The following is a 72,089-nucleotide window of genomic DNA, read 5'->3' on the forward strand; positions in this document are numbered from 1 at the left end:
CATTATTTCAGAATCAAATATCTTCACCATAAATTGTGACAGGAACAGAATCTAAGTTTTGTGATAAGCGGTAAGAAATAGCCAAACAAAATTTGTGTTTTTTTATCTACAGTATCAGCAAAATCTCGGTATACAGAGGCGCCAGAGTAGAGTAAAACGTTTTAAAAACCGTTTAAAAGCAGAGGGGGGTGTTAGGGTGGACTTACCTCCCTCTTACAAAAAAGAAAACTCACTTGAGTCTCGATAAAACAGAATTGACAAATAATTTATTCAACTCCACAAATGCAACACGTTTCGCGGGCGTGACCCCGCTTCCTCAGGCAAAAATGGGAGCACAACTCAGTGGGTCAAGCAGTAGGTTTGAGCGCCTTTATTTTATTTAAACTGGAATTAGTAAAACTGAGAAATAATGTTTTTTTTTTTTCTTTCTATTTTTTTCCTTGTTTTCCCATTAAAATTCATAGAAAACAAAATTGTTAGAGGGAAAAATGGCATACAATGAAAGCCTAGTTTGTCTTGTAAAAAAAACAATATATATTTCATTTTTGTATCTTAAGTAGGGATAAAGTTATTTCTGATTAAATAAGGACAAACTGTCAAAACTGCTCTGGTCCATAAGTGGGAAACAAGGTCTGGATGCAAAGTGGTCAAAGAGGAAAAAGATAGAGGAGGGACAGGGCAGTCGAAGAGAAAAGGAGGAGATGAAGGAATGAAATGGGAGAAGGAAGAGAGGAGTAAGCTAGAGAGAATCCGGAGACTAAAAGGAGCAAGGAAGGGCAAGACGGGGAAATGGGTAAGAGAGCGATAGATGGGAGAGTGAGACCTTAAAGGGATACTGTAGGGGGGGGGGGGGGGGGGGGTCGGGGGAAATTAGTTGAACTTACCCGGGGCTTCTAATGGTCCCCCACAGACATCCTGTGCCCGTGCAGCCACTCCCCAATGCTCCGGCCCCGCCTCCCGTTCACTTCTGGAATTTCAGACTTTAAAGTCTGAAAACCACTGTGCCTGCGTTGCCGTGTCCTCGCTCCCGCTGATGTCACCAGGAGTGTGCTACGCAGGCCTAGTATGGTCTGTGTCTGTGCAGTACACTCCTGGTGACATCAGCGGGAACAAGGACACAGCAATGCAGGCACAGTGGTTTTCAGACTTTAAAATCTGAAATTCCAGAAGTGAACCGGAGGCGGGGCCGGAGCATTGGGGAGTGGCTGCACGGGCACAGGATGTCTGCGGGGGACTGTTAGAAACCCCGGGTAATTTCAACTCATTTTCTCCCGACTCCCCTACAGTATCCATTTAAAGCAAAGGAAGCAGCAAACAATGATACTGGCAGGAGACTTTAATTGGCAGTGTGGCAGGTAATTAAATGATATGTGAGCAACGATGAGAGGCGGTCCACAGGTAGTAATAGATGACAGACGATGAAAGAAGTGAATACAATCAGGAGGAAAGTGATGTAATGGATCTAGGCAGTGGGGAATACACGATATTTGCCTTTTCCTAGGACAGAAGTAGATAGCGCCACTTTTTGCATCATGGTCAGTAATATGGATTAATTAGAGGCCTTCTCACACTAGACAGTTATCTCTGTAATGTCAACTGAAGGTTTTTGACTGTGATAATCATTCTATCTCAATACAGATGTCATAATCAAACATCCTCGCAAACAGATTAAAAAAAAGTGATTTGAAGAGAGTGGGCTTCAGGAGTAATAGCCAACCATGGGATAACTTCTTGTGTAAAACCCCAGAAAAACAAAGAAAAAAAAAACACACACCTTTTGATTTACAGTCCTCAAGAGGTTGCTTTGAGCTGTGGTACTTTTATAAACAGGTTTAATCGGTTTTAGTGCAACCAGACAGCATGTTAAGGGCGTACGTACAAAAAGGGCGCCTGGACAAAAAGGGCGCGGGGTGTAAACTCTAAATAATAATTAATCATTAATAGGGTTTATAAATATAGTGTGCTATATTTCGTTTACAAATAATGTTTAACAAAATTATAAATCATTAAATAATGTTTATGAAATCGGAAATTGTGAAAACGTTAATCTTCCCTGTTTCAAAAGTTAAACTTATAATTAAGTTTATAAAAAAACCAATAATATATGTTTAATTGTTATAATTGTATATTATTGTGAATAACAGTCATTTATGGTTTGTTCTTATAATAAAATCTGAAAATATTGTTTATAAAGATGATATAAATATAACTACGTTCGTAATAAGTGTTGTAATACATTAGTAATTATTACTAAAATTTTACTAAAACTATACCTAAGCCTACTCTTACACAGAACCCTACCTGTACCTATCCCTAACCCCTAGACTCCCCTGTTGGTGCCTAAACCTAAGACCCCCCTGTTGGTGCCTAAACCTAAGACCCCCCCTGTTGGTGCCTAAGTAACCCTCCCTGTACCTACCCCTAACCCCTAGACCCCCCTGTTGGTGCCTAAACCTAAGACCCCCCTGTTGGTGCCTAAACCTAAGACCCCCCTGTTGGTGCCTAAACCTAAGACCCCCCTGTTGGTGCCTAAACCTAAGACCCCCCTGTTGGTGCCTAAACCTAAGACCCCCCTGTTGGTGCCTAAACCTAAGACCCCCCTGTTGGTGCCTAAACCTAAGACCCCCCTGTTGGTGCCTAAGTAACCCTCCCTGTACCTACCCCTAACCCCTAGACCCCCCTCTTGGTGCCTAAACCTAAGACCCCCCTGTTAATGCCTAAACCTAAGACCCCCCTGTTAATGCCTAAACCTAAGACCCCCCTGTTGGTGCCTAAACCTAAGACCCCCCTGTTAATGCCTAAACCTAAGACCCCCCTGTTGGTGCCTAAACCTAAGACCCCCCTGTTGGTGCCTAAACCTAAGACCCCCCTTTATTATGTGGATAATTATGTTTTACTAATTGTGGATTAAAAAAATATTTTGCAATTTACGTTACGTACTGATCGCTTTATTTTGTGAATAATAATGTTTTACAAACAGTAAGGGATAAAACTTTAAATAATGTTTTAATTATTTAAATAAGATAAATATGTTTAGTATTTTCATAAACGTTATTCGGCACGGGTGCATTTTATAAACGTAAATCACCACAAGTTCAGTTATAAATCATTAAACAGCTCCGGGCGCCGTTTGTAAACTTTATTTAGCTCCTGGCGCCGTTTATAAACTTTATTTAGCTCCGGCGCCCTTTTTTCCTACCCGGCGCCCATTAAACGCTATTTATTATGGGAGTGAATGGCGGCGCCCTTTTTGTCCACTAGCGGCATGCGCCCTTTTTTCCCAGCTCCATGTTAAGGTGCACACACACGCACACACAGACCACTATACACACACACATAGACACACACACACACACACACACAGAGAGAGAGAGAGAGAGAGACACACACAGACACACACACACACACACACAGAGACACACACACACACACACACACAGAGACACACACACACACACAGAGACACACACACACACACACACACAGAGACACACACACACACACACAGAGACACACACACACACACACAGACACACACAGACACACACACACACAGAGACACACACACACACACACACACAGACACACACACACACACAGAGACACACACACACAGAGACACACACACACACACAGAGACACACACACACACACAGAGACACACACACACACAGAGACACACACACACACAGAGACACACACACACACACACACGCCTCTTGACTTCGTCACCTGGGCAAATTTTAAAGAGAATCTGAGGTCGTTTCTAATAATCCTAAGAGCACACAGAGGTTGGGTCTGCACATAATGCCCAGCCTCTGTTGCTATACTGAATCCCCTAAGCCCCCTCTGCGCTCTGCTGTTCCCCCATAAATCACACAGCCATGCTAGCGACACACAGCTTTTTACCTTTGCCTGTGTCACTCTTGTTGCTCCCCCGTCTCCTCTATGTCACCGCTCCCCGCATGTGTCCCTTTCCTCCAATCAGCGTGGAGGGAAGGGACGCGGGTAGGGATTGGCACTATGGAGGGGAGAGGCGAGACTGACACATGCAGAGGTAAACAGCCGGCTGCGTGTCGCTAGCATGGCTGTGTGATTTATGGGGGCACAGTAGAGCGCAGGGGGGTGGTGAGCGCCAGCTGCGGACATCATTCCTTTCTTTTTTAATTGAGGCTTGCAGCGTTGGGTCTTCATGTCATGACTATAGAGTGTATTTCTAAAAACAATTATGGATTTTTCATTTGAAAACCTTATTAAAAGGGATTACCTAAAAAAGGTAAAAAATGCTTGGGGTACTTACCCTGGGAGAGAGAAGCATCTGAATCCTAAGGCCCTGTTCAGACTGTCAGCGTTTGTAGAATGCGTATAAATTCAAAGAAACGCAAGTTGAAAAACGCATGCATTTTTCTTGCATTCTAATGTGTTTTCTATTGCGTTTTGCACACACGTCACCCGGGAAAAAATAAATTATAGGAACCGCAGAGGGAAACGTTGTACACGGTTTTTGATACGCGTCCATAGACTTTAATTGCGTCCGTTTCTGTGCATGACGCACAGAACTGCGTGCAGCAATGCAGATGAGAAACGTATGCGTCTCATACGCATACATGTGAACGAGGCCATTAGAAAACATTAGTAGCAGTTTCTATGCGTAAAATCTTTCTGTATGCGTTCTGTAAAAACGGCTAGGAACGCATATAGTCTGAACAGGGCCTAAAGAGGCATCCCCCGTCCTACACGCCAGAGGGGATTCAGTGCTGGGAGTTTCTCTGTTACTGTGCAGACGTGAACACGTACGAGTATGCGTGCAGACAGGTACATGAAACGAAACTAAGCCACGGCAAGGGACTAGAGGATCGGTTTGCCACGCCACGGGCACAGGAAGGCTGCAGGGGGCTGGCCGAAGCCCCAGGCAAGTGAAACTCTCTCATCTTCAGTTAAGGTTCACTTTAAGCAATATACTCCAGACAATGAACTGGGGAACCTCACAGCAAATCCTCCCAATGAACGAGGTTCCTCAATCCGTCTTCCTGGCCGCGGGAACACACGACATCAAACAGGGGCCATATGCAATTCAGTTTTTCTCCTGAGTTTTCTCCAAGGTGATATTTTTACAACTTGTCATAAAATGCTTTTGAAGTTACTAGCAAGCAAGAAAATTTAGTTTGCAGAGAAAATGAAAATTATCTCTTAGGAGATAACTTAGGTGAAAAAAATTATTGCATGTGGGCCCAGGTGCGATTGGGAGTTTGAACGATCCCGATACTATGCGTAGGAGTGGTCGGGGGAAGACCAATAATGACCGCTGTGAAGATCATTATTGCCACATATCGCAAAGAGTCCCTTGCCTAGTCACGTACCTGTAGCTATGTCAGGAGATCACAGAAACGATCGCTCGTCACAAAACAATAAAAATTGCTGGTGGGCGGAAAAATTGCAGTGACAATCACATGGTGGGTACTCTGTACTCTGGGACAAATGCAAATACTGTATTATTTGTATGTGAACACATGTATTTAATAAATCAAACCCACCATTGGTTTGAAAAGGGTGCCTGATATACTAATATTCTTCAACATATTAGGAATATCTTACAAGGCTTCATTTAAGGCTACATCCACAGTGGTGCATTGCGGTACAGAATGGCAGCTGCTTTATAACGCGACTTGTCGTAGGGCAATGCACCACCTATAGCAACGTTCGCTGTACGGAGGGTATATTGTGGCATAATGACATGCGCCAATCTAAAGCACTGCTTCATTGTATTTGACGAAATGTGTAGATAACGTGCAGCGCTGCTTTCCCGATCTGCTGCATTCCTGCTGTTACAGGGCATGCAGCAGCCACTGTGGATGTAGTCCTAATTCTATTCTGAAGCTTACTTGTTCCTTTTCCTGCTACATGTGTTTGCGGTGTGTGCCCATATATAGTGCAGTGTTTTTACACCCCCGATATTATTATTTAGTATTTATATAGCGCCGACATATTACGCAGCGCTGTACAATATGTATATATGTATATGTATATATGTATATATATATATGTGTATGTGTGTATGTGTGTATGTGTGTATGTGTGTATGTGTGTATGTGTGTATGTGTGTATGTGTGTATGTGTGTATGTGTGTATGTGTGTATGTGTGTATGTGTGTATGTGTGTATGTGTGTATGTGTGTATATATATATATATATATATATATATATATATATATATATATATATATATATATATATATATATATATATATATATATATATATATATATATATATATATATATATATATATATATATATATATATATATATATATATATCTCTCTTGTCACTAACTGTCCCTCAAAGGAGCTCACAATCTAATCCCTACCATTGCCATATGTCTATATTATGTAGTGTAAGTACTGTCGTCTAGGGCCAATTTTAGGGGAAGCCAATTAACTTATCCGTATGTTTTTGGAATGTGGGAGGAAACCGGAGTGCCCAGAGGAAACCCACACAGATAGAGAGAACATACAAACTCTTTGCAGATAGTGCCCTGGCTGGGATTCGAACCAGGGACCCAGTGCTGCAAGGCGAGAGAGCTAACCACTACGCCATGGTTAATATGGTTATCACTACGCGATATGGTTAATAGCAGGGCTGTGGAGTCGGTACAAAAATCTTCCAACTCCGACTCTTCAGTTAATAAAACCACGACTTCGACTCCAACTCCAGGTACCCAAAGTAGCTCCGACTCCTCAACTCCGACTCCTTAGTCTAATACTTAACAGGGCTGTGGATTTTGTACAAAAATCATCAGACTCCGACGTTTACGAAATTAACAACTCCGACTCCAACTCCGGGTGCCCGAAATTGCCCCGACTCCAGAGCCCTGGTTAATAGGGCTGTGGAGTCGGTACAAAAATAATCAGACTCCAACTCCTCAGTTTATGAAACCACCGACAGGTACTGAAAATATATTGTCTCCTCCACACCGACTCCACAGTCCTGGTTATGATATTCAATTTTCCTGGCAAACACTGAAAATATCAACAAATCGGGACTGGTAAAGGCAACACAGTTCAGGGGGTCTGTACATATGAATGTCACAACAATTCTCTGACAAAAAGCTTTTTTTGGAATGTATCTTTAATTATATTGTTTATCCTGAAATCCAGTAAAACACTGAGTGCAGCAGATAATGTATAGATATATATTTATATATAGATATATATTTAGATATATGCCGTTTAACAGATATATAAAATCCAGAAAACAGAAGAAAATACATAGACGCAGGCTTGGCCTGCTAATATCAAACCCACAAGACTATTATTGCCAGCTAGGCACAAAAATTCAGACACAATGATTTCAGATAAACACAGCTGAATAAAACACAAACACTACCCCCAAATCCATGCAAGAAAAATATATAACAAAATACATCGTCATTGGATTGAACATGGAGAAATCCTTCATACCAATTATTTGATGAGAGTCTGTGCTCGTACTACACTTTGGATGAATGCTTAAGCAATAGGTTACTTTCAAACTGCAAAGACGTAGTACATACGTTTAAAAGAAAATTATGCTCATTTTTATTTTTTATTTTTATTTTTTTGGTTGTATGTGGCCATTATAAAATGTGTAACCTGTGGTGGAAACAAAAATAAAACTTAAGTTGTGTAAATCAAAGGCAAAGCATAATTATTTATATACACAAATTCGTTCACCCCTACATTTAAATACAGTACATGTAATAAATGGTGAGACAGATGTATCAAACACACAATAAACACGGGGCCAAAGGTATACAGACTAAAAACAAAAACAACAACTGCTTCTTATTTAAACATATATGTTTCAAAAACGGATATTTGCCAGTAGTCAGTAATACAGAAAAAAGCAAGGTGTGGATACTTAAGATCATAGTTATAAATATTTGAAATGTAACTGATAAATTCATGTGACATGAACCATTTATTCGAAATGGATACATCGTAGGATCATGTTTTTTTTTATCATTTCGTAATATTTAAAAGGGGGTCTGAAGAGACTTTAAAAGTTAAAAGCAGATACTCCCCCCAAGGAGAGGGAAGGCTCTGGGTCCTATAGTGCCTCCTCATTCCCCCTGCAGGCTCCTTCGGAAGTGCTTGGGCTCCCAAAGACCGGCGTCTCTGTACTGCGCACGTGCGAGTGCTCGAGAGAGGGTGCTAGTGCATGCACAGTACGGAGCAGCAAGTCTTTGGAAGCCCGCCTGCGGGAAACACTGAGAACGGGAAGGCTCTATAAGACCCAGAGCCTTCCATCTCCTAAGTTGAGTAAATCTCGCTTCAGCTCTCATATATATTATCCCGCAGCTAAACGCCTTCACCCCCAACCCACCCCCCGCAAAAGTTGGTCGTGGACTTTGCTTCCTGGAGGCAAGGGCTAACGGCCGCAGTCCTGCCTCCAGTCGCGTCTATCAGACGCGCATCGCCGCCTCTCCCCTGCCCCTCTCAGTGAAGGAAGACTGAGAGGGGCGGGGGAGAGGCGGAGATACGCGCTGACAGACGCGCGTGGGGCAGGGCTGCGGCGGTTAGCCCTGCCCAAATGCGGAAGCGCTCCCCCGCATTACGAAGGGGATTTGGGGAGACAGGGACCCCCGTTAAGCCGCGGGATAGCGGCGTTTTAGCAGGGGCACACGTGCCCCTGCTATATATGAGGTCTGAAGCGAGATCTATTCTCGCTTCAGACTCTCTTTAAATATAATGATTTATTTTAATTAAAACTATAAAAAATTATGCAGCATAAAAGGCTTAGGTCCGCCAGTACAGAAAACATTAAAAACTTCATGTTGCACACTGCCAAGAAACCATCGAGATTAAAATCAGTATTTTTTTTTTTATCTATTTTTTATGGGGGGAAAAAATACAATACCGAGCAATACCCACTAGATTTATATTCCTTTTTAAAAATGGTACAACCAACATACAGCAGTCCAATTGATAGTCACTAAAATTGTAGGACTTTTTAAAAATATGAAATATAGGTAGGACACTATATTTGACTATGCTAAGATATCCCTATAACACAAGTACAACAATAAAACCGACATATGCATCTAAATCTGATAGAACATGCAAACATAAAACCACATGGGACAGATCGGACTATTCTGGTAACACGATTTTAGACCGTTGCCCATCATGTGCGTATTTACAGAACATGAAAATAATGGCGTATTTAGCAAACTATTCTCTCCCGTAGAGTAGAGGGAAAACACTAAACAGTCAAAGATAAAAAATGGATTTAATTTGGACTAGGTATGCTCGTCTTTACAATGAGAAAATATGAAATTCATACCATTTATATCCTCAAAATGCACCATAAGCAAAAGTATAATTGTATATATCTCAAAAACTAAAAATGTCTTCAAATTTGAAAAAAATTAATAAATGAATTCACCATGTAAAACCTATTTTTTGAAATATTTTCTTAGTGCTTGCCAAGAAAATAAAGTTTTTGGGGTTTTTTTGCAACTCAGGGGTCTAAATATGCTGCAAGCTAGGTAGAAAAATATATTTGCTTGCACTTAATGCATTTTATTCTTACTAACAAACCCACAGGCCGATGTAACTATAGAATAAGCCATGTCAGGGCTTATGAATAAGCTATCAAAATGCCATTCACCGGGACCTTCACGTAGCACCATGTGGATTAATGATAATATTCACATGCTAGGCATCAATATACGGATCAGCATTTAGGGCCAGTGCACACCAAAAACCGCTAGCAGATCCGCAAAATGCTAGCAGATTTTAAAACGCTTTTTCTTCTTTTTCTGTAGCGTTTCACCTAGCGTTTTGCGGTTTTGTGTTGCGGTTTTGGTGTAGTAGATTTCATGTATTGTTACAGTAAAGCTGTTACTGAACAGCTACTGTAACAAAAACCGCCTGGCAAACCGCTCTGAAGTGCCGTTTTTCAGAGTGGTTTGCCTTTTTCCTATACTTAACATTGAGGCAGAAACGCATCCGCAATCCAAAATCTGCAGCAGCCCGGGAGTATGCGTTTCTGCAAATTACCTCCCGCTCTGGTGTGCACCAGCCCATTGAAATACATTACCCAAGCGTATCCGCAGCCACAAGCGGATCGCAAACTGCAGCCGAACCGCTCTGGTGTGCACTACGCCTTACAGATTATATTCAGTATTTTGAGTGTGTGCTATGAGCACAACTACTGCAGCACCATTTTAAGATACCTTATATACTCGTGTATAAGCCTAAATTTTTAGCACACAAAACTGAACAGCGGCAGTCGGGAGAATTGGGGTGTTTTGAATTGGCTATGCTGGATTTGAAAACCAACACATCTTACTACCCCCCCCCCCCCCCCCCCCCCCCAAGTAAATGTCTAATTGTGATCATGCATGGCACAATATTTTTTTTTTTATCCGATAAATTTGATAGATTATTCCATTAGATCGAGAAAAAAAACCCAATCACATAGTTGTTTTCCAGGTACCATACACGAACGTTCAATTTGTCAGAAAATACAGGAAAACATGATGGAATATAAAGATTTTTCCAAACATGTCTGATTGGATTTATGCGGAGAAAAAAAATACATGATGTTTTTTTTCCTTTATCAAAAAAGGTGTTTTTGACTTTCATTGGATTTGATAGTTTTGGTCGAATAAACAGGAAAATCAAACATTTTATTGTACCGTGTATGGGAACCATAACCTGCATCTGAGATGTAGGTGTGTTCGATACATTGTCAAATGTCTATAGATAGAATTTCATTAGAAATGTAATTGAATCCGAGGGGACAAGGTGGTAAAGAGTTAAGTACAACCTTACCGGAGAGGGAATGGCCGCTTGACATTCTGGGCAGCTATCGACCCATATCTAGTTTTATGGGATACTCGGATACACTGTATCAAATGGTTTGTACTTATAATGAAAGGGCATAACTCAGGGTTTAACAGCAAAAATGATTATGAATTTATTTTTACATAAAACCCACTGTGCAGAAAGACAGACTCCACATCAGTATGTGAATTATTCTTGTCCTGTATTTAGGGGCATATTGTACAGAACGTTCAGCATCAAGCCATGTCACTCACAACCTTATCTTTCTTTTTTTTCTAAAGCTTAAAGAGAACCAGAGATGAAGCAACCTCATGTATTTTACCTTATAAATCAGTGGGAACATGACAGTAAACACCTAATCTGCTCTTTGTTACATTGTTCTCTGTTTAATTTGCCTGTTATCACCTCTAAGATAAGAATCCCGACTAAGCAGTCGGTCTGGCTTTGCTACAGAATAATTATAGCTGAGACTGTGTTCTTTGCTGTCTTCAAGTCCAAGCCTGCCCCCTGCTGGCTTTGCTCAGGAATCATTATAGCTGAGTCATTATAGCAAAGCCAGAATCAATGCTCAGTCCGGGATTCTTATCTCAGCTAGATAACAGACACTTTTAGCAGTGAGGATGGAACAGAGAGCATGGTAAATGTTTTCTCTAATGTTCCCACTGATTTCTATGGTAAAATACACAAGGGTGCTTCGTCTCTGGTTCACTTTAAGGCTGGTTTCACAGTGGGATGTTACAGGCGCACGTTAGAGCAGCCTGTAACGCACCCCACCGCACAGCAATGAAAAATCAATGGGCTGTTCACAGTGCCCACGTTGCGTTACACAGTAACGCTGCGCCATAAGTCAACGTACTGCATGCAGTACTTTGTAAGCGACAGAGCCGCGTTAAAATGCTTGCAAATGCTTAGTAACGTTGGGGAGGAGCGGAGAGTGGCCAGGCACATGGCTAATTAATATTCACTGCACTCAGTGACGTGCAGAGTTTACTTCTTGGAACGGCCGCTCTGTGCGGCGATTGGCCGGCGAGACCACGTGATGACGCATGCGTCCAAGAGTACGCATCACGGCATCACGGACGCCAGAGTGAGCTGCACAACGCGTCTCACTCTGACGTCCAAAGCAGGGAGCACCAGGCGTTGCGTTAGAGGCACGTTATGCGGCCATAACGTACCCTAAAACGCAACGTCCTGGTGTGAAACCAGCCTAAAAGATCCAAAGAGCACAAGACTGAATTCATAGTAGAAAGTAAAATATTTCACAGCACATATAAAATAAAATGACATAGGTCACAAAAAAATAGCTACTGCTCAAGCAATAAGCACAGGCTGCAAAAATGCAAGTCAAATATTCACTTTATCACAAACGAATATAGCTGAAACTGTACATTTCTTTACCATGATTAGAGAAACAATTCAGTATATTTTAATACAAGAAGCAGTTTCATAAGCTGCATGTCTCCAAAGACAGCAAAGCAAGTTTCTACTCTGTCATACCTTTCATTTTACCTTCTGATGGTACGTTATCAAATGGCTTTAGTCACACCTACTTATCCATATTAGATTTTTTTTAAAGTGTACCCAAGGTGACACGTGACATGATGAGAGAAGCACGCACATGTACTGTGCAGAACACTAATAACCAAGCTGTTTAACACTGTCTTGTCTTGACCGGACTATAGTAAACCTCACCGATAAGCAAATTACAGCCATAAACGTTTTTCCTGGCAGAATTCAACTCGAGGGCAGGGAGAGATAGAAAAAAGTTAATAGCAAAATATTAAAAGGTTTCATGTATTTTTTTTTTTAACGCTGTGACACTTAATAGGCTGCCACTGAGCAGAGACAATAAAACATTCAATTTACTTTGTACATGTTTAACCTATTAGCAGCTTCAATAGAGTTTTCGACTAAGATGAGTGCACCGCTGGCAGCGCTTGTAACCCTACGCATCTCTGTTCGACACGTAATGGAGTTAGTAGGCAGCAAACAAAAGCCACAACATATCGCGTCTTAACATGGCCGCACGCAGATAGAACTCCATAGGGTGGCCGCCTCTCCACTGGCAGGCTCGTGACATGTTCTATTGCTATAGCCATGAGCCAACAGTAAGGGGGATGACAAAGCTGCACAAAATAACAGAAGTGTAAGAGAAAAATACCATCATCATGCCATACAATCAGGCAGGCAGATCGTTCAGAGAGGGATTGGGGGGGCCACTGTACACATGCTAAATTTCCAGCAGAAGTAACCTCACTCAGAACAGTCTACCTATGTGCAAGGCTTCAGTCTAGTTTCCACAAACGTTCAGGCTCAATCTTGGATCATCGTTGGGTTTGGCAGACCTCATATGTATTGTCTTTTGGAGGTTTCCTAAGAGGTATTCTCTGGGGTAACCTGTTAATTTCCAAGAAGGAAAAGTTAACTTGTGGAGTGCTGATGACAAAGGAAGGTTCCAAAACATTCTGATACCAGATACCGCAGGGCACCCTCAAAAGCCTTTTGGAGTCCATGCTGACTTAGAGTTGTTTTGATTGAAAAATGGGGACTTGCACAATAATAGGGGAGCTAGTATGGTTGAGGTTAGCCAGCGAGAAAGTCCGTAGGGAACAGTTCTATCATAGCCTCTACAACCTAAACCATTCTATTTGGCCGAATAGCGTGGGCAACATATCTAAAACCTAACAGTATGAGAGGGAGCTTTCAACTCAAATCAAGTTAGTGGAATTTCCCTATGGACTTTTTCGCTGGTCCATCTCAACCATACTAGCACCATATTAGGTTTGTGGTTTTAATATTTTGGTTTAAGTTCTAAGCATCAATTTTTTAGTCTTTTTCTGATTTCAGGTTTGCTTTGAACCTGAGAAGGTGAGAAGTCAAGGGCGTTGGGCACTAAGAGGGTTCTTTTTGCTAAGGGGACTGGTAATGTTTAAAAAAAAAAAAAAAAAAAAACCCCAATCATACAAAGCTACAACACTGCCAAAAACTGCATTGTGCACGCATGGCATCAGCAATCATTTCGCCAATACACTTGTGCCCATGCTAAATTGAGTGGTGCCATTTCCAGGTGTACCCAGCAACCTAATAAACAGTATTTAGTTTTAAAGTGTGATTTAACTGACATTATATTCAATAAAAATGCATTTTCCTACTTTTTATTACCCCTACAGTTATATTTGCTTTTTGTGCATAAATATTATTGTTCATTTACAAAATTTTAAAGTTCACAAAAAACACTATCTGCTCTGAAAGCTGCCCTGGTATATTATTGCAAAGCTGCTGTATTTATATATTTAAAAGTATCTGGTGAGACTTCTCTCCCGTTCTTTTTACCTTCTGAGAACTTTGAAAGCCGAAACACTGTAGGAATGTTCACTAATTGTGGCCGATAAGGAAACAAACTAGATAATGTAATCACTTGACTTAGGATATAAGCTGCCCACTTTAGATCTAAGCTTCCCACTGAAGGAGAAAGTGCCATGTTTAACTGTTTGAATGCTGTTCTGCTACCATTTTTTTTTTCTGGTAGTAGGTTTTGTGCTGTAAATATTTTTTTTAGAGCTAACAAGAAATGCCTAGTTTGAAAGCTGTAACTATTACCATGGGCTGCAATAAAGACATTTTACAATATACAGGCATGTTCCTGTCCTTAAGAAATGCACAAATCAATGTCAAACAGTAAGTGCTTACAAAAAGCCATTGCAAACCACGTAAAGGACAAAAAGTAAAATGTTACTGCATGAGGCATATGCTTAAAAAGCTACGATTTGCTTTGGCATGCTTGTAATTGCTGTCAACTGAATAAATTAAACTTTAGTGCAGAGCAGACTTAAAAGCGTATCAATGCCAATGTTAGCAATCACATATACAAAAACACAATTTCCAAACTTGCTGAAATTTTTTGTTTATGGGTAAAATATTAATGAAAACACAATAATACACGTAATTTTGCTTTCTTAATTCTACATTGGTTCGTCACGGCCTGGGTCTAAGTAAATCAAAAGGCGGCGCACTTTTTAAGATGTATCAAACTAATCAGCCCATGAAATGTGTACGTATTAGTACGCTGCTGGTAAGCTGAGCTCAAATTCCCGACGGCATATCGTACTATTCCCCCTCGGAGGGAGATGTCATTTGGGGTCCGGCTAGTTCTATAGCGGTGCCCAGCTTTGGCAATCAGTGCCGAAACCACCTGCTTTTTAATGACATCCAAATGACTTATGCATCAAGCATTTTCTCAGATCGTTGGACAATAATAAAAAGGATATAATCACATCCTTTCCCTCCATCACCCCCAGACCAACTTTTTTTGTGGCTCCCCTTCCATGTGCAGGCCCCTCTTCCGTATATAAAGCAGCCACCTCTTGCATGCTTACTTCTGCAGCATTCTCCTTCCCATTCCATGGGTAACATCATGCATGTACAGCAGCCTGTCTCCCATGCAGCTCCCTTGGGCTGCAGCTCCTATCACTCTATCACTTTGTAAGACATTTGGGGCCTCCCTCTTTACAGAAAACACCATAAGCCCTAACCCTAGTAAAAATCTGGCCCTGCAGAGAGATGTATGGCTCTGTACAGAAGAAAAATTGGCACTTCACCTAGTAGAGGGAAACCTCAGGATAGTCCAGAGACTTCCCACATCCTCCTGGTGCCCACTGTTCCAGTGCTGGGTCCATAGATGGGCATCCAACAAGAGCTTGTGAGAAATGTTTTTGAGGCCACATTCTCAAGCTTCTTCACACAAGATTGCAGGAGTAAGGTCAGTGCATGCCCAGTAAAGCGAAGCTGCACAAGCATGGCCTTTTCCACTGAACAAGCTGACATCTTACTGGGCATGTGCAAACCCCTAAGCTCACATACCCAATATGAAGCAGCTGGTACGGACCGGAGTGCTGCCACAAGGACGAGAGTCCAGGGCAGCAGCAGCGGGCTTGAGGAGCATCTGTGAAGCCTCTGGACCATCCAGTCACTTCCCACCACCAAGGCAAGTATCAATTTCTTCCCTCACAGGTTTCCTTTACGCACAAACCCCATATCTCTCCCTCAAATACATCCTTCCAGACTTTTTTGTTCTTATCTTGGGAATACTCATCAACATCAAAGCAACTTTATAACTCAAGTATCCTTCTCACTGTAAAAAAACAACTGACTTAGGCCCCGTCATGCACTGCGAGCTAGCGGTTATAGAACTTTCAACTTTGTAGGTGCATTGCTATAAAAACTGGGAATATGAGACGATCTACAAATTTCCTAAACTGGCTCTTGGGAATAAAACAAGTGGTAGTCATTTTTCTGCACATACTGAAAGCAGTAAAATATATAGACTTTGGGCAGCAACTGACGCCACTTTAAAAGAAATATTGGGTGAAAATAACCTCAAATTGAAATAAATCTTTCTAAGTAATATGTTCTGACAAATATCACAAAACCAACATCAGAAGAAACAAGCTCCCTTTGAGCACGAAAGTCTCCAAACTCCTAGATTAAGAGACACAAGCCTCGTACACATTGTAGATAATCCTCAGACAAACTGGTGGTTTTGGGCCATCTAGGCCAAGCATCTACCAGTTGACCCATGACTTTGTTAAGTAATCCACTGTGTCCAACTGCTAAACAACAATCCTTGAACGAGAGCATTGACTTTCTGTTTAACTCAAACCACAGGGTTCAGCCTGAATAGCGGATGCAGCTCTAGCTGAGCAACATGTCTGCACAGACTGCTGCTCTATAACACAACAGCGTGTACGAGGCTAAAGAACAAATGTCCATTTCTTCAAGTTTAATCCACTCCATTGCCGCCCTCCTGATCACTTCTAGAAGAAAAAAAGTGTCTGATGCACAAGTGCATATTTAAGATATGACCTTCGTCCTGAATGCAATTTTCAGATTTCGTAGTAAATATATTTTAAAAATATGTCATAACTATGAAAGTGCCAGTCGTTCCTGCTCTTTGTGTCCTGCTCTTGACTGTCAACGAGATTCAAAAAATTCCATAAAGCATGTAAGTTTTACGTAGCGTGCAAATGGGCCAATGAAGACCGACAAAAAAAGTGCACTTTGTTGGCCCAATTTCAAGCATCATACAATCTGCATTAGATTCACATGCCAGTCGGAAGTTTTTGCACCTCACTGACCATCTGTGTTCACGACAGCTCAGATTAAAAGAAGATAAAAGGTTTTGCGCTTTCCACTGTAGGAGAGACAAGGAAGAGCAGGGAGAGAGACATTTTTTTACGAAGGACGGAAAAGTTAAGTGCAATCGTCAACATTGGATAATTATAGAACCGTTTTTCTTAAAGTGATGACATCAGAATGCTTTTGCTGAAATGTACTGTAAGCATTTATATTCTAAACCATCAGATGCAGAATCGAAAAAGCAGCAAAGTGTCACGGTGGTAAAAGTGCAAATAATTCATTTTCTCTGAACGGGGATTTTTAGTATGTCATTATTTACATTGACGACTCTGCCGTTACACGCTAAAAAGAAAAAATGCCCATGTTTTAAGCTTTAAATATTAAAATACAAGAGCTCAACTTCTACATCTAAGCGTAAATAGGAAACAGTGTAACTTGAAAATAGGCTACTGAGACAAAAAGACAGGACACACAGAACGACCCAACCAAGTGCGACATCTTCACAGACACACAGAGGAAGGAAAAACAAACAATTTCTATCTTCTTGCACATCGTCCTCAAATGAGATGCTTGCAGGGCAGTTGTACCCAAACTTTGATCAGTGGTGTACCACTAAGTTCTCTTTTGGGGGGGGGGGGGGGGGATCAAGTACTGCATGCAACATTGAAAGCAAAACTACAGTCAATATTTCAGCTCTTCTGAACACATTGGCTACACTATTACGAGTTCTCACAACCAACTTGTTTAAAAAGAAGGGGAAAAAAAGGGTGGGGGTTAATAGGTTTACTTTCATTTTCTGCCAGGAGCCTTATCGGTCACTAAGGTTTAATGGCTGCCTAAAGATTTTTGAGCTTCTGTGAGCAGGCTAAAATGATAGAAAGCTGTACATTTCAGAAACAGTAGAACCGAGATTACAGATTCAGGTGGTCATTATTGTACAAAGGGACAGCTTCCACATTCGTTTTTGTGATTTTTACAAAGATGACATTACTCTGGGTAAAAGACAGGAAGGATAACTATATAGGCATAAAGTAATAAGGACGATAATAAAAGGATAAAAAGTAATGTGTTTTTTTTTTAAATAGTATGCTTTGCCAGACTGTAGTTCTGCTTTAAACACCAACTGCATGCATTACCTGTAGCAAGACAATAAATTGAGTTTATTCTCCCCCCAAAAAAATGTCCTGGCCATCAATTCCGAGCCCTACCATGTAACATCTAAGGTGACTAGGGTACACCATTTTATGGGACCAATAATATAATTTTTTTTTAGACACCCAGATCTTTTTGGGTATGTGCAGAACTGAAAAACAGCAACTTTCCTTCTGCACATTAAAAACAAACTCCATTCAGACCCCACCCAAAACAGGGCTCTATAAGTCAACAACAAACAGGTCATCCTGCCCTACAGGTTAGATATTTATAGCAACTCTTAAATCCTTCGATGCAGACAAACAAAAAGCACATACATACACACAAACACAAAAAGCACTTGGACTTTTAGCACCAAGAAAGCCAGAGTTTTTGAAACTACAGTATGTTCCCCCTGGCCATAATCTTTCACACTCTTGAACGAACCAGAAGATTAATATTTACGTCCTATTTGTGCCCAAACAGTAAACAGTACCCTTTGTCACTCTCTGATTACTCAAATACTTTGTCAAGCCCCACCTCCCTTTCAGCGTCTTCATAAAGGCAAGTTATACTGAATGTTAGCACCAGGGTTCATCTTAAAAATCAGCTAAAGGCTAAATGTATTAAGACACCAGGGCGAGTACTGACTGGTTGGACACTGGCCTGCATGCCTCACCGCTCAGAACTGATATTTTTGGAAACGCAGTGGTGTATGCCAGAGATGGATTAAGTTGTAATGGGCCTCACTTGTGGTCTTTTTGGTAAGATGAAGTGAAGAGAGGTCAGAGAAGGTGCCTGGCGGGCCCCTTGACTAGGCCCCAGGCACCTGCCTAGGTTGCCTGGTGGATGATCCTGCTCTAGTGTGTGCATCATCTCTACCCCCCAAAACATCATGTTTACCCGTGGGAGCTCTGACCAGCTTGAAAGAGCAGAGGACCCACAGTCATAACTCCGGAACAGACCCCCACTATGGAAACTGACAGCTCTGGTCTGTAAGGCATGCAGTCAGCACTAGCCCCGATGTGTTTTTCTTTTAGGTTGAGCTTTAAAGTGGCACTCCACACTTTTTGTTTTTGTTCAAGAATGTAAAAAAAAGTGAAATCAGACCCACAGTCAAGTATAAACGGTTATCTTTGCGCCCACTGGACTCCCAGAAACTTTTTGTTTCTCTGTTTCCAGGAACAGAGGTGAAACTCTCCATCAGGCTCACAAATGGCTAAAAAAGGCCCAATCATCACCCTTTTTCACACACTCAAAAAAACAAAAACAAACAGTTGTGCGAATGACCATTTTCTTCTTGTTGCTGAAATGACTGCAGGGAGTATTGCAAAGTGTTGTCAGGTTGACTAAAGAGAGATCCTAGAAGGCTATCCACGTAACCCATGCAGTATACAATCACCCATTATTCATATATATTAAAAAAAAGAACATAAATAGGTGTTAGCACCATTAAATCCTATAACACCACAGACCTTGAATTCATTGCAGAGATCACATTTCTCCAGGTCTTCTAGAAGCTTCACAAGACAATATTTCACGTAGTTAAAGGATGCAAATCACTCAAAACTTTTTTGTAAGGTTTAGCTAAAATAACAGGATCCAATATCCTAAAAGTAGAACACCAGCCATTTATTTTTTTCGTTTTGGATACCGTGGGAATGCGTTGCATCTGTTCATGTTTTTACTGGGGGGTCTCCTTCCACAAAGGGAAAATCTGCTCTGCTGTTCTATTCTTCTGAGGAATGGCACAGATAAGGATGAGGTGGACTTCAGGAGGTTGTGGTTCTCACTTAACCCTCCTGACGTTATTCCCGAGTCAAGCCCGAGGTTACTTTTCATTGCAAATAGCAGTAATCCCGACCCACACTTGGGTAGACCTCTGGGAGAGCTGTGTGCGGAGTTCCCTGTGGAGCTCTAACATCACTCACGTCCCCAGGATTTGGCAGCCCATCTTCAACATATTCTCTTGGGGCTCTATGCTGAGATTGTTGTTTCACAACAAACCGCAATCTCAGTAAAGAGATACAGCACTACCCGGAGGACAGGAGGAAGACTTCCAGCATGTGGCCGGATCCTGGGCAGGTGAGTAATGTACCCTCCCTGCATAGCAGATGCTGAACTATACTGAACTGAAAGGGGACCCTCTCAGGCTACCTATACAGGGGGAGAGCTCTATCCGGCTACCTGCATTGTCTGGCTAGCTATAACGGTGATGCACACTCTCTACCTATACTTTGGGACCCTCTCTGGCTACCTATACAGGGGTGGGTTACTCTGGCCACCCATAATGGGGGTCATGATGGCTACATGCACAGAGATCACTTTCTAGCTACCTAAACAGGGGGAGGAGGGTGCCAGAAATCGCCACTAGTGGAATATTGAAAATTGCCTATATTCTACAATTTGCTAATTCCAATAGTAAAATATCGGTAACGGTCACCAGCTAAACCTAACCCTATTACAGTGACGGGGAAATTCAGGCACTGGGGGCTACTCACTATGCAAACTGTGGCTACAAGTAGCGGGTGCAAGCCTCCAGTGCAAAAAAATCTCCCTATAGCCCTAATATGTATGGGTGCCTATGTCAGCACCCAAATTTCCCCAGCACCTCCTGCGCCCAAATTTCCTGCTTTCAATTTTTTCCTCCCCAAGAGTATAGCCTACAGTAAAAACAAACAGTTGCGCGCATTTCTCCACTCCATTCAAAACTTGAAAGAGTTTTGGCTGAAGGTTCACTTCAATGCAATAGTTTCCACAATTAAGTTTGATCAGAGTACCTTAACGTTATTAGTTTTGTGACATTACATTACCAAATCCTGGCAGACTTAACTGTAAAATGTGATGGTGAAAAAAAAAAAAAAAAAAAAAAAAAAAACTTGGCCAAGGTTAGAACTCAATCATTTAATTGGTTTCGAGGTTGTCAAACTTGAAAGCGGTCGCTGCTCTGCCTTGTTGACCACAGCTTAACAGAGCAGAAAATTCAAAAAAGCCATGCTCATTTTAAAGTTGAAGGACCAGATTTGCAGGTTGTCAAATTAAAAACAAACAGAAAAAAATTACTAAGATTTCATCACCAAGAATATCGCTGTTTTTTGAAGTTGAATCTTCTTTGCGTAACATTTCAGGTTCACATGTCAACCAGGTGTAGTCAATCGTCAGACACAACTCTAGATTGATGATTATATTCATAACCAGTGATGAGTGAAAATGGCAATATTCTTTTTGCATTCATTTTCACAAAAATAATGTTAAATTTGATTTTCAAGCGAAAGTTCAGTCAACGGTAAAAATATAGATCTTTTTGCGTTTTCGCAGTAAAAAGTGTTGCTGTAAAAATATTGTTTTTCTGCATTGTTTCATGGTAAATATTGAATTTTTGATGCGAAAATTTGCACGCAACACTGTTCATAACTAGTAAATCCAGGAGGGTATCGGTACATAATTCGTCTGCGGGCTCATTCAGGTTTTTTGGGTGAATTATCTTGCCTTACTTATTTACTCACAATTAATCTCTCCTTAACTGACTTAACTCATGATGTATCCTCTTATTTATCTCCTGCACTAGCGCTCCTTCCAATTAAGGTGAAAAATCAGTAAGCTTTGTGAATCAACCCGAGGTGGGGTTCTGACAATGCAATCCACGTACAGAGGCTGGGTCTGCCTATACTGCCCAGCCTCTGTTGCCATTTTAATCTCCCCTAAGTTCCCCCTGCGCTCTGCAATCCCCCATAAAATCACAGCCGCGCTGTCTGGGCTGTGTTTACCTCTATAGTGTCATTCTCGGCTCTCCCCCCGCCTCCTGCATAGCTCCGGTCCCCGCCTGCGTCCCTTCCCTCCAATCAGCAGGGAGGGAAGGGACGCAGGCTGGGACCGGAGCTATGCAGGAGGCGGGGGGGGGGGGGGGAACAGCAGACTGACACTATAGAGGTAAACACAGCCCGCTGTGACACACCGTGTCGGCAGCGCGGCTGTGATTTATGGGGGATAGCAGAGCGCACGGGGGGGGGGGGGGGCATAGGGGGGATTGAAATAGCAAAAGAGGCAGGGCAGTATAGGCAGACCCAGCCTCTGTATGTGGATTGCATTGTCAGAACCCTACCTCGGGTTCTCTTTAAAGGGACGGGGGGGGTGTACCTTAAAACCTAAAATAACAATAAAGACCTAAAATAGGCATCAAGGAAGGAGGCCCCTTCAACAGATGTTCAACTATTGATCAATCATAGTGAAGGATAATTTGCAATAGAGAGGGGTGGAGCATGGCGTGGAGTACGCAGACAGGCGTGGCTTAATATAGAACCGCCTCAATAGCATTGCAAATCAGGTACAGTACAAAGCCTGTGGCGTGCTACTGTTAGATTAACAAATTAAAACAACAGAATGGGTCAGAGGCAAAAATATAAAAAAGGGGACTTATAGGCTAAATAATATAGTTTGGCAGAGAAGCTTGCTAGCTGGTAGTCAGAGGAAACTGGATACAGTGATGTATATAATTAGTCCTGTATGTACATGTATTATATGCGTCATATTTAATTTAGGCTATAATTGCAAGCTATTTGTATATTTTTAATTCATTATATGTAATTGTGCTTAGCAGCCGTGACAACAGTAATTAATGTTGAGCAAACTAATTCCCTCCAGAGCTAAACTAGCTGATTAGCATGTAACCACCTAATTGGGGAGTTTCACCAGAGCTCTGTTACAATTGCTCAAAGCCTATTTAACAGGGTCTGGAACTTGTATTAAGCCCAAATGTCCAACTCCTACCTCTTAAGTGCTTGATTTTGAAGTTTTTAAAATGTAAAAAATAAATTTGAATTAAAATTTAAATAGGTTAAATTGGTTTGCACTATGCCACTGGCCTGTCAGGCGTCTTTAAAATGGCCCGGAAGTGAAAAAAAGTACCCTAGGGGATACTTGCCATGGGAGGGGGACAGGGGAGGACTGGCCCAGGGGGACAGGGGGCAATTGCCCCCCGGGCTGCCCGAATCTTAAGTAATTAGGGCCGGCCGCTGCTATACGCAGTGGCCGCAGACATACCACAGGTGACAGGTTCGCAGTGGGGATCGCAACCTCGCGCGATATTTTCCGGCAAGTTGAAGTATCCAATCAAAGAAGGGGCTGAGGCGGCCGGCCGTGGTGTGCCCTTGTGCGTGGCTGCGCCTGCGGTGGATGTGAGCGGCACAAGGACACAAATAGCTTAGGTCCTCTCCGGCCAGGTGGGTTGACCCTGCTTGACTCCGCCCCCCCACCTGGAGCCATTGTCGCCCACAACGTGCTGCTGTGCCTGCGGTGTCATCGGAGTGAGCTGTCTCACTCTTCAGCTTTCTGTGCTGGGGGGGGGGGCTGGGGGCCTGGAGCTGTGGCTACGAGTGGCTGGCTGGAGGAGTCAGACACAGTCCTCCCCTGTGCTGCTGTGCCTGAGGTGTCGTCGGAGTGAGCTGTCTCACTCTTCAGCTTTCTGTGCTGGGGGGGCTGGGGGCCTGGAGCTGCGGCTACGAGTGGCTGGCTGGCTGTCCTGGCTGGAGGAGTCGGACACTCTGGGGGCTGGGAGTCGGAGATGCCACCTATAGCTGCTTGCTGCTGTGGAGGAGGAGGAGGTGTAGGACTGAGGAGACAGGAGGATAGAGGAGGTCGGGTCCAGGTTGCCAGAGGAGAAGGTGGTTTTTATAAATTTTGTTTCTGTATTTCATCTCCCTTCTTGTCACTGAGTTACTCACACTTTGCTGCCTGCCTGCTACTGCTGTCAAATTCAATTCTCTGCCCAGGCCAGTGCCCTCTGAGTTTTTTTTTGTGTGATAATCATCCCCATTCTGACCCTGGCCTGAGGGGGAACGTTTTTTCTTCTTGTGGTGTGTTTGGCGGCAGGGGAGGGGGGAGGAAGGCAGTTAGGCACTGTCAAACAGGTAGTTGGAGGGGGGGGGGAGTAGGTGTCAGACAAGTAGTTTGTATGGTGGGTGGGCAGGAGTGGGGTTAGGCATCACCAGGTAGGTAGGTTTGTGTGTGTGTGTGTGGGGGGGGGGGGGGTTGTTTAAAGGAGTTATCAGGCATTTTTAATGAAATAAGTGCTACTTACCCGGGGCTTCGTCCAGCCCCACGCTCTCAGCATGTCCCTCGCCGCACCTCTGCAGTCAGCCATTCGCTGCCGCTGCCTCCCAGTCCCCGGCGATGGCACCAGTCCAGGTTAGGCATCAGGTACAGTGTGTGTGTGTGTGTGTGTGTGTGTGTGTGTGTGTGTGTGTGTGTGTGTGTGTGTGTGTGTGTGTGTGTGTGTGTGTGTGTGTGTGTGTGTGTGTGTGTGTGTGTGTGTGTGTGTGTGTGTGTGTGTGTGTGTGTGTGTGTGTGTGTGTGTGTGTGTGTGTGTGTGTGTGTGTGTGTGTGTGTGTGTGTGTGTGTGTGTGTGTGTGTGATTTGCACACAAGAAATATATGGCTTGGGGCTGGGGATGCCGTGAAACGGGCCTCTAGTTTGTGTTGTCCCCCCAGGCCAAAAGGTCCCAGTCCTCCCCTGGAGGGGGATGCCTCTAGATCAGGGATGTAAAACTGTTCCTTCGAGGGCCGAGGTCCTCACGCATTTTTGACCCAAAAGCTAAAAATGAATTGATGGGACTGAATCAGGAAAGGTGCGGTCCATCAGGTAGAACACATTTCTCCATTTTTTAGTCCATCCTAAACACTGGCATGGATCTGGCCCTCCAGGCCTGGAGTTCCACACCTGTGCCCAAGATCCTAAAGAGGCTTCCCCCCTTCTTCACCTTCAGCCTCATTCCAGTACGAAGACCACACCAAAGGTCCGTCGACAAGGCCTCCGGCAAAGCAGAGCCCAATCGCGCACGTGTCTTAGACCCAATCAGGCTCGACTATTCTTGCCTTAGAAAGCCACCAGTGCAGGCGAATGTTATTATTGTCGCTGTTTTGTCCGGGGATGCCAGTGCTGGATTGAGCTGGCCGAAGGGGGCAGGGTATCCAGAGGCTTCCCCCTCCCAAGGTAAGTATCTTTTTTGTTTTGTTTTTTTAATCATTCAAAAAGATAGGTGTATTAACCAGCACTTCAATTTTTCTTTAAACATTTCTAAAAATGTAAAATCAAGGTAATATAGTTTCATAAGGGGCTAGAATTCAGGCTTGCACCTATGCAAGTTTCTGGTTCCTGTTAAAAACAGGTGCTAAGCTGTTCTCAAAAGATTCTTACGTCTGGCCACACGTTAAAAAAGAAAAAAACGACCATTCAACGCAAAAAAAGTCACATCCATCCAAAACCAAAAACTGTACAATTAAAATTGATTCAATTTGATCGATAAGAACAGATGTAAAAAAAAACAAAAAGCAAATTTTAAAAAAAAAGTATCACGCACACTATACAATAAAAAGATTACATTTTCCTGTTTTTGGTTTTTGTATTTATAAAAATGGTTGGTTGTACGGAAAAATTTAAAAAATTTAATATTTTTCTCTAATTGAGAAATGTGATCAAATGCCTCTTTTTGATACACAGGTTAATCGGAGTGGCAATAAAATCTGATCAATTTTTAAAAATTGGTGTAGGATAGATCTTCAATTTCTATTTTAATTTATAGAGCCGAGCAATTTTTTTTCATAGTTTGATCAGCTACTTTATAATTTGTGAGAAAAAAAAAATCAAACACAAAAGATAATCAAGTTAGATGCTTCAAAAGATGCAATCAATCAGAAAAAAAAAATCAATAAAAAAGAAAAAAAAAAAGTTTTACAAATCATATGGTGTGTGGCCAACTTAAAACTGATCATTTTTAGAGGAATGGAAAGAACACTTTAAATTCATTTGGAATACTTTTAAAATTAAATCCATCTCAACGTGTGTGGGGCCGGCATTTCAAGGTAATTGGCCAGATTCAAAGCTGAGAGAATTAGAAGCAAGCCATTCTACATAATACATTTCTACTCTTTGAAAAGTAAACCGAGAACAAAAGAATATCATCGATATGCTTGTGCCAAGTTCCATCACATTCTACACTCAAGTTTTGCCATGTTAGGCAACAAAAGACGAGTCATACTATCTTATAGTACAAACTCATGTGTTTGCCGCCTAAAAATCTAGAAAGCTGACAGGAAGATGTATTGTAAGGTTTAGAGTGAAGCAACCTTTAAATAACTGTACACCTTTCCCTTTGATTTGCACTGCCCCGATCTATTTGCTAGCACCTGCTACTTTCTCAAAGTCTTGTGCGTTGCAGAACTCTTTTATGGTGACCGTCAATAGGTTGCTAGTGACATCTGTCACTACCACATTGGAACATGGTGACATATCTGGACGCCAATCTCCAGCCTCCTCTTCGGGTTCAGATTCCTCCGGCTCGAGCTGCCCACGTTTACTTGCTGAAGACTCTGGAGGAATAGAGAGATCCAAGGCCTCGGATTCCCTCCAGTCAGGGACAGCAGGACTAAGTGTCTCGGGCAGCAACTTAGGAGGTCGGTCATCTGATGGAGCTGGAGAAGGGCAACCAGAGGTTGTGGAGCTTTCATCCCCCATGCCCTGGTGAGTGCTTTCATCATCTCTTTTCTCCACATTTGGACCTTGAAGATCTGGCTTGTTGTACAGGGAGAAGGCTCCATATTTTAGGTGGCGAATCTGATTGCGCAGCATGCTCTCACTGTACTTTTTACTTTTGCCGATCACTCGGTTTCGGGATGGGATTTTGGGCCGCACCATAGGCGGTTTTGCCACTTTGTCGATCACCTTCAGATTGAGGATGATTCGGTTACGTTTCGGCTCTCTTGGTTTGGCCTTGCGATTGATGATGCGCACAGTTTCTGAAAATGGCGAAACCGGTGCGCGCAGACTGGAACCAGCTCCAGAAGGTGCAGAAGGATCTGGACGGGGAAGAGGGCGACGGGACATGCTGTGACATCGCCTGATGTCCTTCTTTAACCGGTGGACAGCAGCACTGGAGTGCAGTTTAGCGGAACTGCTGGAGCTGGGTTTAACGGTATAGTGCACATCAGTCATACGGATTGCTTCTGCCTGGGCTCTTGCCTGTTAATGGCGACAGAACATTAGTTACGTGCAAAAGTGTTTTCTTTATCATGGTCAACAGTTCACAAATACACTTCAACATCACTTTAAATGCATAAAATGTACCCATTCATGATCCAATTTCCAGAATGATCGACCATCTGATCATTGTGATTGATTAGAAATGATCGTTCAGGCCCACCAAATCAAAAGAATCGTCCCGATATTCGGATAGATGGAACGATCGACAGAACGATTGTTAAACATCAATCGGCACTATTAAGGGCAACCGATCCAGTCAATCGTTCAGGAGATTGTACCGTTAATGGGCATCTTCAGATTAATAAGAGAAGACCTGAATATTGTTGGCCCACTTTCTTGGGAAATCTCTAAAAATTAAAATCATTCAAGACTTTTTTCACCCTCCTGTGACATTTATTATCTTTATGTGACGTTTTTTGTATGTGGGAGGAAACCAGAGTGCCCACGCAGACACGGTTAGAATGTCAATAGAAAAAGAAGAAGAAAAAAGACTGGTATGAAGTCACTGGAAGACAAACGTTCTACTTCACTGAAGCTAATTGGTATCATTGCGGGCTACCAGACAAATGATCAGATTGTCTAGTAATTAAAGCAATCCAGAGCCCAGGGAAAAAAACATAACCCCCCCCCACACACACACACACACACACACACACACACACACACACACACACACACACACACACACACCCACAAAGATACCGGATCTGGGGCTTGATTCACAAAGCGGTGCTAACTGTTAGCACGCCTGTGAAAACCCCCTTAGCACGTCTAAATTAACTTTTCGCGCATAAAACTTTGCGCGCGCAAAGTTAGCACGCGATCTGATTGAGAAATCCAGTGCTAACCTACTTAGCACCCTGGTTAGCACGGCTAAACACTTTAGACGTGCTAAGTAGGTTAGCACCGCTTTGTGAATCAAGCCCCTGGGGGGCTGGCCGCATCAGGTAGAGCCTTTTACCGCCACTCCTGAACGGAGTTCTCCTTGAGGCCTCATTCACATTGCGTTCCGCTCGCGTGTTTGGAGTTTTTTGAAGCGATTGCGCCCCGCCCACCGATTTCTGCGTGTTGGATGTTTTTGTTAAGCGCTTTTGCAGAGCGATTGCGTTTTTTCACTTCCTGACGGTAGTCAAAAATAGCCACGACCCCATGGTCGCAACGCTGCAGTTCTCTTCTTTGCTTCTCCTCACAGAGCAGAGAGGTGGGGGGAGAGCCATGGAGGGGTGGGATAGGCCCATAGAGGCAGGGAAGGGGCACAAGGAGGGGGAGGGGTGTTTTGCAGGAGTGCCTCTCTCTCCTGCCAGCGACGCCCCTTCCCCTAGTTATCTATCAACAATCCCGTTGTGCCTGCATTTTAAGGGGTCTGCAGAGGAGAGTAGGGGGGCATGGAAAGCGGTGCACAGAGGACACAGGCGCATGTCATTAAGCAAAGAACATTCCTCTGTGTCCCATTTGTATTAAGAAAAGAAAAAGGCCTTGAGTACACCAAGTATCTGAAGCAGAGAAAATTCTCTAAATACAGGGGAAGAGTCTCTGGTTTGTGTACTTTGCAAATACAGCTCAACATAACCTGATTATTTTGTCCAGGCAATGGCAATCTTACCAATTAGCTTCAAGGCAACGTGGAAGTTTGAGATATTAACCCTTCCAGCAACTTTAACCACTTGACGACTAGGGGATATTTGCCTACGCTGTGCGGGTTCGTTAGCCCCCAGCACAGATCGTATTAGCAGCAGGGCGATCAGACTTCCCCCCCCTTTTTTTCCCCACTAGGGGGGGGGGTCTGATCACCGCCGCTCTGGGTGGCTGAGCAGGGGGGGGGGCTCCTCAAAGCACCCCACCGCAGCGATTCCCAGCCTCCCTCCCCTCTTTCAGGACGGCGATCAGCCTATCAGATGCTGGCGTTCCCTGGCCAATCAGAGGCCGGGGATCGCCGATCTCCTTTACTGCGCAGCAGCGCCGTATGATGTAAACAGGGGATTTCTTCCCCGCGTGTTTACATTACGCCTGCGATCGGAGGCTCGCAGGCTGTTCACGGAGACACCCTCCATGGTAACACCACTTCGACCTGCCGACACCTAGCGGCGTTAGGCAGTCGTTAAGTGGTTAAACCAGTCATATTTTTTCCCTATTAGTTTTATGCTGTGTTAAAATGTTTTAGAGTAGAGATGAAATTTGAGTTTCATTACCCTTTAAAGAGACACTGAAGCGAAAATAAAAAAAATGATATAATGAATTGGTTGTGTACTATGAATAATTACTAGAAGATTAGCAGCAAATATTCTCATATTTTTATTTTCAGGTATATAATGTTTTTTCTAACATTGCAGCATTCTAGAATATGTGCAGATTACACAACACTCAGCATTCAAAATGAGTCTTTCAGAGCAGTCTGTGAACTAATGACTTCTCCGCTGGCAGAGAAAAAGAAAACAGTTGAGATAATAAAAGTCAGATAACAGCCCTCTCCAGGACTTTGAAAGTCATAGAGCTTAATGGCTTTTTTGCATGGAGATAACAACTGGAGTTTCTTAACTCTTCCTGTACTGGAAACAATTAGACTGATGTATCTGATCTTAATGTTTTATTTATTAGCTGTACTACACATACAAATCATAATATCATAATTTTTTTTTCGCTTCAGTGTCTCTTTAAATCTGCAGACAAGCAGGAATTCTTTGTATTCCATTGACCATCTCGAATTGCAAGTATTGAAGTTAATCATTTTTCAAGAAGGGTTATCCTGTGGTGAGTTTTCAGAGATTTCCAGGAAAGCATGGACAGGCTCTCTGCCCCTTTCTCATTCAGTCTTTTGATAAATGCATTATAGAATCTGCAGGAGTAATCTTCACATAGTGCTCAAGCCTGCTGCGTACAATCGCTGGCAATCGCAGCCTCCCGGCCGTGTGCAGTGACCCTGGGCCTCCCCTGAAGACATATTTTATGAGAAACTCGGGCTGGTGTAATTACTTACAAAGTTTCAGCTTTTATTAGTAACTTTTGTTTGGTTAGAGCAGCCTCATAAATCTGGAATAGGCCAGGTCACTGCACACAGCTGGTATGCGGCTACTGCTAGCTACATTGTGCAAAAGGGAATTAATCAATGTGCGTGTAGGCACAGCCAATGGCGTGGTTACGGAGCAATGGACCCCAGTGCAAGCACTCCATACATAACAATTGATACGGCGCACCAAAGCCTGCCAAGGACAACCACCGTGTCAGAGGTGCAAGAAGGGGATGGGGAACAGATTGTTAATGATTACCACTATTCAAAGCCTCTACAGAAGTGATTATTGGCCATGTGCCGGTAATAAAAAGCTACTACTGTGGTTCCTTGGGCCCCAGTGTGGTTGTAACCTCTGCACCCCCTATTGCTACGCCACTGGGCACAGCTATAGTACTTGCCGATCATGTTGCATCATGGGAAACTACAGTTGCTCACTTAAAGCGATACTTAAGCAAAAAAAAAAAAAAAAAAGTGTTTTACTCACCTAGGGCTTCCAATAGCCCCCTGCAGCTGTCCGGTGCCCTAGCAGCGTCCCTCCGATCCTCCTGTCCCCGCCAGCGGCCACTTCCGGTTTTCGCCGTCCGTACCAGACAGGCTGGGAACGCGAGTGATTCTTCGCGTTCCCAGCCACAATAGCTCCCTCTATGCTGCTCTGTAGCAGCATAGAGGGAGCTATTGTGGCTGGGAACGCGAAGAATCACTCGCGAATCACTCGCGTACCCAGCCTGTCGGATCCTGACAGCAAAACCGGAAGTGGCCGCCGGCGGGGACAGGAGGATCGGAGGGACACGGCGAAGGCACCGATCAGCTGCAGGGGGCTATTGGAAGCCCCAGGTGAGTAAAACTCATTTTTGTTTGGCTTAAGGGTCACTTTAAAGGACATCTGAAGTGAGAGGGCTATGGAGGCTGACATTCTTATTTCCTTTTAAGCAAAACCAGTTGCCTGGCTATCCTGCAGATCCTCTAACTCTAATACTAATAGCCCTAGACCCTGAACAAGCATGCAGCATATCAGGTGTTTTTGACACACTACTGCAGCCAAAGAGGTCAGCCGGGCTGCCAGGCAACAGATCTGGTTTAAAAATAAATCAATATAGCAGCCTCCATATCCTTCTTGTTCCAGTTGTCCGTTAAAAGACACCTGAAGAGACAGGGATTTGAAGACCGACTTTTCCTTTTAAACAATGCAGACTGCCTGGCTGGCCTCTGAGGTTCTGTCTCTGATACTTTTAGCCATAGAACCCAAACAAGCATGCAGAACAGGTGTTTCTGAACGAATAATCAAATACCAGGCTTCCTGTTCCCCTTCGCCACCCCCGTCCCCCCCCTCTCCAGTCAGTCCGTTCTCTTGGGCGACTCCAAACACCAACATACTCTGCAGTGCGTGCGTAGTATGTCCGTTCTGCCCCCCTGTGGCCATGGAATGTCGTCACAGGAGGGGAGAGCGCTCGCTTCTGCATCCCGGCGTGCGCGCTGATTGAAGGCAAGAGGGAGAGGATCAAGTGCACTGCTGTCCTATGACATCACTAGGGGAGAAGAACGGACATACTGCGCATGCGCAACGCAGTATGTCCAGGGTTTGGAGATGCCCAAGTCACCCAGGAGAACAGGACCCACTGGGGGAGAATGGCCGGGGACGGAGGGGGAACTGGAGGCGCCATATTGGATTATGCCCCCGTAAAGTTTAAGTTTTTACCAGAGTATTTTGGCTCTGGTATCGGTTAAGTGTAAAAAAAAATTGCCCTTACTTACCTGGGGCTTCTTCCATCCCTCTGAAGAACTCCTGTTCCCTCGCCACGATTCCACACTCAAGCGTTCTGCGCATACATGGTTGCAATTTTTGCTTAATTCACAAGTAAAGTGCTCCTGGCTACAGGAGCACGTTGGAGGAGGCGTGCGATACACGCCATGCATCCAGCGTTAGAGGGAGACACCGGAGGAATGGCAGAGAGCGGGATGACGGCGACAGACCAGGAAGAAGTCCCATGTAAGCAACTGCACCTGCATGCCCCGGGCCACGCATATCTTTCTTTGTGTTCCCACTTGCAATAGCGTCCTGCGCTATTGTGGGCTGGAACGTGAAGATAGGTACGTGTGGCTCGGGGCGTGCAGGTGCAGTTGCAGTCAACTTACAAGTCAATGGTATGGTATAAACTAGCTGGCAGCGGGGGAACAGATGATCGTGGCGGACCGGCGTGGGACAGGAAGGCTGCTGGGGGCTGGCAGAAGCCCCAGGTAAGTGAAACACTGTTGTTTTTTTTCAGTATTCAGTTCCACTTTAAGTCTTATCTCATTCACATGAGAAATCAATAACATGAATTAAAATATTGATTACCTTTAGAAGGAATGTTTTTGGTTTTGGGCCCCTTTTCTTCGGTCCATAGATCTCTTGTTCCCTCTCTCTGTGTTAAAGGAAAACTTGATTAAACAAAGCCCACAATGGTATACTTAGCGCTGGTAATCAGTAACCTGGGTCAACATCCAGCTCAAGTGATTTACTTCAAACAACTCACAGGAACAAGATGAAAAGTTCAGAAAAAAAGTATATGGCTTTAACGAGAACTACATTGCCCCAGATAAGGCCAGGTTAGCTTAAAGGGAACCAGAGATGAACGATTCACACAAAATAAACATATCAGTTGATAGCTTGAAAAGAATAAATGCTCTACCTGATAATTTCGCCACTCTGGTGTGCCTTTTTGAGTGTTTTTTTATCCATTATTGCTTCAGGAAATATCCAATATGGCCGCCGGCTCATACCTGTTCTGCTTCCAGGTTATGAATTGTTCTGGATGTGCTGTCTAGCCTCAGAGTATAGACAAGCAGGCAGGGCTGCTGCAGCCTTTCATCTGTCTGCTTTCAACTATTATTCTGGAATGCTGTGTGGCTGCCTGTAGGAAGTGTCTCTCATAGAAATGAAACTGCATACAGTAGATAATGACTGGCTGCACACTGCACACGGATACACTTGTCTGTTTCAGAGCTTCTTTCTCGGCAGCAGCAGCAGCCCCTCCAATGTCAACAGCTCTGAGTAAGGAAATCTGATCCAGGAGGGGGAAGGCTTGGGCTTGAAAAGACTCCACAGAAGAGTGACTCAGCTATAATGATTCCAGGTCAAACATCGACTGAATAGTCGGTGGATTCTTATCACAGTTGATAACAGATAGATTAGACTGAGAAGAATAAAACTAAAAGCAGGGTAGGTGTTTACTGTCATGTTCCCACTGATAAATGTAATAAAATACATGAGGGTGCTTCGTCTCTGGTTCTCTTTAAATAGCATACAACTACATACAGCAGATTAGATTCTTATACATTAAAGAAATTCCCATTTGAAGAAAACCTGGCATTAGCAGGTGCGATAGAACGCTGTGAATTAGATGAGAAAAGAATATCCACTCACTTTTGCTCAAATGCCACAATAAGCCGAGAATCCAGAATGTTTTCCTCTGGTTCCCAAGTGCTGTACCTGCAAAATATTATGACAAAATAAAAGGAAATGTGCCTGAACTGTACATAGCATATACCCAATCACTAAACATCATAAATGTTAACCTCAAAGCTAAACGAAGAGGAAAAAATGTAAAGTGTACACAGAGTGATATTTGACCCGAGATAAACATAGGTACATATGGTACTAGTACAAGTAAGAAAGTATCGGAAGTCCCTTTCTGTGTTCTAGTACAGTAAGAGTAAAAAAAATAAAAATAAAAAAAAATAAAAAATAAAGGCTACCTAATCCGCAGGATCAGGTAGCCGCAAAAAACGCCACTCCCTGCCACTCCTGTGGGCTGCAATGGCCAAATTTCACTTTTCTGACCTATAGGTCACGACGCTGCAAGGAGAGACAGTGTGTTTCTCACAGCGTGCAGGGAGGCGGGGGAGTGGCAGGGGGCGTGGCCAGGGAGAGAGAGCTGCCCAATGGCAGCTCTGGAAACACTGTAGGAACACCCCTGGTGGGCATTTTGAACAGGGAATTCCTCTCAATGTTTACCTGAGATAGCAACAAATATTGTCGCTAATCTCGGGGGGCTATAGCACCGCGGTGGGGGGGGGGGAAATCAGAGAGGCGGTGGGGGGACACAGAAGCAAGTCATGAGGCAGAGAATATGCCTTTATGTCCCATCTGCCCACCTCGGGTTCTCTTTAAATAATTTAAGTTACCTATGCAAAAGACTTGAGCCAAATGATGGCCTCTGAAATTCCCGGTAAATTTAAATACTATTCCCCCTCAGAGTCATAGCAATTGGGGGGGGGCTATTGTCATCAGACACAAGTTAGCATTAAAACTGACAGGAAAGGTAAACAATGTTGATGATATCATTACAATGGCGCCTGTCAAGAGGTGGGACATACAATGATCAGTTCGCTTCTGAAGGTGCAGATTATGAAGTAGGACAAATAGGCAAGCGTTGCTAGGTGAAACAATGCCAAAACACACAAAAACAACAGACTGCTGAGAATCTAGCGAGATTATGACGGCCCCCCAATCGCTGGGAGCGTTCTGCGCATGCATGGTTCATTTGGCCCCCAAGGCGAACTTTGGACATGCTTGACCTACTTTTTTGGTAATTTTTCAGTAGCAGAGTGCTGAAAATTTACTTTAAAAATGTAATCTGTAAAAACAAAAAACAGCCCCAGGGAGGGGAGAGGCTACTTACTTCGGGAGGGGGAAGCCTCTGAATTCTAAGGAGGCTCCCCCTGTCCTCTTCACCCTCCGGAATCCAGCGATGGCAGGCCCCCAAAATAGAGCCAACAAGCCTGTCGCCTGTGGCGCCTGCAATATTTACCTTCCCAGCCTTAGTAGCGGCTTTCTGATGAGTTCTGGCAGAAATAGCTGAGCCCGATCGGGTCCGCTTTATTGTGCAGGTACACATCGCCTGTGCAGTAGAGCGGACCCAATCAGGCTTGGCTACGTCCGCTAGAGCCTTCAGAAAGCCGCTACTAAGGCTGGAAAGGTAAATATGTACTTCACCACTGTTCGGGGGCTGCCAGCACTGGATGTCGGAGGGTGAAGAGGATGGAGGAAGACTCATTAGGATCCAGAGGCTTCTACCTCCAGAGGTAAGTACCCCCGGGGCTGGTTTTTATTTTTTTTTTGCTTTTTACAAAGATACCCTTTAAAGCTAATGGGAACCGTTTTTTTTTTTTTTTAAGTCAGATACTCACCTAAGGAGAGGGAGGCTCTGGGTCCCATAGAGCATTCCCTCTCCTCTCCCGGTGCCCGCTGCTGTCCTGGCTCCCCCGTAGCGGTATTCGACCCTTTCAGTCAAATACCACTGTCTCCTGGCCGAAGGGAGGCTTCAGAAATGCTTCGAGAGCCTGAGTCCTCCCGAAGACGGGCCGCTCTACACTGCACATGAGTGTGCCCTTTATGACGCACTCGCGTGTGCGCCGCCTGTCTTCGGGAGGACTTGGCTCCCGAAGACTTCCGAAGTCCCCTCGGCAGGGGATACGAACGGAGGAGCCAGCGCAGCACCGGGGCCACCGGGAGAGGAGAGGGATGGCTCATTAGGACCGAGCCTTCCCTCTCCTTAGGTGAGTATCTGCCTCTTTTTTTTTTTTTTTTTTTTTAATAAACGGGGTTACATTAGCTTTAAACAAACAGAAGATAAAAAGGACCTCCTAGGAGAAAACTCAGGAGAAAAAGTGACTTGGATCAGGCCCGGGGTCTACATCTCCTGTGAAAAGAAGAAGGACTGTCAGATATTTTCTGTAGGACGGAGCCTCAGCCATGATCTAAAGCAGTAGCTCTATTGTTGAATATGTGAAGACCTCGTTCATTCTCTGCTTTGTAGAAGTTTGTAAATCCTTGACTTTTTATTGCGAATTCCTATTTGTGCCTCTGGATAGATGGCCTTGAGGCGTACATCAGGCAGCAGATTTCTATAGCATAAAGTGATCTGGAATGTAGGACGTGCTTGTATTCATAATACAAGATATATTATTACTGAAGCAATGACAGCTCGATAAGATCAGATGTACTCAATATGTGTTTTATTCTCAATTGTTTAGGTGTTTTTAAAGAGACTAACAAAATTTTCAGCCTTAGGCCCCGTTTTGGCAAGTAAACGGACCGGATCCTGACCTGATCCTGATCAGAACCGTACGGTTCCGATCCAGATCCGATCCGTTTGTATCAGGCATGCATCAGGCTGCCATCCGGATCCGTGGGCAAAAAATAGTTAAATATACATAAAAAAAATGTTGGGGTCAGCAGAAGGTGCACCTGGTGCACATGTACAATCAGGTTCCTCCGCTGTAGGCCTCACCTCCACCTTCGACATTCTGCCAAACAGCTCCAGCACGTCTGTCACTGCTGCTCCACTCCAGACATGCTTGGCCCATGTGTCCCCATCCGAAATGGCCGCTTGGATACGCATAGGAAGTGGGGTAGAACGTCAGGTTTTTGTAGGCAGTGTGTTCTGTGCCTTCTGTTTCCCATTGGTTTCTGTGTTCCGGATGGTGCTGTCAGGCTCAGGTCAGGCTCCGGTCAGGATGCGTGGGCCGGAGATCCGGACACAAAAAATAGCGCATGTTGGAAAAGAGTCCGGAGTCCGGATCCGGTCCGGCTCCGTACTGTACGGAACGTACGTATGTGAACGTCCGCATAGCCTTTGCATTGCTATGCGGAACGTACGTTCCGTTTGTACAGTATGCGGTCCGGATTAGATCCGGAAAATCCGGATAGCGAACGCTAATGTGAACCGGGCCTTAGTTCTTCTATCCTAGAAGTTCCTTTGCCTGTTCTAATGTGCTCTGGCTTACTGCAGCCTTACCTAATTGCACAGTGGCTGTGTTATCTCTGTTATATAATCTAATCTGTTTCCTTCTGTCGTGTCTGTCGGGCTAAGGCTGGAATGTGTGGAATGTGCAGGGCTGCTTGTGATTGGATAGAAGCGATACACACCCTCTCTGCAGGCCCCCTGCACACTCTGTATGACACACACTCTGCTTATCTGAGCCTATGACAAGCTGGTTAGTTTGTTTGTAAACACTGCCTAAAACTGTTAACCACTTCACCACTGAGGGGTTTTACCCCTTGAGCACCAGAGCAATTTTCACCTTTCAGTGCTCCTTCCATTCATTCGTCTATAATTTTATCATTACTTATCACAATGAAATGAACTATATCTTGTTTTTTCCGCCACCAATTAGGCTTTCTTTAGGTGGGACATTATCCCAAGAATTATTTTATTCTAAATATGTTTTAATGGGAAAAATAGGAAAAATGTGGGAAAAAATAAATTTTTCAGTTTTCGGCCATTATAGTTTTTAAATAATGCATGCTACTGTAATTAAAACCCATGAAATGTATTTGCCCATGTGTCCCGGTTATAAAACCGTTTAAATTATGTCCCTATCACAATGTTTGGCGCCAATATTTTATTTGGAAATAAAGGTGCATTTTTTTCAGTTTTGCGTCCATCCCCAATTACAAGCCCATAGTTTATAAAGTAACAGTGTTGTACCCTCCTGACATAAAAATTTAAAAAGTTCAGTCCCTAAGTTAACTATTTGTTTTTTTTTTAATTGTAAATTTTTAAAAAAAAATTTAATTACAAAAAAAAAAAAAAAAAAAAAAAAAAAAAATGGGGAGTGTGGGAGGTAATGAGTTAATTTTTTGTGTATCAAGAATGAATTTGTATGTGAAAAATGATTTAGGGTGTAGTTTTACTATTTGGCCACAAGATGGCAACAGTAACTTTTTGTTTAATGCGACCTCCAAGCGTCCTTCCGGACGCTTGGAGGAAGTACTAGGAGGCTGGGAACGTTTTTTTCTTTTTCACAATGATCGCGCTGCTTCGCATAGAAGCAGCGGATCATTGCAGGGCTTAGAACAACAAACGGGAATGGTTTTTCCCGTTCATTGATCTCCGAGCGAGTGGGCGGCAGCGTGCATGCGAGTACGGATGGTGGTAAAAGGATGGAAAAGGGACGGAGAAATCCGTACAGCTGGAGGTAAAGTGGTTAAACAAAAGATTAAAAAAAAAAAAAAAAAAAAAAAAAAAAGGACCTCCTAGGAGAAAACTCCGGAGAAAAAGTGACTTGGATCAGACCCGGCGTCTACATCTCCTGTGGAAAGAAGAAGGACTTTCAGATATTTTCTGTAGGACGGAGCCTCAGCCATGATCTAAAGCGGTAGCTCTATTGCTGAATATGTGAAGACCTCGTTCATTCTCTGCTTTGTAGAAGTTTGTAAATCCTTGATTTTTTTATTGTGAATATCTTTTTGTGCCTCTGGATAGATGGCCTTGAGACGTACATCAGGCAGCAGATTTCTATAGCATAAAGTGATCTGGAATGTAGGACATGCTTGTATTCATAATAAAAGATATATCATTACTGAAGCAATGACAGCTCGATAAGATCAGATGTACTCGATATGTGTTTTATTCTGAATTGTTAAAAGTATCAATCCAACATATTTATTGTATTTATAAACCGCCAACATATAACGCAGCGCTGGACAATGAAAGCATACAATGATACAAAGGATGACAGACGTAACAAGGTTAAACAACATAGGACAAAGCTGTACAAGGCGCAAAATAAATGATTTTGCGATTTTGGGCTGGTTAGGTAGGAGCAAAATGATGGGGACACGTTCACGTAGAATACGCTAGGGAAGGGAGAACCCTGCCGAAAGCTTACAATCTAAGGAGAGGGGATTCGGCAGACTAGGCAGGGCTGTAGAATTAAGTCTTCAGCAGAGAGTTATTGTGTGGTAGGTAGGGGGTGAGAAAGACATCTTGAAGAGGTGAGTTTTGAGGGCTTGCTTGAATGTGCTGAAGAAGGGGGCAAGTCTGATGGGCGGTGGAAAGGAGTTCCGGAAAGTGTGAGCGGCTCTTGAGAAATCCTGTAGGCGAGCATGGGAGTGGGAAATGAGTGGTGCCGTTAGGCAAAGGTCATTGGAAGACCAGAGGTGACGGCCTGGTATATACCTGTGAACAACCTCAGAGATGTAGGCAGTGCATGTTTGTGTACAGGTTTATAGGCCAGGCACAGGATCTTGAAACCCATCCTGAATCGGATAGGGTGCCAATGCAGGAAATTATACAGGGGGATGTGGGGATTCCAGCGGTGAAAAGAATGATGAGTCTAGTAGCCTCCTGCAGGCCCATCTGCATTGCTACGCCACACCCCTTCCCCCATCTACAGCTTGGCAGCCACTTGGCAACACAGGTGGATTTTTTGAAGAGCTTTGGCAGTCTTCGGCAACATGGCTGTGGCTACACTGCAGAGGAAGGGGTGGAGCGTCACCTGTGCCCCGAAGACCAGGGCTGTGGAGTCGGTACAAAAATCCACCGACTGACTCCTCGGTTTAGGATTCCACCGACTCCTCGACTCAGACTCCTAATTTGCATATTACAATCTTGTTGATTGAAAGTATGTAACATGAAATCCGTCTCTAACTGCTAACGCTTAGGAATTTTAAAAGACAACTGAAGTGAGAAGGATATGGAGACTGCCATATTTATTCCCTTTAGTCATAGACTAACTCTAGTCCTTGGTAAGAGTACTTGTAAAAAGGTACAGACCGGAACAAAGAACATACAACCAGGCCCTAGGCAATGTAACTGTGGGTACATGTACAGTGGCTTGCAAAAGTATTCGGCCCCCTTGAAGTTTTCCACATTTTGTCACATTACTGCCACAAACATGAATCAATTTGATTGGAATTCCACGTGAAAAACCAATACAAAGTGGTGTACACGTGAGAAGTGGAACGAAAATCATACATGATTCCAAACATTTTTTAAAAATCAATAACTGCAAAGTGGGGTGTGCGTATTTATTCAGCCCCCTTTAGTCTGAGTGCAGTCAACTGCCCATAGACATTGCCTGATGAGTGCTAATGACTAAATAAATAGAGTGCACCTGTGTGTAATCTAATGTCAGTACAAATACAGCTGCTCTGTGGCGGCCTCAGAGGTTGTCTAAGAGAATATTGGGAGCAACAACACCATAAAGTCCAAAGAACACACCAGACAGGTCAAGGATAGTTATTGAGAAATTTAAAGCAGGCTTAGGCTACAAAAAGATTTTCAAAGCCTTAAACATCCCACTGTTCAAACTATCATTCAGAAATGGAAGGAGTATGGCACAGCTGTAAACCTACCAAGACAAGACCATCCACCTAAACTCACAGGCCGAACAAGGAGAGCGCTGATCAGAAATGCAGTCAAGAGGCCCATGGTGACTCTGGACAAGCTGCAGAGATCTACAGCTCAGGTGGGGGAATCTGTCCATAGGACAACTATTAGTCGGGCACTGCACAAAGTTGGCCTTTATGGAAGAGTGGCAAGAAGAAAGGCATTGTGAACAGAAAAGCATAGGAAGTCCCGTTTTCAGTTTGCCACAAGCCATGTGGGGGACACAGCAACCATGTGGAAGAAGGTGCTTTGGTCAGATGAGACCAAAATGGAACTTTTGGGCCAAAATGCAAAACGCTATGTGTGGCGGAAAACTAACACTGCACATCACTCTGAACACACCATCCCCACTGTCAAATATGGTGGTGGTAGCATCATGCTCTGGGGGTGCTTCTCTTCAGCAGGGACAGGGAAGCTGGTCAGAGTTGATGGGAAGATGTATGGAGCCAAATACAGGGCAATCTTGAAAGAAAACCTCTTGGAGTCTGCAAAAGACTTGAGCTGGAGCTGTTTTGCAAAGAAGAATGGGCAAGGATTTCAGTCTCTAGATGTGCAAAGCTGGTAGAGACATATCCTGGCACACTGGCAGCTGTAATTACAGCAAAAGTTGGTTCTACAAAGTATTGACTTAGGGGGCTGAATAATTACGCACACCCCACTTTGTACTTACTGATTTGTAAAAAAATGTTTGGAATGATGAATGATTTTTGTTCCACTTCTCACGTGTACACCACTTTGTATTGGTCTTTCACATGGAATTCCAATAAAATTGATTCATGTTTGTGGCAGTAATGTGACAAAATGTGGAAAACTTCAAGGGGGCTGAATACTTTTGCAAGCCATTGTAAGAGTGTGATGTGCAGGTACTCTGCAGGGGAATGAGAAGATTCTTCCTCTATTACACATTCTTCATGCACAATCTGAACCAGGTTTATGGGTGATAGACAACACCTCTGTGTTCAATGTGCACAGCATTCTCAGTGGATTCCCTGCAGCTCTGTGGGGAGTGCATATGTAGAGTATAGTACTACTGTGTAACAAAGTAAACCTGAGACAGATGAAATTAAAGTTGTATACAGACCTGTGGCTTCCTCCAGCCCCCTTAAGGCTAATCAGTCCCTCGTTGTCCTGATCCACCACCTGGATCTTCTGCTATGAGTCCAGGTACTTGAGCCAGTCTGGCGTAGTGCGCATGCACACACTCCGCCGCCGGGAGCATACTACACCTGCGTAGCACTATTGCGCAGTTGCAGAATGCTCCTGGCTGTGGAAGCGGCATGCGGCTGGACAGCGCTGACTTACCTGGACTCATAGCAGAAGATCCAGGTGGTGGAGGAGGACAGCGAGGGACTGATTAGCCTGAAGGGGGCTGGAAGAAGCCCCAGGTATGTATAAACCTTTTATTTTCATCCTTCTCATGTACCATTTAATTTGTAGTCACCAAACCAAATTTTAACATAAATTATTTGATTTCATGAGCAAAGAGAGTACATTTGCATAAATCAGAATCAACGCAGAATTATTTCCATCTCATTGACCATCTCTATTAGTAACATGGCTACACATCAGGCTTTATACTTACAGCATAGATCAGGGGTAGGGAACCTTTTTGGCTGAGAGAGCCATAAACACGACATATTTTAAAATGTAATTCCGTGAGAGCCATACAATAACTAAATACAAGGAAATGTGTGCATTTTATGCAAAACCAACAGTTTAAAGGGAATGTCCAAGCAAAATAAAAAAATGAGTTTCACTTACCTGGGGCTTCCACCAGCCCCATGCAGCCATCCTGTGCCCTTGTAATCACTCACTGCTGCTCCAGTCCCCCGCTGGCAGCTTGCCGACCTCGGAGGTTGGCGGGCCACATTGCGTACATTTTTACGCATTCCCGCTAGTGCAGGAACATTAACACATTCATTTTTACGCATTACTGGTTTAATGCATAAAAATTTACGCATTGAACCAGTAACGCGTAAATACATATGTGTTAATGTTCCTGCACTAGCGGGAATGCGTAAAAATGTTATATCATCATGCAAAGTTTTTTTTTTAATTGAATCCAGAAAGCTGAACAAAAGGAGAAGAAATAAAATATTCTTACTTGATGGCCCAACCCTTCCATTTCACCAAATATTCAATGCGACCCTGAAATAAAGAGATAAGAAAATCAATCAAGAAAAACAGGATAAACACTTCGTTTCTTCTAACATCTTTAATTTCATTTGGTTCACAAATCATCACGTTATAAATCAGAAATACTAAAATAAGGCAATCATCTCCTCAGATAAGAGTCATTATTATTACCTATATACTCGCATATAAGCTGTCCCTTGTATAAGCCGAGTTAGACACTTTTCACTCAGAAACCAGGAAAAAGGGATTGACTCGCTTATAAGCCCCCTCCCCAATATAGCCCCCTCCACAGTAGCCAGATTTTCCCCCAGTACAAGTCATCCACCCTTCCTGTAGCCAGATGTGCCCCCAGTACAAGTCATTCCCTTTGCCCATAGCCAGATGTGCCCCAAGGATAATACAGCTGTGTCTCAAGAAGCCACTAAATGGCATCATAGATATGAGACACAGTGATTGCCACACATGAAGAATCCCCGATCATTGCACTGCTGACACGTTGCTAGCACGCTCCACTCTACAAGCCAGGGGACACAGGTAGTCTTGAGCAGCACACTCTGCATACCATGTTGCAGGGGATAGAGGCACGGACACAGCAGGGAGCCAGCTGGCAAGAGCAGGATCACTAGTGCAAAATGCTTATGCTCCTCTGCCAGTAACAAAACTTGCTCCCACCATCTGTTTTGCTCCACTGACTCGCATATAAGCTGAGCGGGCAACTTTTCAGCACATTTTTTATGCTGAAAAATTAGGCTTATACGCGAGTATATACAGTATTTAGTATTTATATGGTGCCGACATCTGCCACAGCGCTGTACACAGTATATATTGTCTTGTCACTTAAGTGTCCCTCAGAGGGGCTCACAATCGAATCCCTACCATAGTCCTGTGTCTATGTAGGTATTGTAGTCTAGGGCCAATTTAGGGGAAGCCAATTTATCTGTATGTTTTTGGGATGTGGGAGGAAACAGGAGCGCCCGGGGGAAACTCACGCAGAACATACAAACTCCTTGCATATAGTGCCCTGGCTGGGATCCTTCATACCTCAGCTGGGTGGGATAGGAAGAGAGTGAACCCAGTCAAAGTAAGCAAATTTAACAATGATTTACATTAATAAAGTAAAGCTCCCTGCAAAATAAATAAAATGTACGTCTTGGAGAGGGAAGAGGGTGCGCTCCCCTCCCCTCCAGCAGTTTAAACACCGCACAGGAGTAAGGGGCGGGGGTCCGCTACACACAAGTGACTCGCCCAGACTTTTGTATAACATCTTTTCACCTAAAAACACAAACTCTGCTGACAATGGGAGTTTATCTTGAGACTTGTGTAATCATTCAAGGCCCGCAGCAGGGAAGGATTGTTTACTTATACAGCTATAGCTGGGCCAGCTGGGGAGCGCACTAGGTGACAGGGTAAACGCATACAGTATTAGTTTTGGCAGGTTACCAGAGAGTGATGTATGGTGTTTACTTATAGGAACAGTTAAACATCACCAGGAATCAGAGCTTGTCCTTGCTTCACCTCTGTCCGGAGACGAGGAACAGAAGCTGAACGCGAGTGTTACCAATATAAACCGAACGCTCCCGCACCAATCACTGCACAGCCGAAATGTGTTCTGTACACAAGGCTTCAGAAACTGGAGAAAGAAAGGCTTCTAGATTACAAAACGTGCCGCAGACTGAAATACAATTACACAGACGAATTTGTGTAATATACATTTATATATATTTTTATACCCACAAAAGGTGGCCACAATTTGTTTTAATATTTCAAAAATCTGGCCAACGTATCCCATACATGTTAAATTTCTTCCATTCAATCGTTAAAGTGATCAGAAAAATTAAGGCATTTGTCACAATGTGGATTTACTTCAATACCACTTTGGCGGTAACCCAAAGTCAAGCTCGGAGTGGAAAAAAGAACCCAGGAGAGGTAATCCCGAGCCTGACTCAGGGTAGGCGCCAGGAAGTAAAGGGAGACGGTGCAGCACGGCGGCACTTCGAGCTCACCTTCCTCAGGATCCAGACGCCGGCAGCCATTCTACTTCCGGTCCTCGGAGGCTTGGATCCCCTGGTGAGATAACTGCTTGACATCATGACGACAATCTCACTCTAGGGGTACAACACAACCTGGTGGATGGAGGAAGAATTGCAACGCTGGATCCCAGGGAGGTGAATCTGTGCAGGGGCTGCCACCGATCTCACCGCGTAAGATTTTTTTTTACCGGTTTAAGGGTCTAAAAGCGTTTAAAAAGGTTTTTACCGCTTTTAGACCCTACAATTCAAAAATAATTCATAATAAATATATAATTAATAATAAAAAATATACATTTTTTTTAAACCGATACTTCCCTCTGGATCCTAAAATGTCCTTCCTTATCCATCTGCCCATTCTGGCACTGGAACTCCTGAAGAGTGACCTCCCTAGCTCCATCTGGCTTAGGCACTGGTGGAAATAGCTGAGCCCGATCGGGGTCCGTGATACTGTGCAGGCGGCGTGCCCCTCTGCTAGGGGTATTTTTTTTTTCGTTTCACTTTTTGTTACGAGGTAGATGGGTATCCCATATGCTCACTCTGCCACTGCAGATTACAGGAAAACTAAAGAAAGTTATATGGAGGCTGCCATATTTATTTCCTTTTAAACAATACCAGTTGCCTGGCATCCTGCTGATCCTCTGCCTCATTTAGCTCAAGCCCCTGAACAAGCATGCAGCAGATCAGGCGTTTCTAACATTAACGTCAGATCTGACAAGATTAGGTGCATGCTTGTTTCAGGCGTGCGATTCAGACATTACTGCAGCCAAATAGATCAGCAGGGTTGCCAGGCAACTGGTATTGCTTAGAAGAAAATAAATATGGCAGCCTCACTTCAGTTGTCCTTTAACAGTTTCCTTCTTCTCAGAACCTGTGGTCATCGTTTCCATTTTAATACTTCACCCAGTGAGTTCCCTTGAACTCAGTTTTCACCTGCGTAAACCGTTTTAAAGAATATGTAGAGCTTGTTTGCTATGTAAAGCAAGGCTATCCGCACTCCATCGGATTAAAAATCCACATCCTTTATTGGTTCATCAGTAAAACGTACAACAGCGGTACATGACCGCACAAGGGCTGACGCGTTTCCCACCTTCCTGGGTCCTCAGTCGTAACTAAAGACCCGGGAGGGTGGGAACGCGTCAGCCCTTATGTTGCCATATACGACTGTTGTACTTTTTACTGATGAACCAATACAGGATATGGATTTTTAAGACGATGAAGGAGTACAGATAACCTTGCTTTACATGGTAAGATTTGTGGTCTTGTTTCCTGCACCCTTCTATGCACAGCACAACGATGTGGTGAGGTGGAGCAGATTCTCTTTTTTTTCTACAGACACGTTTGTTGTGGTTTTATAGCTCACAACAAAGTTGAGCATTTTGCTGCACTTATGTTGTTTTAGTTATTCCATATACGGTATGCCTTTCCCTCATAACAGTTCCTCCTCTCTCTCCCCAGCTGAGCACTGATTACTCCTGGACGTGAGTCTCTGGGGTCTGTCATTATGTAACACGTGCTTCCTGTTATCCTGAGGTTACCTCGAGACATATGTTCTCTCTAGGTCGTTTCCTAGGCCTCATCTGGTATGTACTATATCGCTCATGCTGTATTCAGACATCACTTCTATGTTGTTGCTAAATCCTTTATTAGGCCTCATTCACATTGAGTTCCGCTCGCGTGTCTGTTCACGTTGGGAGTTTGAGGCAATATTGTTTTCCGATTTCTGAGCGTTGGGCGGTTTTGTTAAGCACTTTTTTTAAGCGCTTTTGCAAAGCGATTGCGTTTTTTCATTTCCTGATGTCAGTCAGGAAGTGAACTCTTTGATCCGGAAAAGAATAAATACAATGTATTCTTAAAAATGCTCACGAAATCGCAGCAAGCGTTTTTCCTACGAACCCTTAAAGTGATTTAACACGAAAAATTGATCAGAAAAATCCCCCACTACCGATCTCATTATACACAGTATACTGTATATATAGTTTCACTTACCAGGGGTTTCTGCCAGCCCCCTGCAGCTGCCCTGTGCTCACGCTGTTACCAAACAATCCTCCGGTCCCTCGCCGCAGCTCAGTTTCGGTTTCTTCAGCCGCCGTATCACTGCGCCTGCAAAGCCCTGGCCGCACGCGTCCTCATTTGCGTCTGCCGCAGGTGCGATAGAGATTTTGTTGTACTGCGAATGCGCAGGAAGCTCCCGGCAACGGGAGTGCGAATGTCGACTTTAAAGTCAGGGATAAGGAAACTGAGACGCAGTGCAGGAACAGAGGACAGTTTGGTAACAGCTAAGGCTGCAGGGGGGCGGGCAAAAGCCCGGGTAAGTGAAACTTTTTTTTTTTTTTTACTTACTTCAGTCAGGTCCACAGTTTTCAAAGCTTAAAAAGTGCATAAAATTAGCATCAGCTCAGATAAGCATCAGCTTAGGCTACATACACACTTGAGATAAAAGTCTTTGGAAAAGGCAAGATCACAGACCAATTTTACCCCCTTCCATGCAGTATGAGAGCCATACCTACACAGTCTATTCTATGGAGCTGCACTCCACATCAAGACAGAAATCTCTGCAAGATGCTGCACACACAGATGCTGTACACATTCAACAGATCGGTATCTGCAAAAGATCTGTTCCTGCAAAAGATCCGTTCCTGCAAAATGCATGTGTATATAGCCTTAGAATCTCATTGATCGTCCCAATGATAAATACCTCACACTGTTCATACTGCATTATTTATCCTTACCAGGGGCTTCCTCCAGCCCCATGAGGTGTGTGGGGCTCCCTCACCGTCCTCCCCGGACGCTCCGTTCTCCCAGGATAGCCGCGGGTATCTCGTCATTCCGGGCCATCGTCCTCACATGCGCGTCTGCACGACGGGGGTGCAAGCGGAGGTGTTGGCTATCTATATTAGATCGTGCATGAAGAATGTGTAATAGAGGAAGAATCTCCTCATTTCCCTGCAGAGTACCAGCACCTCATTCTTACATGTACCCACAGTTACATTGCCTAGGGCCTGATCCATGTTCAGATTGTGCATGAAGAATGTGTAATAGAGGAAGAATCTCCTCATTCCCCTGCAGAGTACCAGCACCTCATTCTTACATGTACCCACAGTTACATTGCCTAGGGCTTGATCCATGTTCAGAACGTGCATGAAGAATGTGTAAAAGAGGAAGAATCCCCTCATTCTCCTGCACAGTACCTGCACATCACTCTGAGGCCTCATTCACATTAGCCGCGTTGCTGTCCATATTTCGGCAACGCGTACGGGAGGCAGACACGCACCAACATCAGAAGTGCACAGACCGCACTTTACATGCGTTGCGATGGCGAACGCACTGCTGCACGCATTTTTTGGCAAAACACACGGCTGACCCATTCGCTACAGTGAATGGGATCAGCCTCGCAACGCATGGAAACGCAGATGGCGTGTGATCGTACACGTTGCGTTCGGAACGCACGGTCATCTGCGCGTCATGATGTGAACGAGGCCCTTATGTACTCACAGTTACACTGCCTAGGGCCTGACGGATGTTCCTGTCCGTACCCTCTACAAGTACTCTTACCAAGGACTAGTTTTGATTTCTATTTAACAGCTACCCTACAGCTTCATCCTAGGTTTAACCCATTGCCTACCAGCAGTCGCTGGCCCCTTAATAGAGGAAGAGATCAACGGGACTGCCAGGTAACTGGTATTGTTTAAACGGAAATATGGCAGCCTCCGTATTCCTCTCACTTCAGGTCCCCTTTAACCACTTGCGTACTAGCAGTCTCTGCCCACTTAAAGTGAACTCAAGGTGAGAATGATATGGAGGCTGCCATATTTATTTCCTTTTAAGCAATACCAGTTGCCTGGCAGCCCTGCTGATCCTCTGCCTCTAATACTTTTAGCAACAGACCCTGAACAAGCATGCAGAGTAGCTGCACACTTGTTTCAGGGGTGTGATCCAGACATTACTGATGCTGTAATGACCAGCAGGGCTGCCAGGCAACTGGTATTATTTAAAAGGAGACAAATATGGCAGCCTCCATAGACCTCTCGCTTCAGGTTCCCTTTAAAGTTGCACAAGTGGAGGCAGTAGTGGAAGCCCAGTGGCAAAGATCCTGGTGTGCAATGTTAGCACGTTCCCCCCGGATCATACATGGAAAGCCGCTGTGGTGACATTTGTGCGCAGGGGGAAGCTTGCTCTAGCTGTGGGTTTTTTTTTTTAACTATTCCCCAACTACCTATTTTTTTTTCAAGTCTCCCCATAATTCACGGTCTGGCTATTACCATTATAGCCCCAATTTACACAACGGCGGCAAAATCACGGGTGCCACACGGCACCCAATATACCTGTCTCACCCCTGCAACCCCCCCCCCATTCCTTGCAAAATAGAGGGCGTGTTCAATTTGCTGCAAGCAGGAAACGGACACTGGTCTATGAAGTTTCTCACGGGGTCCCTTCAACTAGTTGAGTGCAGCTATCTCTGCGGTCACAGCAGCGGCATCCTGGTGATTACGCCACTATGTAGCTATCTCGTGGGTCACATGCAGCAGCTTCCTGGCGATTACGCAACAGTGCAGCCATCTCTGCAGTCACAGCAGCGACTTCCAGTCAATTACACCTAGTGCCTCTCTATATCTCTGCAGTCAGTCACAGCAGTAGCTTCCTGGAAATTACGCCAAAGTGCAGCTATCTCTGCAGTCACAGCAGAGGCTTCCTGGCAATTACACCAAAGTATCATAGACAGGATAAAAGACAGTAGTACGGTTCACCCCTGATATATCAAAGCACCACAATTTCAAACAGACAGAACAGCGGGTTTTTTTGAACCAATATTCTTGTTTATTCTCTTTATAATTTCTCCAAATCACGGACAAGGCATATAGATACAAAGACCAAACTTCCACTTCACATAAAAAGACTGCCTGACACGTTTCGGGGCTAGCAGCCGCTTCCTCAGAGGCACATCGTATACAAACATCCGTAAGTCTACGTCAGGTAACACCGCAATCTGGAGTTTCAGAAAAGATTTCACTCAGCGACGATCCCAAACGTCCAGGAGTTGCAAGAGACCTGTCTCTGCATCTATATGCCTTGTCTGCGATTTGGAGAAATTATAAAGAAAGAATAAACAACAAGAATATTGGTTCAAAAAAGGCCCCGCTGTTCTGTTTGAAATTGTAATTACACCGAAGTGCAGCCATCTTTGCGGTTACAGCAGTGGCTTCCTGGCGATTACGCCACAGTGCAGCTCTCTCTCCACTCGCAGCAGAGGCTTTTTGACAATTATGCTGAAGCTATTTCTGCGATCACAGCATGACTGCCAGTCAATTACACCTAGTGCAGCTGTCTCTGCGGTCACAGCAGCGACTGCCAGTCAATTACACCTAGTGCAGCTATCTCTGCGGTCACAGCAGCGACTGCCAATCACACCTAGGGCAGCTGTCTCTGCGGTCACAGCAGCGACTGCCAACCACACCTAGGGCAGCTGTCTCTGCGGTCACAGCAGCAACTGCCAGTCAATTACACCTAGTGCAGCTATCTCTGCGGTCACAGCAGCGACTGCCAATCACACCTAGGGCAGCTGTCTCTGCGGTCACAGCAGCGACTGCTAACCACACCTAGGGCAGCTGTCTCTGCGGTCACAGCAGCAACTGCCAGTCAATTACACCTAGTGCAGATATCTCTGAGGTCACAGCAGCGACTGCCAGTCAATTACACATAGCGCAGCTGTCTCTGCGGTCACAGCAGCGACTGCCAGTCAATTACACCTAGTGCAGCTGTCTCTGCGATCACAGCAGCGACTGCCAGTTAACTACACCTAGCGCAGCTGCCTCTGCGGTCACAGCAGCGACTGCCAGTCAATTACACCTAGTGCAGCTGTCTCTGCGATCACAGCAGCGACTGCCAGTCAATTACGCCCAGCGCAGCTGTCTCTGTGGTCACAGCAGCGACTTCCAGTCAATTACACCTAGCGCAGCTGTCTCTGTGGTGACTGCCAGTGCATTACACCTAGCGCAGCTGTCTCTGTGGTCACAGCAGCGACTGCCAGTGAATTACACCTAGCGCAGCTGTCTCTGTGGTCACAGCAGCGACTGCCAGTGAATTACACCTAGCGCAGCTGTCTGTGGTCACAGCAGCGACTGCCAGTCAATTACACCTAGTGTAGCTATCTCTGCGGTCACAGCAGCAGCACCCTGGAGATTACAATGATAGTCACCTCCATATTACTTATAAAATAGAGTTAGCTTTAGCTGGCAGCAGCAGAGGGCGTCTGAGGCCACCCGGGCTGCGCACAGCCTCACACACGTGTATTTCACACACATACAACTGACGCTGCGGCCAGCATTGTGACGTCACACCGGCACGAGCCGCACTCGGGATCCGCAGAAGAACGCGCGCGGCGCAGACACGGGGAGGGGGCGGGGACTGAGCGTGCAGAGAGAAGGGAGGGGGCGGGGGCACACCCGGCGTTCCGTCACTGCGGCTGCTGCTGCACGGCCTGCGCTCTGCAGGCGACACACGGTCACATGACGCGCCCAGCGCTCCCCTCCCCCTCCGCAGCCGCTCCTACCTTCCGTATCCGCCGCTTGATGATGGCCTCGGCGGCGAAGACCCGCTCCCCGACTGCAGACAGCTCCATGTTGTTCAGCAGCGCGGCCCCGGCTACAGACGGCTCCGCCCCCACACCAGCCGCTGTCACCTTTACTGTGGCCACGCCCCTTCCCGCTGTCAGCGTGTAATCCCGTCCCTGCCGCTTGTCAGTGTGCGAGGGGGCGCGTCACTGCCCCGCCCACCGATCGCGTCACAGCCCCGCCTCCCGCCAGGCAAGCAGCGGTCTCGGGCGCCCCCTGGTGGAGCGGCGCGCTCTGTGCGCCCTAATGACCCAACATCTGGCTGGATGTGGCCTTATTTGGGGATAAATCCTTCTTCTGTCTCTCCTTTCTCCTCAATTGTCCTTCTGTTACAATTTATGCGTGGCTATAACGAAGATTGATTCCTAAAAAAAAAAAAAGGCTGCATACTATATCATGGACAACAGTGACCTGAGATGTCAGCACTATATAAATACATAATAATACTATGGTATTATTATTTATTGTATTTATAAAGCGCCAACATATTGCGCAGCGCTGGACAATAAATATATACACTGATACAAGGATGACAGACATAACAAGGTTATACAACATAGAACAAAGTTATACATGCAAATTGTACAAAATACATGATCATACAATATGGGCTGGTTAGGTAGGCCCAGTAATACAAGTACAGGCTGTCATAGGACAGGAGCACATGATCCTGTAGATTACACTAGGGAGTGGAGGACCCTGCCAGAGGCTTACAATCTAAAGGGTGGGGTGGAAACACTAGGTGGGGCTGTTAAATATTCAGAAGAGAGTTACTGTGTGGTAGGAGGTGGGTAGGCCATTAGACTATGACTATGGTAGGGATTAGAGTGTGAGCTCCTCTGAGGACAGTCAGTGACATGACTATGTACTTTGTAAAGTGCTGCAGAAGATGTGACTACTATATAAATAAATAATAATAATATGGTAGGACATTAGACTATGAGTATGGTAGGATTAGATTGTGAGCTCCTCTGAGGACAGTCAGTGACTCTGTAAAGTGCTGCAGAAGATGTCAGTGCTATATAAATAGATAATAATAATAATATGGTAGGACATTAGACTATGACTATGGTAGGATTAGATTGTGAGCTCCTCTGAGGACAGTCAGTGACATGACTATGTACTCTGTAAAGTGCTGCAGAAGATGTCAGTGCTACATCAATACATAATAGGACATTAGACTACGGGCTTGATTCACAAAGCATTGCTAACTGATATCACGCTTATGAAAAGCCCTCTGTCACACCTAAAGTCAGTTAGGTCGTGATAATCAGTGCTCGCGCACAAAGTCCCGCACGCAAAACTTTGCGCGCACTGCGCGGTGCGCACGAAATGTCTCATCGCGGTGTGACAAAAACGGCGCACCCAATGCCCCTATAAGATCGCATTGGATGCAACTTTAACGTCGTTAAAGTCGCACCCAATGCGATCTTATAGGGGCATCGGGTGCACCATTTTTGCACGCACTGCGCTGTTCGCACGCAAAATTTTCCTCGCGGTACTGCGCACGATCTAATTTAAAAAAAAAATGGTGCTAACCTACTTAGCACCCTGGTTAGCACACCCCAAGTCTTTAGGCGTGCTAAGTAGGTTAGCACCGCTTTGTGAATCAAGCCCTATGACTATGGTAGGCAGGGATTAGATTGTGAGCTCTTCTGAGGACAGTCAGTGACATGACTATATACTCTGTAAAGTTCTGCAGAAGATGTCAGTGCTATATAAATACATAATGATAGTAGTTAATTATAGAGGTCACTGTCGATATCTATAAGTTCATCTTCATTGTAAACAGATTCATAACTGGAGCTGTGTTGGTGACGTGTACTTTGCTTCTGAGGCATAATGTAGGGGGTTGCCTCTGCTGTGTTATGAGTGCCCAGGGCTGAAGTGGTACCTACCTTTGTACCTTCGATACACAGCTCCTCCCCTTCCAGAGCTCCTCCCCTTCCAGAGCTCCTTCTGGTAGAACAGGGGTCTCAAATTCGCGGCCCGCGGGCCATTTGTGGCCCTCGATACAATATTTTGTGGCCCTCTCCGGCAAAATCTTCCTTATAGTTCGCTTCAGTGCTCCCAAGTAATCCGCCGCATCCCCGCCGCTAAACGATCCAAATCGCCCGGGGGGCAATTCGCAGGCATTTCCTGCAAGGGGCAGAGCTTTTAGCTTCAGCTCTGCCCCTCCTGACGTCAATCGCGGCGCATCGCCGCCTCTGCCCGCCCCTCTCTGTGAAGGAAGAGTGAGAAGGGCGGGCAGAGGCGGCGATGCGCCGCGATTGTGAAATTCCTTATGCGGCCCAGCCTCATCCTGACTTTGCCTCCTGCGGCCCCCAGGTAAATTGAGTTTGAGGCCCCTGTGGTAGAATCTGCTGATAACCATGCAGAGCGGTGCAGGGAAGATGTTGTGACAGCTGCCTTCATGCATGCTGCAGGCCCTCTCTTCCCATTTGTCTGACTGCCCCGGAGGCTGCCTTCTCACACAATTCTTCTGTCATGTGACATCACATGAGCACTGTGATAATTGACCCTGTAAGGCTAGGTCCACTCTATGCCGGATACACAATGGTGCGTTCACAGAGTATCCTGAGCATATATGCCAGGCCCATCCAAAGTCCATCCCAGAGGCCAAATGCATTCTCTGGTGGCCTCTGAAGCTCTCCGCAGGCCTCGACTGAGGTGCCACATGCAGGGGCCACCTTGTATCACCACTCTGCCACCCATTTGCTCACCTGTAGGTTATCAGCTACTACTGCAGCAGTCACTGATTTTCAGTCGCCACTGTGCCAGCAGCAGTAACAGCCACTGATTAGCAGCTGCCACTGTGCCAGCAGCAGTAACAGCCACTGATTAGCAGCAGTCACTGTGCCAGCAGCAGTAACAGCCACTGATTAGCAGCTGCCACTGTGCCAGCAGCAGTAACAGCCACTGATTAGCAGCAGTCACTGTGCCAGCAGCAGTAACAGCCACTGATTAGCAGCAGTCACTGTGCCAGCAGCAGTAACAGCCACTGATTAGCAGCTGCCACTGTGCCAGCAGCAGTAACAGCCACTGATTAGCAGCAGTCACTGTGCCAGCAGCAGTAACAGCCACTGATTAGCAGCAGTCACTGTGCCAGCAGCAGTAACAGCCACTGATTAGCAGCTGCCACTGTGCCAGCAGCAGTAACAGCCACTGATTAGCAGCAGTCACTGTGCCAGCAGCAGTAACAGCCACTGATTAGCAGCAGTCACTGTGCCAGCAGCAGTAACAACCACTGATTAGCAGCAGTCACTGTGCCAGCAGCAGTAACAGCCACTGATTAGCAGCAGTCACTGTGCCAGCAGCAGTAACAACCACTGATTAGCAGTAGTCACTGTGCCAGCAGCAGTAACAGCCACTGATTAGCAGCAGTTGCTGTGCCAGCAGCAGTAACAGCCACTGATTAGCAGCAGTCACTGTGCCAGCAGCAGTAACAGCCACTGATTAGCAGCAGTCACTGTGCCAGCAGCAGTAACAACCACTGATTAGCAGCAGTCACTGTGCCAGCAGCAGTAACAGCCACTGATTAGCAGCAGTCACTGTGCCAGCAGCAGTAACAGCCACTGATTAGCAGCAGTCACTGTGCCAGCAGCAGTAACAGCCACTGATTAGCAGCAGTCACTGTGCCAGCAGCAGTAACAGCCACTGATTAGCAGCTGCCACTGTGCCAGCAGCAGTAACAGCCACTGATTAGCAGCTGCCACTGTGCCAGCAGCAGTAACAGCCACTGATTAGCAGCAGTCACTGTGCCAGCAGCAGTAACAGCCACTGATTAGCAGTAGTCACTGTGCCAGCAGCAGTAACAGCCACTGATTAGCAGCTGCCACTGTGCCAGCAGCAGTAACAGCCACTGATTAGCAGCAGTCACTGTGCCAGCAGCAGTAACAGCCACTGATTAGCAGCTGCCACTGTGCCAGCAGCAGTAACAGCCACTGATTATCAGCTGCCACTCTGCCAGCAGCAGTAACAGCCATTGATTAGCAGCAGTCACTGTGCTAGCAGCAGTAACAGCCACTGATTAGCAGCTGCCACTGTGCCAGCAGCAGTAACAGCCACTGATTAGCAGCAGTCACTGTGCCAGCAGCAGTAACAGCCACTGATTAGCAGCAGTCACTGTGCCAGAAGCAGTAACAACCACTGATTAGCAGCAGTCACTGTGCCAGCAGCAGTAACAGCCACTGATTAGCAGCAGTCACTGTGCCAGCAGCAGTAACAACCACTGATTAGCAGTAGTCACTGTGCCAGCAGCAGTAACAGCCACTGATTAGCAGCAGTTGCTGTGCCAGCAGCAGTAACAGCCACTGATTAGCAGCAGTCACTGCCAGCAGTAGTAACAGCCACTGATTAGCAGCCACCACTGTGCTCGCAGCAGTAACAGCCACTGATTAGCAGCCGCCACTGTGCCAGCAGCAGTAACAGCCACTGATTAGCAGCAGTCACCAGTGATGCTCATTCGAGCTAGGATATCCGAGATACTCGGATATCCTAGCTCTTTTTTCACTATTCGAGCTCGAATACCGAGCTCGAATAGTATTAGCTATCCGGGCTGTGCTATCCGAGCGCACTCGGATAGCAATCAGCTGTCCGGAGATATCCTAGCTATCCGAGCTCGGATAGCGTCATCCGCTCGGATAGCGTCACGTCAGACGTCACCTCGAGTCCTCACAAGCGAATCAGAGGGCTCCCAGCCCTTTGACTGCAGCCAATCACAGAGGGGGAGCCTGGCCAAGCCCCCCTCTATAAATAGCGGGCGCCATCTTGCCTCACTCGTCCTGCTTGCGACTTACTGACTGATTGTACTGAGAGAGACTGCTCCAGTGCTTTTTGTCTGTGCAAGTGCATTTATTGTTCAATACACCTAGCGTTTTTACACTCCAACACTTGATATTCACCTGTATTGCTTTGTAATTGTAGATAGATTGTATTTTAGGCAGTTTAGTTTGTGTGATTAGGGACTAGGGAGGGAGACGGTCACTGGTGCAGCTGCAGCAGCTAGGCCCTGTGCCTAGGCAAGGCAGCCTGCCTTGCTCTGTGCTCTAGTCTCTAGTTACCTGTGCTCTCACCTGTCCTATTCTACTGTACTACTTCTGTGTTAGATAGATTATTGTACTATTTTGTAGTTAGCAAGGCCCAGCTTTACTGCTATACCTGTACTGTATCTGCTCTCTGTAATCTAGTCACACCTGTTCTATTGTTTAGCTAGATTCTTCTATTGTTTAGTTAGTACTGTAGTGTACTCTAGTCTGTGTATAGGGACCGTCCGTCACAGCGTTCCCTAGGGTCTTTGTGTGCGCAGTGCACGTCTGCGCTGTCTGCACCCTCTCGTTAGTGCTACACCCGTCCTATCTATATATATAATAGAGTAAGTGCCTCAACCTTCGAGCAAGAAGAAGAAGTACTTTGCATGAGAAAATTTATGCGTGCTCAAACACCAAGTTTAAGGCCTCTTTTCCACGGACTGTTGAGCTGTGTGCTCAGCAAGCAGGTACCAGGCAGCAGTGAGCAGTTATCATGCAGCAACAAGCAGTTACCAGGCAGCAGCAAGCAGTTACCAGGCAGCAGCAAGCTGTTACCAGGCAGCAGTAAGCAGTTGTAAGAGTTTGAGAGGCATTTTACTGCCTATCAACTGTCCGTGGAAAAGAGGCCTACCCTAGCAAGTCTGGCTTTGCAAATCTGGCCTAATTGGCTATTCAGGAGGCAATGCTCATGCAAATTTTCTTTTGCATGCCAAACTAGGCAGAGTCAAAAAACCAATACCGCAAAGCGGTCGCCCTGCTACATGCCAGTGATGAGTGAAAATGCAAAGATTTATTTTGACAAATTTTTACCGAATTTTCACCTAATTTCGTTTCGACAGGCAAATTTTCCATCTAATTTTTTTGCGTTAATTTTCGCCTAATGCCAGTCATTTTCGCGTTACTTGCGTATTATTGCGGACATTTTCCGCATAAGGGCATTAGCGTCCGCATTCAGAGAAGTTTCTTGCGCATTATTGCGGACATTTTTCCGTATAAACGTCTGCATAAACTGAATTTCCATGCGGATTATTGTGGACATTTTTCCGCATAAGGGCATAAGCATCCACATACAATGAATTTTCGATGCTGGTCGAAAATGCAAATATTTCTGAAGATTTTCGTGAAAATTCGCCAAAAACGAAAATGGGATTTTTGATGCGAAAATGACTTAGGCGAAAATTCGCAAGCAACACTGCTACATGCTACATTAGCACTATCCAGGAGCGCCTTCGGGGAGGATTCCCATTGCCCCCTTTTTATACAACCGGGGGGGGAGGCTAGGTGGCGCAGGCACCTCCCCCCCCCAAGCGTGGCCAGCGCCGGGGAGAGCCGTCTGCACCCACCTCCCAATATTAAAAACAGGCACTTACCTTAATGTCCATTGCATTCTGCTACATGTGCATTAATTTTGGGGCACCACATGAGAAAGGAGTGAAGCATGGGTCACCCCGAGCTTTAGAGCTCAGGGCTGGCTCACATACAGCACTCCGGGGGGGTGGGGGGGGGAGGACAAGCGCAGACAACTCACACCAGGGCTCACACCACCAGAGCAAGTCATCCACCACCTGCCTCCAAAGGATACAAACAGCGGGGGATGCCGCTGTGGTTCCCAGGCAGTGAGAGAGCCTGGGACCCCGTGGTTCCCCCCAGTTGTATAAAAAGCGGGTATTGGGAAGCCTCCCCGTGGCGCTCCTGGATAGTGCTAATGTAGCATGTAGCAGTGTTGCTTGCAAATTTTCGCCTAAGTCATTTTCGCATCGAAAATCCCGTTTTCGTTTTTGGCGAATTTTCACGAAAATCTTCAGAAATATTTGCATTTTCGACCAGCATCGAAAATTCATTGTATAGTTTTTTGACCCTGCATAGTGTGGCATGCAAAAGCAAATGCATATTTGCATGAGCATTGCCTCATGAATAGCCAATTAGGCCAGATTTGGAAAGCCAGACTTGCTAGGGTTAAACTTGGTGTTTGAGCACGCATACATTTTCTAATGGAAAGCCTAAAGGTGGGTACACACATCAGATAAATGTCTTTGGAAAATGAAAGATCACAGACCAATGTTACCCCCTTCCATGTAGTATGAGAGCCATACCTACACAGTCTATTCTATTGAGCTATTTTTTGCATTTTTGCAAGATGCTGCACACAAAGATGCTGTACACATGCAACAGATCAGTATCTGCAAAAAATCAGTTTCTGCAAAATGCATTCATAGTCTATGATATCTGCAGATCTCATGCTGGGCATACACGGTATGTTTTCTACCATGTAATCGAGTCGCTGATGGCTCGATTGATAATTTCCGACGTGTCCGATACCCCGCCGGATCGATTCTGCGCTCGATACCGGTGGGCAGGACAAAAGAAGAAACGAGTGGAAAATAAGAAAGCGCCCGCGGGGACGAGCGGGAATCGATCCGGGCGCCCGCGGGGACGAGCGGGAATCGAGCCAGCGGCTCGATTACACAGTAGAAAACGTACCATGTATGCCCAGCATAATACACACCTTGTTTGACAGACATTCATCTGCAGATCAGACAATCATCTGCAGATCCAAAAATCCATCCTGGTTGATCTGATCTGCAGATGATTCTCCGTTAAACAAGGTGTGTATGAGATCTGCAGATATAGACTATGGGCTTGATTCACAAAAGAGTGCTAATTGTTAGCACGGCCGTTTTAGCGCAAATGTTTACATTGCACGCAATCGCGAATTTTCGCACTAAACGATAACGTTTTTGAGTGCAAACGCTAATTTTCGCGCGAAATCGATATCGTTTTCGCGCAAAAAACGTGTTTGCACGCTAAAACGTTATCGTTTCGCACAAAAATTAGCGATCGCGTGCAACGCGAAAATTCGCGCGAAAACGGCCGTGCTAACAGTTAGCATTCTTTTGTGAATCAAGCCCTATGAATGCATTTTGCAGGAACTGATCTTTTGCAGATACTGATCTGTTGCATGTGTACAGCATCTTTGTGTGCAGCATCTTGCAAAGATTTCTATCTGATGGGGAGTTCAGCTCCATAGAATAGACTGTGTAGGTATGGCTCTCATACTACATGGAAGGGGTTAACATTGGTCTGTGATCTTTCATTTTCCAAAGACTTTTATCTGATGTGTGTACCCACCTTTATTCTTCTTGCTTCAAGGTTGAGGCACGTACTCTATTAGATAGATAGAAGATGCGGCGTATGCTACGACGCGGGACGGCTAGTTGTTTATATTACTTGTATCGTGTATTCGCTGAATTGTACTGTACTGTAGTCTGTGTATAGGGACACCGTCAGTCAGCGTCAGCTAGGGTCTTTGTGTGCGCACTGTGCACTCTCTCGTTAGCGCTACACCGATCTCTGCTGTAGAGTACACCTGTCCGTCACCTCACACACCCACCACCACCACCAGTCCCACCCCATTAAAGTACCCCACTTGTCCCACCCGCCTATACATAACTTTTTTTTTCCATTTGTATAATATTACAAATATACGATGTCTGGCACTGGCAGCCGCGGTTTGGGCAGGGGCAGCAAGGGCATCGACAAGAGAGGAGGTCGTGGGCGTGGCAGCCGCGCCACCACCACCACCATGCGCAGTTCTGCGTCTGCACCAGTGGCTATTCCGCCACTAGCCACTGGCCGTGGACGCCTTGGCCGCCCAACAGCTGGGAGTCACGCTGCAAAGACACAGCAGCAGCAGCGTGTGGAGCAGATGTTCCTCCCACCGCCAGGTCGTAGCCGTCCTATTGAGGAGAAGGACGCAGACTTTGTGGTGGAACTGATGGTGGATGAGCAGGCCACCATTAGCTCTGGAACCGATTCCTTCACCCCGCCACCACTCCTGTTCGCAAGAGCAGCAGCAGCAGCCGCCCAGCACTGCCTGGGGAGGAGGAGGAGTGCAGTTCTCCAGCCCCAGCGGGCAACACCAGCACCCTGTCACTCAGCACCTTCTTATCCCCAAGCACAGCGGGGCTATGGAGTGCTGTTGCGGCAGAATTGGCAATGGAGGAGGAAGAAATGCTGATGAGCACTTTGGGGGATGATGCTTTGGACAGTCAGACAGTGGTGACTGTCCCTCAGCCCATGCATGCAGAAGGGGAGTTTGTGGGGTCATCCCAGCAGGACATGTTTGCGGAGGGGGAGGATGATGATGACAGGGTGAAGGACAGAGACTGGGTGGCAGATCCTGGGGATGTCATCAGCTCTGAGGAGGAGGAGGATGCGTCTGTGGGCCTTGCTAGAAGGATCAGCATCGCAGGCATAGGCAGGATCAGAAGTGGGCGTGGTATGCAGGGCACATAGGGTGCTGATCCAGAGGCGGAGAGTTCTGCCAGTGCCACCAGCCGCACCAAGAAACCCCCCCCCCCAACCACCACAGGGATACCAGCAGCAGCAGCACCTTCTAGCCGAAGGGGCAACTTCACCTCCCCAATTTGGAGTTTTTTCACCCTGCCATATGTGGAGTGCAAGTATGCCACCTGCAACCAGTGCCGCCAGCAGCTCAGCAGAGGGAAGGAGCCCTCTGCGTACGGCACCACCTCTCTGGTCAACCATCTGGCAGGGAAACACTTCCATGAGCATGAGGAGTTCATGAAGTTGAAAGAAGCTGGCAGTGGCAGACCCGCCACCACTGCGAAGCCGTCGGCAGCAGCCACCCGCCCTCCTCCACCTCCTCCAGCAGCACCAGCAGGAGTGCGTCAGAAACGCACTGCTTCTCCTCCCTCTGCAATTCCTGCGGCCGACACTGAGGCCTGTTCTGGCAGCCAGTCCTCAGTGGCCTCCTCTGCTCCCACCAGTGATTCCCGTGCCAGCAAAAGGCATCGCCAGACCCTGCTCAGCGACACCTTCCAGGGAGTGGTCAGGGTTCTGCCTCCCAGCAGCCGTCGCGTGCATCAGCTGAACGGCTTGCTGGCACGGGCCATGTGCTCCCAACTCCTGCCTTATTCCCTTGTGCAGGAGGCGAGCGACATGCGTGCGCTCCTGATGTGTGCAGCCCCCGATTGGCCAATCCCCAGCCGACATTATTTTGCACGCACGGCCATCCCTGCACTTCACCGCTCTGTGATGGCCAATGTCGGGAGAGGGCTGGATCACGCAGTGGGTCAACAGGTCCACGTCACCATGGACTCGTGGAGCAGCCGGTTTGGGACAGGCCGCTATCTGTCCTTCACCGCGCATTGGGTCAGCTTGGTGGAAGAGGGTGAGGAGGGGGGAGCAGCATCGGGCACTGTCAGAGCAGCAGCAGCAACAACGCAGTGGGTGGTGCCACCATGCAGGGTCAGCGGAATTGCAGCAGGTTCCTCTGATCCGCTTCCATCCTCCGGCACACCAGCCCAAACCCCCCGCCTCAGCAGCAGCGTGAAGCCCCGCCACTGCCAAGTGCTGCTGGAATTGGTCAGCCTGGGGAAGGCCAAACTGACGGCGAACCACGTCCTGGCCAAACTCCGAGAGCAGGAGAGGAATTGGCTGACCCCCAGAGGCCTCAGAGTCGGAGAGGTGGTGTCCGACAATGGGGCAAACCTGGTTGCTGCAATCAGCAACCCACATCCCCTGCCTGGCGCACGTCCTGAACCTGGTAGTCCAAAAGTTCCTGCGGACCTACCAGGGGATGGACCGACTCCTTGAGGCGGCAAGGAAGGTTGTGCGTCATTTCCGGCACTCGCCTGCAGCAGTAGCGAGCCTGGAAGAGATGCAGAAGGAGCTGCACCTGCCACAGCACCGGCTCATGATCGATGTTCCAACTCGCTGGAACTCCACCCTGGCGATGTTGGAGCGTCTGGTTGAACAGAGGCAGGCTGTCAGCCAGTACGTTGCACGAGCAACAGTTGCCTCCATCACTGCAACTGGGCGTGCCGCCACCAACCTCCCATCCATCATCTCCACGGAGGACTGGGGGCACATGCAGCAGGTGTGCTCAGTGCTGGCACCCTTCCTGCAGGCCACCAACATGGTAAGCAGGGACCATACAATGGTGTGCGAGTGGGTCCCCTTGGTGTGTGTGCTGGACAGGGCCCTGTATGCACTCGTGGAAGAGGGAGAGGCAGCCTTGGACCAGCAGGAGCTGCAGGCAGCTTCACAGGCCACCTCTGAGGAGGAGGGCTTGGAGTTGGTGGAGGTCCCTGACCTTGGTGCTGATGAGGGGGAGCAGCAGAGCGCAGCTGGACTGGTGCGGGGGTGGAGAGAGGATGAGGTGGAGGAGGCAGAGGAAGAGGAGGACAGCACTGTCGGCTCTGGGGTTGCCGATGATGTGCCAGCAGACGTGGCCAGACTCTTCCCAATGGCAGCGCACATGCTGAGGTGCCTGCGCAAGGACCCAAGGGTCATCCAGATGAAGCAGAGGGAGGACATCTGGATCTGCATGATGCTGGACCCACATCTGAAGGGGAAGCTCAGCCATTTCCTGCCTGCAGGAGGAGACCGTGCGCAACAAATGAGGGATTTGCAGCTGTCCCTTGTTGAGCGCTTGGAGGAAGCCTTCCCTCAGCCATCCACCCCCACTTTCCAGCCAGCACAGAGGCAGCAGCAGGTGCCTGCATCCACCAGCAGCAAGCGCACGCGCACCACAGACCTGCTGTCTCTGACCAACAAGCTCTACATGAGTGTAGAGCTGCCAAGGACTAGAGAGGAGGTGCCTGCAGCAGCATTCTTCTCCAGTCACAGACAGCGATTGACCCGCATGGTGGCTGACTACATGGGGTCCTTCAGCGGGCTTGACAGCGTTGCCCCTGTTGATCCCATGGAGTATTGGGTAAAGCACCTGCCGATCTGGAGCGAGCTTGCGCAGTACGCCCTGGAAGTGCTCTCCTGCCCTCCTTCCAGCAAACTGTCAGAGCGTTGCTTCAGTGCAGCCGGTGGAGTCGTCACTGAGAAGCGATCTCGTCTGTCTCACAAGTCTGTGGACAGACTGACGTTTCTCGAAATGAACCAGGCTTGGGTGGAAGGCGAATTCCTGGCCCCTGTTGTCGGCGAGAGGGGGACATGAAGTGGCGCACACACATTACACCTGCTGCTGCTGCTGCTGTATTTCTTCCTGCTGTCTGTGTCTCCACTGCCAGGGAACACATTACAAGGTGCTGCTGCCCATGCGCCACCAGCTATTACGCTCAAAAATAGCTGCCTGCATCATTTTGAAAAAAAAAAATTGTAATTCATTTAGAGGTGTCCGGGTTGAAAACTGTGCTGTCCCAATTGTGCATTGGACACAATGTGGGCTTCACGACCGCTGTCTGGAACCTCATGCTGTTTATTTATGGCCCTGGAACCACCGCTAGGACCCAGGGCCTATTATATCTTGCTGCCTGCCCCCCTGCCTGCTGCCTGCCAGTCTGCTACACACTCAACCTCCTCACACTGCCTGTTGTTGTATTTCCTCCTGCTGTCTGTGTCTCCACTGCCAGGGAACACATTACAAGGTGCTGCTGCCCATGCGCCACCAGCTATTACGCTCAAAAATAGCTGCCTGCATCAATTTGAAAAAAAATTTTTTTAATTAATTTAGAGGTGTCCGGGTTGAAAACTGTGCTGTCCCAATTGTGCATTGGACACAATGTGGGCTTCACGACCGCTGTCTGGAACCTCATGCTGTTTATTTACGGTCCTGGAACCACCGCTAGGACCCAGGGCCTATTATGTCTCGCTGCCTGCCCTCCTGCCTGCTGCCTGCCAGTCTGCCACACACTCAACCTCCTCACGCTGCCTGTTGTTGTATTTCCTCCTGCTGTCTGTGTCTCCACTGCCAGGGAACACATTACAAGGTGCTGCTGCCCATACGCCACCAGCTATTATGCTCAAAAATAGCTGCCTGAATCATTTTGAAAAAAAAATTGTAATTAATTTAGAGGTGTCCAGGTTGAAAACTGTGCTGTCCCAATTGTGTATTGGACACAATGTGGGCTTCACGACCGCTGTCTGGAACCTCATGCTGTTTATTTACGGCCCTGGTACCACCGCTAGGAACCAGGGCCTATTATGTCAGTCACATCACACTGCCTGACACACACTACTCCTCCTCCTGTAGCTGCGTTGAGCTTCTGCTGTCTGTGTGCTGCTACCACTGTCAGGGAGCACAGAAGAAGAACTATTTTCTGCTGCCACCCACTCTCCTACCAGCTATTACCACACTACAACTTGCAACTACTTCCTCCTCCTGCTGATGTCTGTGTTTTACCACCGCCAGGGTACACAGAAAAAGGCGCTGTGGCTTGCAATGTGCCACTACCTATTATGCCATCAAAACAAATATAACTATGGTGTTATTAAAATAAAATATTTCCACAAATGAAGTAAAAAAAATATTACAAAAGAAAGGAAAACCAAGACACATAATATAATGATAGAGAAGAAGAGGAAGAAGAAGAAGAAGATATAAAAGAAGAAGAAGAAGATATAGAAGAAGAAGAAGAAGATATAGAAGAAGATATAGAAGAAGAAGAAGGAGAAGGAGAAGAAGAAGAAGAAGATATAGAAGAAGAAAAAGATAATTGAAGAAGATACAAGAAGTAGAAGATGAAGAAGATTCGAGTAGAAGAAGATATAGAAGAAGAAGAAGATATAGAAGAAGATGAAGACGACGTAAATGAAGACTTCCAACAACCATTTTGGACACACATTCTCATGCAAACACTTTTCATGAAGTTAATTTACTATTTTTAATTTCTTTTTTATAACTACTACATCACCAGATAATCACTTGATGTTTTTCTTCATAAAAAAGGTGGTTTCATGCATCATTGACCTCCAAACAAGTTTTACAAGCTATTTAAGGCCAGCTCGAATATTTTACTCGAATTCAGACTCGGATAGTGACGTCGGATATCCGAGGTCGAATCGGATATTCGATTTACTCGAATATCGAACTTCGAGTGAATTCGGATAGTTTACTATCCGAATTCAACCAAACTCGAATAGGATAATGAGGTATCCGATCAACACTGGCAGTCACTGTGCCAGCAGCAGTAACAGCCACTGATTAGCAGCAGTCACTGTGCCAGCAGCAGTAACAGCCACTGATTAGCAGCTGCCACTGTACCAGAAGCAGTAACAGCCACTGATTAGCAGCCGCCACTATGCCAGCAGCAGTAACAGCCACTGATTAGCAGCCGGCACTGTGCCAGCAGCAGTAATAGCCACTGATTAGCAGCTGCCATTGTGCCAGCAGCAGTAACAGCCACGGATTAGCAGCCGCCACTGTGCCAGCAGCAGTCACAGCCACTTGTTAGCAGCCATCATTGTTCCAGCAGCAGTAGCAGCCACTGATTAGCAGCTGCCACTATGCCAGCAGAAGTAACAGCCACTTATTAGCAGCTGCCACTGTGCCAGCAGCAGTAACAGCCACTGATTAGCAGCTGCCACTATGCCAGCAGCAGTAACAGCCACTGATTAGCAGCTGCCACTGTGCCAGCAGCAGTAACAGCCACTGATTAGCAGCAGTCACTGTGCCAGCAGCAGTAACAGCCACTGATTAGCAGCTGCCATTGTGCCAGCAGCAGTAACAGCCACTGATTAGCAGCAGTCACTGTGCCAGCAGCAGTAACAGCTACTGATTAGCAGCCGCCACTGTGCCAGCAGCAGTAACAGCCACTGCTTAGCAGCTGCCACTGTGCCAGCAGCAGTAACAGCCACTGATTAGCAGCAGTCACTGTGCCAGCAGCAGTAACAGCCACTGATTAGCAGCAGTCACTGTGCCAGCAGCAGTAACAGCCACTGATTGGCAGCAGTCACTGTGCCAGCAGCAGTAACAGCCACTGATTAGCAGCAGTCACTGTGCCAGCAGCAGTAACAGCCACTGATTAGCAGCTGTCACTGTACCAGAAGCAGTAACAGCCACTGATTAGCAGCTGCCACTATGCCAGCAGCAGTAACAGCCACTGATTAGCAGCCTCCACTGTGCCAGCAGCAGTAACAGCCACGGATTAGCAGCAGCCACTGTGCCAGCAGCAGTCACAGCCACTTGTTAGCAGCCATCATTGTTCCATCAGCAGTAGCAGCCACTGATTAGCAGCTGCCACTGTGCCAGCAGCAGTAATAACCACTGATTATCAGTCACCACTGTGCCAGCAGCAGTAACAGCCACTGATTAGCAGCTGCCACTGTACCAGCATCAGTAACAGCTACTGATTAGCAGCTGACTTCTGTGCCAGCATCAGTAACAGCCACTGATTAGTAACAGCCACTGATTAGCAGCCACCACTTTGCCAGCAGCAGTAGCAGCCACTGATTAGCAGCTTCCACTGTGCCAGCAGCAGTAACAGCCACTGATTACCAGCTTCCACTGTGCCAGTAGCACTATGCCTGCATACTGAAAGGCACATGCTAACTGCACACAGTATCTGTGGTTATTTCCTGTGGAAATGTTTTATTTGACATAATGTCACAGGCATAGTTTACCTATCGGCAATCAGGAAAATTGTGTTTAATTTTAGCTAGTACGGCCCCCTATCACTCTCAAGAATGGTGATATGGCCCTTGGCCTAAACATTTTGGACACCCCTGGTACATGCTGTATCCGGTCACAGTGTGCAGTGAGGTATTCACACTACTCACCGCTGGGCATCCGGTTGGCCCCTGTTGCCATTTGGGTCCCCCGCCGCTGTTGGCACCGCCGCTTGGCTTAGGGGACAAGCACCAGTACATAGCTCACAGTTCCGGCAGAAGCAGCTCCTATTGGATTGCAAAAGACCAATGGGAATCCTACCTATCAACAGAGGATTCTAAGTGGTCTACCACCACTCAGTGAACCAATTAAAATCCTCCCTGGTGGTAGGGAGGAATCAAATTGGTCTTTTGTAATCCAAAGTAAGCCCTATGCTTCTGCCAGGACTCTGATAGATATACACCGGCACTTGTTCCCAGATCCCAGCGGCGGTGCCAGCAGCAGAATAGAAGCAGAAGACACAATATACAGGTGAGTATAGCCAGAATGGAAGGGGAAATAACCTAGTGAGAACAGACACTGTCTATTCCCATAAGCCTGCACTGATTCAGTGGTCATGCATAGCATCTGTGGTCAGGCAAACATATGACAGCACTCAAGGCTGCACCTGAAATGAAAACCAACAGAGGCATGCAGAGCCCCACTGGGGCTAAATACATGCAATTATGTAAGATTTTGGATACAGATTGAATCAATGAATTCAGCTAGTCACAGGTATACTTATGTTCAATTTGTACAGCGGGAGACATGGCAGCGCTTTCAGACAGAGGTTGTACCCGAATGATCAATCTGCATGGATGTGCAGAGCTCCAGTAACTGGACAATATTGCACACCTAGCACTCACTACAGGCAAGGGAGGGGGGGGGAGGGGTGTTAGCTTCAGTAAATAATGTGTGCACAAATTATTCTCTACTGGACTTCCCCACGACGATGACAGAACCTCACGGGGAAGACCTAACACTAGTCTAACAATAAAAACGTAATTTTTCCTTGTGCTGCTGATCATAAATGGTATGCACATTTCATCAAGCAGGCAGACAAATGACAGCACTCAAGGCTGCACCTGAAATGAAAACCAACATTGGGACTCTGCATGCCTTTGTTGGTTTTCATTTCATGTGCCTGCTTGATGAAATGTGTATACCATTTATGACCAGCAGCACAAGTAAAAATTATGTTTTTATTGTTAGACTAGTGTTAGGTCTTCCCCGCAAGGGTCCGCCATCGTCGTGGGGAAGTCCAGTAGGGAATAATCTGTGAACAAATTATTTACTGAAGCTAACACCCTCCTTTGTTATTCTCTTCAGTAAGATACGAGTGAGTGCAAACCACTGAACTGCCATTCACTGTAATTCAAACCTGGTGGTGCAACTTCCAGATAAGTGGGATAGAATCAATCATAGTGCATATTCAAGAAGCAAAGGATCCGGGAGCATCTCACCATATTGTAAAAAACTTCAATGCTTTAATAGATTCTCTTCTAAAAGACGTAGAAACATCATGGCAGTAAAATGTGAAAAAAAAAGGGGAACATGCGCGGCGCGGAAGCGATGAGACGGATCTTCGTGCAGCTCCTCTAAGCCTCTGATTAAAGCCGCGATTACTGGGGTAATTACCACTTTTATTCACTCCAAAGTACCTGCCACCCCCGGGTAACTTGCTCATGCATGTCGAAGAGGCAGAAAAATAAGGAATCACTGGCTCAAACATCGGTGAGAGGCTACTTTACCAGGGCCCGCTCAGCAAGCATGTCCTCTCAAGTTGGTGCCCAGTCCCGTTCCTGCCCTTCTCAAGATCTCATTTCTGAAGATGCTGGTGACGCCTGGCCTCAACACCCTCCCGGACTGACTAAGAAAGATCTGGACAACAGCCTGGAAGCCATTTACAACAAACTTGTCTCTAAGTTTCAGTCGGAGTTGCATCGTGCCACCACCACGCTGTCGCTGGAGCTTGCAGCCCTGGGAACTCGTACACAGAAGCTGGAAACTGCCCAGGATGATCTATTTAAAGCAGTGGCGTAGCTAAGGAGCTGTGGGCCCCGATGCAAGTTTTACAATGGGGCCCCCCAAAGCACTCTATACGTAACAATTGATACGTCAATTGCCAAGGGCAACTACAGTGTCAGAGGTGCAAGAAAAGGATGGGAAACAGTTTGTTAAGGATCACTACTATTCAAAGTATCTATTGAAGTGATTATTATGAGCACAGGACCAATAGAGAGCTAATACTGTAGTTGAGGGAGGGCCCCTCTGGCCCAAGGGCCCCGATGCGGTCGCTACCTCTGCAACCCCTATTGCTACGCCCCTGATTTAAAGCTCACACTGCACTTAGAAGGGAACATGGTGACCTACAATCTACGGTTACCCAGCTCCAGGTTCAAGCTGAGGACCTGGACAATCGTAATCGTCAGAATAACTTACGCATACGGGGCCTTAACGAATCTTATACAGACCTGGAGCTTGATGTTGGTAAGCTTTTCCAATCTATTTTACCTGAGGCCCTGGCTTCGGCCTTCATCTGCGACCAGATGCATCTCGCATTGAGATCTATGCCCGGGCAAGGTCAGCATCCCAGAGACGTGATCTTATGCTTTAAAGATTTTCTTATTAAGGAAAAGATCTTATCCGCGGCCCGCAATGCCTCTTCTTTGATGTATGAAGATAAATCAATTCAAATTTTCCCGGATGTTTTCCCTGTCACTTTGGAGAAGCGGAAAAAGATGAAAGACGTTACCGCGGTCCTCATTGATGCTCATTAATTCGTTACAGGTGGGGCTATCCTTTTAAGTTGATCGTGCCCCATAATGGCTCTACTTTTCTGTCTACACCAAAGGAGGGATTGGAGATCCTGTATAAGCTTGGATTGAAAAGGCGCCCTCATTCTCCTCAACATTCTTAGCGTTCTCCTAATAAGGATCCATCCCAGCGCCCGACCAACTCTCAAGCTTTAAAATCTTAAGGTACTTTTTTTTATACTTTTTTCTCCTTTTTTGTACTAGGCCTAGTATGCCTTTTTCAAATACGAGGTTTTACTGGACATTGGACCCGTTCATTCTCCTGGATGACTATGATCCTATTGTAACCTCGCCAAGCAAAAGACCCTGCCTTTTTCTGACTTCACCCTTTTTTTTAATATATATTTGCGGCTGTCCTCTCATGCTACGTGGTCAGCCCACTACCCCCGCCATCGTGTGGTACTGTTTACATCACATTGAGAGTTTTGTAGTGCCCTACGATGCTCTGTTTGCTGCAGAGGCTAAAAGATTCAATTGGTGCGACCCTATGGTCAGAGTTTCAGTATTGGGCCTTGGCCCTCATTCTTCAACAGGGTTGTATATCTGGTTAAGTTTTTGTTTGATGTTTGTTCTAACTGTACATATTCATTGCTGTGCAATTGGTTCTTATGCATTTCTAGTATCTGGTTATTCTATATTTACTCCTATGGAGGTGCTCCTCCTCTCTTTTTCCTCGTACTTGGGTCTCAGGCTAACACTTGTCTGTGGTGCTTTGTTGTATCTAATCGGAAATGACCATTACTTTTATCTCTCATAATGTGAGGGGCTTCAAAACCCCTCACAAGAGGAGGAAAGCCTTCAGGGATTATAAGAAATCCAAACCAGATTTTATTTTTGTGATCGTTCTGCCCCAACCTTTTTTGACCCTTTTTATTCCCGAGTGTTTTATACTACCTTTGAGAGGAAGAAGAGAGGAGTGGCTATCCTTATTCATAATAAGACCCCTATCACTGTTATACAGGTAGGTATATAGGGACCCACAGAGTCACTTTATTTTTATTAAGGCCAGACTGGGCTCCAAAGATATAACATTAGTCAATTGCTATGCCCCTCGGAGCTCTCAAGCCCAGTTCTACAAATCCTTGTTCCAGCATATGGATCAGTTTCATTCGCCTCATTTCATTCTGGCTGGTGATTTTAATGGTGTGTCCAGTCCCTCCCTAGATAGGAACAGACAGACTGTCTTCACTAGGGTGTTCCCTAGAACTCTTATCTACGTAAATTTCAATTATTGGACGTTTGGAGGGCTCACTTCTCTGGGGAGACTGGGCACACCTATTATTCTCAAGCTCGGGATGTGTATGGCAGGCTGCATTACATGTTTGTTTCTCCTGTAGATATTGGGGGCTCTTCGGGTGTTGAGACGAGGTGGCACTCTTGGTTAGACCACGCTTCATTACAGGTATCTTTTCATCATTTATTATTTATTTATTGTACTTATAAAGCGCCAACATATCATCTCGGCTTTCCCTATTCGATGGCTCATTGGAGGCTTAATGACTCCCTTTTACCTGACTCCTCGGTGAGAGATCAGCTTTCTACTGTCCTCGAGAATTTTTTTGAGGATAATGAGATTGATGGTCAATCACCGGGAACTCTTTGGACTGCACACAAGGCCGTCCTTAGGGGCCATTTAATAAGCAGAATAACATAAGCAAAAATCTAGATGTGCAGAAATTGCTCGTCTTAGCAGAGAACTTGATATCTTGCATAGGAGGAATATAATTGGTCGTTCTGGCTCCCTGAAAGATCTTATTACTGCCAAACGTAAAGAACTGGAATCCTGTTTTGATTCCCAAATTGATAAAGACCTCCAACGTTTTAAAACTCGGTTTATTTTATTAGGCAACTCGCACTCTAAAATGTTTGTGCGTAAATTGAACCAATCATATAGAATACCACATGTGTACAAACTCAGAGATTCGAGGGGCCGCCTTTTCTCCGACCCGAATGAGGTCCTAAAAATTGTTTGAGTCCTTCTATGGTAAACTACAGTGGGTTGCAAAAGTATTCGGCCCCTTGAAGTTTTCCACATTTTGTCACATTACTGCCACAAACATCAATCAATTCTATTGGAATTCCACGTGAAAGACCAATACAAAGTGGTGTACACGTGAGAAGTGGATCGAAAATCATACATGATTCCAAACACTTTTTACAAATAAATAACTGCAAAGTGGGGTGTGCGTAATTATTCGGCCCCCTGAGTCAATACTTTGTAGAACCACCTTTTGCTGCAATTACAGCTGCCAGTCTTTTAGGGTATGTCTCTACCAGCTTTGCACATCTAGAGACTGAAATCCTTGCCCATTCTTCTTTGCAAAACAGCTCCAGCTCAGTCAGATTAGATGGACAGCGTTTGTGAACAGCAGTTTTCAGATCTTGCCACAGATTCTCGATTGGATTTAGATCTGGACTTTGAATGGGCCATTCTAACACATGGATATGTTGTGTTTTAAACCATTCCATTGTTGCCCTGGCTTTATGTTTAGGGTCGTTGTCCTGCTGGAAGGTGAACCTCCGCCCCAGTCTCAAGTCTTTTGCAGTCTCCAAGAGGTTTTCTTCCAAGTTTGCCCTGTATTTGGCTCCATCCATCTTCCCATCAACTCTGACCAGCTCCCCTGTCCCTGCTGAAGAGATGCACCCCCAGAGCATGATGCTGCCACCACCATATTTGACAGTGGGGATGGTGTGTTCAGAGTGATGTGCAGTGTCAGTTTTCCGCCACACATAGCGTTTTGCATTTTGGCCAAAAAGTTCCAATTTGGTCT

At 45.8% G+C, this 72,089-nt stretch overlaps 1 protein-coding gene across 1 annotated transcript; it reads right to left on the reverse strand.

The window, feature by feature from the left end:
* Positions 1-25,891: 25,891 nt before the first annotated feature.
* Positions 25,892-51,123, reverse strand: CBX6 (chromobox 6). Its single transcript, XM_068251417.1, has 5 exons — positions 51,007-51,123; positions 42,398-42,441; positions 33,540-33,605; positions 32,472-32,538; positions 25,892-27,108 (listed from the first exon to the last, which is right to left on the reverse strand). Exons 1-5 carry the CDS (start codon positions 51,073-51,075, stop codon positions 26,263-26,265), a joined length of 1,092 nt encoding a protein of 363 aa, XP_068107518.1. The 5' UTR covers positions 51,076-51,123; the 3' UTR covers positions 25,892-26,262.
* Positions 51,124-72,089: the final 20,966 nt, after the last annotated feature.

This window comes from Hyperolius riggenbachi, chromosome 9 (assembly GCF_040937935.1).
Source record: "Hyperolius riggenbachi isolate aHypRig1 chromosome 9, aHypRig1.pri, whole genome shotgun sequence".
Classification (NCBI taxonomy): Eukaryota; Metazoa; Chordata; class Amphibia; order Anura; family Hyperoliidae; genus Hyperolius; species Hyperolius riggenbachi.

Bases quoted from the DNA above. Each gene is read 5' to 3' on its own strand.
- CBX6 (XM_068251417.1), bottom strand. From the start codon at position 51,075: ATGGAGCTGTCTGCAGTCGGGGAGCGGGTCTTCGCCGCCGAGGCCATC. The intron at 33,606-42,397 runs GTAAGAATATTT...AATATTTTGCAG, and splicing joins TGGAAGGGTTGGGCCATCAA to GTACAGCACTTGGGAACCAG. The intron at 32,539-33,539 runs GTGAGTGGATAT...CCTTTAACACAG, and splicing joins ATTGTGGCATTTGAGCAAAA to AGAGAGGGAACAAGAGATCT.